This window comes from Pteronotus mesoamericanus, unplaced genomic scaffold (assembly GCF_021234165.1).
Source record: "Pteronotus mesoamericanus isolate MK-2021 breed Mesoamerican mustached bat unplaced genomic scaffold, CSHL_Meso_final scaffold_54, whole genome shotgun sequence".
Taxonomy (NCBI): domain Eukaryota; kingdom Metazoa; phylum Chordata; class Mammalia; order Chiroptera; family Mormoopidae; genus Pteronotus; species Pteronotus mesoamericanus.
In genome coordinates, this window is record NW_026555321.1 from 71,345,364 (window position 1) to 71,417,452 (window position 72,089).

Below are 72,089 nucleotides of genomic sequence, written 5' to 3' on the forward strand. Positions count from 1 at the left end.
AGGTGAGAAAAGTGTCAATCACACACCCATCTGGGAGACCAATGTGAAGAAGCCCCAGGAGAGGGTGAACTGGGCAGAGAGAAAGTGAGGACGGTCCAGGCAGAGCAAGTTGCAGGGAGAGAAGTAGAGAAGGGCACTGGAAGATGAGGCGGAAGCCAGCCTGGTACAACTCAGTAAGCAGGTAAAGCATTGAATGCAATTGAGTGCATCGCAATGTCCTCAGAGGTTTTGTGCAGGGAAGTCACTGCCTGTGCTTTACTTTCACGAAGGTTGGTCCAGATGCGGTGAGGCTGTCTAGAGTGAGAGCCAAGAGATGTGTTAGGAAGCTGCCAGTGTTCAGACCTGTCACCTGCAGATATTTTGGACATGCTTATTAGTAAAGAGTTTTGTATCTTTCACCCTACCATACATAATATAAAGTTTGGCAAATTCCAATATATATTAGACATTATACCATGCACTCATATATTGTGTGCATTAGGAAATAGAAATGACAAAATATGTAGAATAAAAACTTTAAAACCTTTAAATGATTTAATCAATGTTGTAAAAACATTTTTCTTTCACCAAAACATTCTTTTGATATTTCTGTTATCACTTTAAAATGATTTTTAAATTTTATTAGTATTTAAAATTTTTATCAGAGCAATGTTACAAAATGTGTTTAATAATTTTGATGAGTTCTACTTAGGACACAACTTAAAGCATCATTTTATATTTATGTCAGCTTAAAAATGCTAACCATAAGAGCTTAACTGTCACCAGCTAGTACACCAAAGTAAATGTTCATTATTAGTGCATAATTAATAGAATATTTACTACTTTGAATAGTCTTAAAAATTTTTAATTCTTTGTTCATTTGGTCAAACCCAATTAGATCATTATTGTTTTTCCCTCATAATGTGGTTGACAAAAAGCTTGTTATAATAAGCAAGGTAATTATCAAATGTCAAATTTCCTTCGTGTTAACTTGCGCTTTCTTATTAAATTATTTTAAATCTCTCTCCTACAGGAATTTCCTAAGAATATTTGTTTATGTTTAATAGAGGCTGGGTTTTAAAATTAATCAATTCTCTTACCTGATTCTCAAAATGCACTATGTGGAAAAGCCTTAAAAACTAACAGCCACATGAGGACGCCTTGGAGGGCTGACCATGCCCTCAGAACGCTCCACTCCCCCCCCCCAACAGGAGCCACCTGGCTCTTAACATGCATAGACCTAAGGAAGGCAGTCTTTTCAATCCATTATCTTTCAAGAAATCTTAATAATGTCTATTTGTTTTCTTCAGTAAATTAAATATTAATAGAAGTGCTTACTTTTTAAAAACACTTTTCTCAATGGTTCTTCCTATGCACTTTCTGGGAGCCCAAACTCCTCTTTGGGCACCACTAAATCTCTGTGAGAGATGATGGTGGCTTAAATTAGGATGATTGCAGCCCAGGGGATGCCAGTCATCATTATCAGTGGTGCATGACATTACAGACAACAATCCATACAATCAAGGTATTTATCACTACTGGATTGTCATAGCACCTAGGGCTTCTCACCATTCAAAGCTAACAGATGTTAACTTTCAAAAAGAAAATATCTTGAGTTAATAATGATATATAAATTTTTATATTTAATATTTCATTGTTATTTAACTTTTTTTGAAATTGTACCTTTTTTTGCTTACATTGAAAACTTTGATCTAAAAGTGTTCCTACTTGCATTATTCCTCCCCCCACTGACTAATAACACTAAAGGCAAACTGCTGAAGAAAGTTAAATATTTCTTTGTAGTTCTGTCTTTAAAATATATTCCACTAAATATGTTCACTCAAAATACTGTGTTTTAAACTTATTGGAAATATTTGTGTCCCTTCTTTCTCCTAGAAGTAATCATTTTTATTCATTTTAAACTTATGATTCCACTTTTCTTTTTGCAAATAAAAACAGTTATGTATTATAAGTGCATTATTCCCCCTAACCTTTCTCACAAAGATAGCACTTTAGTTATACTCCTGTGTGCCAATCTTTCTCACCTCGTATCATCCTGGGAGACCTCTATATGTTTATATAGAGATTTTTCTCATTCCATTTTTCAATTGCACAGCATTACCTTATCTGGACATATCATTCAGTCAATCCCCTTCTGACCAGCCTTTGAGTTGTTTCCGGCCTTTTACTAGTATAAATAATGTTAGAGTGATTGACACTGTGTCGGTAAATGCCCTGTCTGGTTTCAGGAACTGTAACCCTGCTGGCAGGCTGGAGGGCCCCAACGCTGGAAATAATCAGGAGGTCTTGGAGAAACAGGCTCCTGAGGAGACATAACCTGTCTCCCTTGGCAGGGATGCAGCTCCTGCCTCTCTACTTAGCCAAGGATGATTGGTAATCAAGGATGGGCAAGTTACCTTGAGCTGAGGTACAACCTAAGACAGATGTCAATCGAATATTGGCTGCAGACAAGAAATTGGGGGACCCGGAGAAAGGGCAAAAAGGCCTACACCCCTCGGCTCAGCTTGAACACGGCCGGAGTCCTCATTCTATCTGAAAGAAGTCTCCTTGTCTCTTGGCAGCTTCCTCCCCCCGCCTGGCTCGGGCTGGAAACAATACAGGAATTAGCCCTAAACCAGACTGGTGGTTCCTGGGAAAATCAGGTCTAAAAGTAAATTCGTTAAAGTGTGTTTTGTTCTCTCACAAGCTCTAGCCAGCTTATGCTGGGAATGAAATTTACATTATTCACAGATCCTAACCCTTTATCCTTAGGCACTTTTATGTTTACTACGCTCTCATGTTTAGCTGACTCTCTTGTTTACTAGTTTCCTCTCAGACCCTTGTAAATTGGTGTGCCCCTGCCATTTGCTTTCTTCAAAACATCACCCATTCTCTGTGAACATTAACATAAGGATGTAATGAGATAACTTGTGCATTCCTGTTAACTTAGCCTCACTGATAACCTTTTCAATAAAAGCCTTTGAACAAAAGGACTCGGGGCCTTCCCCACTAGAGGGATGTGTCACATCCCCTCTCCCAGCAAACAGAGAAGTGTTTGCGATGACTCGTGTTTATTCCCCTCATCCATGATGACCACAGGGCAGCCTCTGTGGGATTCAGAGCCCTGCTCCCATCTCAGCTGGCCCAGAATGGTAACCCTCAGATGCAGGGAGCACCATAGTCCTGGTGGCGCACTCCATGCCTCCAATGTGGCAGTTGCTGCCCGGACCCAGGTCAAGCGGTGATGGGAATGGTGCTCCCTTGTGATGCATAGCGCAACAACACTGTACACATGTCATTTCATAAATTGCCAGTGTAACTCTAGGATGGATTTGTGGAAGGGAAATTGCTAAGTTAAAGGGTAGTGCATATGTAAATTTTCAGTATGACAGATGAAGTCTACATGCCAGGACCTTGCTTCTTTTTCACCAAAGATGAGAATAGGGATCAGAGAAATTCAACTAGGGTTGGTGACATGTCTCCAGTTGGCTAGGATAGAGCAGTGTTGGCTCAACACTGTAAGTGCAATTCAGAAAGGAGTCGGTGCCCCTGGCACCATAATGCCCAGGTTACTGTTTCAAAAGGACCTGGGTCAGAGTCACTGACAGTGGGAATAGGCTTTGTTCCCAAGAGCATAGTCAACTCTTTCTGGAAAAGTCTATGCTTGCCTTGTCAGGGTGTGCTTGCTTCTCATGCAGTTTGTCTCCCACAGGTGTCACTAGTCGGAAGAAGGAATGGGACCAGGTATCCACAATGCCCCCCTCATGTCTCCCCAGTCAGAAGTGTACAAGTCTAGTAGGACAAAGTTTCCTGTATCCATCAGACCTGAGACTAGAATCCGCTGCATACACACACCCATGAATGGAGCCCCATCTCCTGTGGAGATGGATGGAACTCGCCAAACATGGGTGGAAAGCTGGAGACTTGAGAGGAGAAAGTGAAGTGAGAAGAGAGGACTAGCAAGAAGATTAGCTGAGTGACAGCCGCAGGTCTCCTGGGGGTAACGATCTGAAAAGTCTTGCATTAGTAAGGCTTTCTCTTCTTGTGTGAAGTATAAGGAGAAACTTACAATCTTAGACATGGGTCCTTCTCAATGAACTGGCTGGTGGAATCTATGATCAAATCAGAAAGGAGCGACCCCACTGCAAGGCAGAGACACCCTGAGAAACTCCTTGGGCCAACTCATGGCTAGAGATGGTGCCTCTCACCCAGGAACCTGGATGGTTGCTCTTGAGGCCCTCTGTGTGGAAAGCATGGAAATACCCACATTCAACTGAAGCAATTTCCTCAACCATAACTTACTATAATATAACATTATATATATATATATATATATATATATATATATATATATATATATATCTCAAGTGAAAAAGAAAGGAAGAAAGAAAGAAGAAGGCAGGGAAGGAAAGAAAGAGAAAAGAAAAAGAGAAGATTTGGCATATTTAGTAATGCATAAAAAGAGTCATCATTGTTTTAGAAAAATGGATAATTTCCTATCAAAAATTATCATGCCTTGTAGTTCTGAATCTATTTTGGAAACAAGAAAAAAATTAAAAACAAAACAATTAATTATAATCTTTTATTGAAAGAAAAAAGTAATATAGCTGAGCTCCAAAAGCTATACTTGTTAAGCTTTGTGAGGGCCAAGGTCTACACAGGTTTTATGTATATACACATTTATGACATTATATCACAACACTGAAGGCACCTTTCACTGTCACAGTGTTAGGTAATGAATAAAACTTGTCCAAATTAATCTTTTTAATAAAAATATCTAAAATGATACAGTACATTTTAGGTTTATGTACATATTTGAAACATTTCAGTATTTTAAAAACACATTATTTTCATATGTGCATCACAATTATCTCAAAGTCCCAAAATATTATGGTACCAAAATTCTGTTTGTCAAGTAACACAAGATAGTGTAATCCATAAAAAGCACCAGTTAAAGTCAGCATTTAATTCTCCATCAAACTAAGAGGATTCCAACACATGCAAAGTGATATGTATATTTTTAAAAAACATTGAAAAAAAAGCAACTACTGAAATAATTAAGAGTTTCAAAACTTTTTTCTTTAATTAGAGATTACTTTAGAGGCAATGGAGGGAACTGGATAATTTAGATCAATGTTTTTCTAACTGTTTGATGGAATCCTAGGGCTCTCAGAAGAAACTTCTGAGGCACTGGGGAGATTGTGGGGAATAAACGGGTCCATTTCTTCTGTATTGTAGGTTAGAGCTTTGCATGTAATTGAGATCACAGGGATGGTTGTATATAAAATAAGTTTGAAAATACTAACTTGGAAAACTGCTTCAAAGCATATTTCATTTAGTTATGCTAACATAGTTTAAGAAACATCTCTTTCAAAAAAGATTATCACATCAGCCAATCATATACCTCACCTGAAAGTTTACCTGAGAATATGGCCTTTTTAGTTATAGGGATGTGACTCTAAACTTTGCGTACATTTATTAGGCTAAAAAAGATTTTGAATGAAATAAGAAAATGTTATCATTAGCTCAAAAGTGTGATAAAAGAACATTATCATATTATAGATCAACAAGTGAAGGTGGAGACATAATCCTCTTCTATATGGAAATAATTATTTTAACCTATCTCCTTTTTATCTTACGTACCCTGCAAAATTAAAAAAAAAAAATTGCATCTGAAAGTGAAACACACATAATTCTGCTTGTTAATCTTAATTATAATTGTATTTAAAATGTAAACCAAAAAATATTTTGATAATGCCTAGTTAAAAAAATAACACTGTAATAAGCACCTCAGAACTGGAAAATTATGAAAAACATTATTTAGGAAAGTAGATACCAAAATGTATTATATCTCTTATCCTCTTAGAAAAGTACATCAAAAAAGTAAAGAATTTTTAATCTGCTGTCAGATTAGAGATTATTTGAGAATTTGAAAATTGTGCAACTTAAATTTTTATTGAACAGGAGAAAAGGTTTTTAAGGCCAAATAGCCATCAACAATTTGTTTTTATGGCCAGCAGAGGGCGCCAGTGCCTGCAGCATAGTTGGTGTAGGCGTTAGCTAACCTTTAGGAGATGCTTGAATTTAGACATTGCCAAACTAAGAAAAGCCTTAAAAGAAAATCGATAACTTCTAAAAATATATATATTTTTACATTCTGTAACACCTAAGTAATTTAGGACTGTTTTATTAAAAATGGAGTTCACTGGCTTGTTTCTACTTAAGATGAATTTAACAGGATTTTATTACTGTTTTTGAATCAGAAATTGAATGGATAACTTTTAACATGGTTAAACAGAGCATTATTAGCATTACTGATGCTATTAACACTAACAATTCATTTAGCACCATATATTTAGCACCAAAATATATGATAGTTCACAATAAAAACTTTAATTGCAAAGAAACCTCAAAACTCTAGCAATTTTGGTGGTTGTAATACATTTTCAGCACCATTAGCCAGTTAGTTGTTAAGCTTTCTAAGTTTTTGATTGGTCTCTCATAGGTCAAAGTTATACCATGACACAATATTTAAAAATCATTTTGCATGTGTTTAAATATGTCTTTCCCCATAATTATGACAATATTTTTAAAAGCATATATAAGCAAAGATAATGTTGCACTGATAAAAATCTAACTTTACTTCCTTAAATGCTTCAGTAGATAAGGCTTCCATCCATGTCAAGATTTTCATCCTATGAAACTGCAGGACCGAGGGAAAGTTTCTATTTGAGGCAGAGATCATCAACATCACTTTTCCTTCATGGGCACATTCAAGTTACCTGTTTAGCTTATGCATTCATAAAATAAACAAGGTATGAACACAAAACACTTAAATTGGCCTAAATTTATATGAGATTTGCTTATGGAATTGTTATAAATTGATTTAACATAATCATGTATTAATGAGAAAACATATATTATTTCAATCAAATTCTCTAAGTAAATCGTATTGGTTGAACTTGCTCTAGCCATTTGGTCAACTCTGTGTTAAAGCTTTCAAATAAATGTTTCCATGGTTTCAAGTGAACATTACCTCACTGTCAAATGAAGCTGGTAGGGGTGATCTGATGGCCCAGAGAAGTGATGATACTTAGACTGAACAGAGGCAAAAAGGATGATAATTGCTTCTGCCACATTTTAAAAGAAAATCTATCTATCATAACCAGAACATTAAGACTGTGCTTACACAACCCAAATACAATTCTATGAAGAAATTCATCAGTTTAATAGCAAAAATTGTAGTTTTCCCAGTCTTTGATAACACAAAAGTCAAAATAATCTGTATTGTGACAGATTTTTTTTTAACTTTTCTACTGAAAAAAGGGTAGTGTGAAAAATCTATACCATAGAGAGGAGCCATGCTATAGAATATGGATGTCAATTACCATTTCTTTTGAGAGAAAACTTTTGAAATGAAAACCTCAATACTGACTTTTTTAAAGCTGCTCTTATGAAGTAGCTTATCCCCAGACACTTTCTGCCTCTGGGAGTTACAGTGAGAAATAGTTACCCTAGCACCATTATTGCATGCTATAAAAATATGAAATACCATGTTGATACTTGCAAACTGTCATTTGCTTTAACCTGGGAAATAAAACATTTCACATGACCACATTATATGACTAACTTTAAAAAGTACAAATAGAATAACAAATATACCCGTTATATTTTTCAGCTGAGTTGTTAAATTATGAATAAACTTACAATTCTAGTTGTGATTTGGAATGAACTGTTGTATAAATTCTGTGTGTAGTCCCTAGTCTTAATCTGATACTTTTGATGATTCATCTGGATTTCTGATGCATTTAAAGCTTTGCATTGAAGACATTCTCAATGAAACATGGAAAGGTGGGATTCCTCTGAATTGCTGCAGTTCTAAACTTTTTAGTTAATTCTAAAAATCCATTCATATAAACATTTATTACATTATAGTTACTGTATAAGGAGATGAGATAAATACAAAGAATTAGAGTTTCTGCTGAGGAAAAGCTCACAAAAAACTTAATTTCATCTTAAATAAAAGTTTCACATTAATGAAATTTAAATATTTATAAATTCTATTAATAAGATAATTTTACCTTTATAAGGACCTCTTTGAAATATGTAGCAAATATCATTATTCACTTTTAGAACTGAGAAACCAAGCTACATAAGTGCACCAGCAAAAACAGTCATTTTTGGTTTAAAAGTACTTTCCTACTTCTGTGGGCCTAGCACAGCAAAATCAAGGATAGAAATACTTTCTACATAAATCAAGCAAATATCCTACTAATGAGATCTCTCCAATTGCCTATTACATGTTATATACAATATGGGTTGGAGTATGAATCATGTAATTATTTTCTTTTTTTGAGTCTCTAAAATATTTATTTTTAATAATGTCTACATATGTGTTCACAGAAGCAGAGTAGTATGATATCAAAACATTTGTTCACCATATCTAGTTTGTAAATGGAATTAGGCCAATTGTTTTTCATCATGTGAACTTAAACTCCAAATAGTGGATTCCTCCCCGACTGAATGGATTTAATTAAGTACCTGTAGTCTTTCAATGCTTCCATCTTAAGAAATGGCAAATGTGCAGGCAATTTTAAACAAGTAGCTTTCTTCTGTTATTTGCATTCTGGCTCTAACCATTTTTTCTTATTCTGTAATTCTATGGAAGTATTGTAATATTACATAACCCAAATCTATCTCTCTCTCTTTTTCTCTCTCTCTCACACACAGAACATATTTTGTTAAGTGTCTTGACCCACATAATTGAGTTCTCTCTGAAAGCAATTTCTCAAATAAGAAATTTCCAAATTTGCATGAATGAAATATTCCAAAATGCATGTGTGAAATTTTCAGTGACTTTGATTTGATTTCCATAATCAAACTTAATGGAGAAAGGGAACATATTCTTCTACATAGATATAGAAATAAAATTTGGTGATTAGTCCACAGAAAAGTCATCCGAAGAGGTCTATTTAACAAATAAATTGTAACTGTGCTGTGTACTCAGAGCCTTTCAAATGAGACACAAAGATCCAGGATGATCAGATTGCTTCTCACCAAATAATGACAATGATGGAAGTGTTTTTGGCACCTGGAGGTTTCTTTCTGGCATCCTGTACCTCCTGCTGACAGGCCTCAAGAAATACTAGACCCTCAGGACAGGCCCTTCTGAAGCTCTGCCTCTGGTATTTATGACCAATAACCCTATTTCTGTGATTTTCATACCTGTTACCTAAATCTTAACTTCTGTTGGCCTCTTCAGTTTTCTTAAGGGTCTTGCTTTCTGCCTTCCAAAGTCACAACTCTCTACTCTAATCCAGTAGTTTCTGGGCAGTTTTTAATTCTTTCCTGCCTCTTCTGGTCCCGAGCACTGTAGCTAAAATTTTATGCTAATCAGAAGCCTTATATTTTACACAGTGTGGCTTATCACCTATCCAACCTACAGGTGAACATCATTGTTGTGTTTACTTCCTTAAAGCAACGTGAAATCAGTTTGTTAAAAAATAATTTTTCACAGCAAAATTATTAGGTTGTATTATTTCCTGAATATGTTGGGAGCTTCTTGAAGGCAGGAACCATATCTCACTGTCTTTGCATTATCAAATCATAAATAGCAAGAGTGCCTTGAATGTGGTAAGCACTCAGCACAAAGTTATTAAGCAAAAGGCGTGATGTGAAACTTCCATAAGTTTGAGCATATCCTTTTATGAACTCAAATAAGATGAATTGTTTCCAGAATGAAATTTTTGGTTGCTTAATTAAGTTAATATATCCAGATGCAAAATATTATTTTGTGGGTATTATAGAGGTGGACGCTGGAGATGTCCCACCACCTAACATATATTTGGAATAGAACATTTTTAATTTCTGCAAGTTAGCTACTGAATGATATCATTATCCATGTGTTACATCATCTATTACATTGGTGTGTGTGTATATACATATACACATATGTATATGTGTATAGGTATGTGTGTATATATACATGTGTGTATATACATATATATACACACATACCTTATAGGTCACATATATTTTTTAGTCTTTAGGAACATAACATAATTCTTTTGGGGAAAACAAGTTTTAGAATTGGATGCATCAATTATGTCAATACTAAATATACAATATTTTAATTTATGCTTAGAGGTCAGAAAATAGAAATGGATGTTTTGATGACCTCAGAAGATTAAACCAACATTCTAGATGAACACTAATTTATACAATGAATATTAAAAGGAAAACAAGGTTATTATAAAATATATATAATATGTGCAAAACTCAATATATATATAGACCTATGATCCCCAGAAACCATTCTATTTCCTGGAGGAATAGATAAGCTTATTTAAACCAGTATAGGTAGTTTGACGTTACTCCCGGAAAACAAAGGTTGTCAGTACAAGATCCCCCATAACTTGGAGGACAGGCTGAACATGGTACCCCCACTTTATATGGTGCTTCCCCAATCCAATTGCCCCTAGAAAGAAAAGGAAAAAGAAGGTAACATTAATGTTACTTGCTCATTTAAAAATTTTTTGATTGTCCTTGAGCACATGATCAATGTATTGACATGTGAGTATCTATTTGAGAAGTTTTCATTTGTGAAAGGCATTGAAAGTCATATCCATTTCTTGTTTATACAGTAACTTATTCTATATATCTTTTAAAATATTTTCTCTCTGAGTTAATATTATCTTAATTTACAGATAACAAATGACTCACTACAATGAATGGTAACATAATTAGTTATCTGACACCAAGCTTAATGCTCATTCCAGTTGCCACACCTGTCTCTTTCCTATACCGTCACCTAGAGCAAATGGACCATATTCACTTAAAAAAACTCACAGTAATGACATTCTAAGGAGAGTAAAAACATATGTATTGTATGTATGTGTGTGTGTTTATACTTCCTGGGAGGCTTAAAAATGATGAAATGAACACGAAGTTGTTATAAGTACAAAAAATGGTTATAAATCTTCACAAGATTTGTTTATAAAGTTGTAAAATGTTGTAGATTCTCATTATTTATAAAATTAAATCTGGAAAACTCCATTCTCATAGTAATTAAAGGTGATTTTAATACCCTTTCCCATATGTACAATTATAGCCTTTTTTAAGAAAAAGTTATTCATTTTTTGACAATGAACACATTGAACTGAATTGCTTTGTGTTCTCAATGTTTGTCTTTATCTATATTGATGACTATGATCAAAGTAATAAGTCAATTTATTATTTGAGAGTTAAAAACAGCCACATTGCCTTGCTGTTATTTAGCTCCTTTAAATATAAAAGAGAAACTAATAAATGTATTTTAGTGGCCCAGTGATTAGTAACTAGAGTACTAGAAAATAACAATATAGCCAATAATGTGAAGGGAATTGAATGGTCATGAGACAATCTGGTTGGTAGTAATAAAAAGTCAAGATGGTAGGTAAGACAACAGTAGGTAAGAGGCTAGAATATGAGACAGGAGGTTGTAATCTTCTTTAAGACCTGAATAAGACCAAGCAGTGATTCAGAACATATCTATAGGACATGAAGCTACCTGCTTAAATCAGTCAGTTAAAAATTCACTTTAATCCACAAAGTATCTATAAACAAGAAAAACATGCTGATTATTCATATTACAGAGTGAAGTGAGATTCTAAGACCACCAACTCTATCTAGTTTATTCTCTGCTCTGACTTCTGGATAAGTTTCCTCAAGCATAATTTTGGTAATGTCACAAGCTGGCTGAGAAACATTCAAGGGGGCCCATTCTCTTGTGAGTGGAGTTCACTCCTTTTTCCTAATCTCTCCCTTTTTGTATTCAAATTTTATTTCCTTGTGTATCTTTATCAAAAGCTATATCTTTACCAAGTCTATGCTACTTTAAAAATATATTTTTCTGTGTATTCTATATTACTTTCTGAAATTATACGGAACATTTTTGGTACTATAAATTTAGAAATATAATTTTATGATACATAAAAATATAAATGTTTACATAAATCACAGACCTTTATTGACTAGAAAATAATTACATGCAATAGTAAATCAGTCAATTAATAAACTTATTATTTATTCTTTTACTTTTTTACTAGTCCATGTAATTAAATTTTCCCTCCCTGTCTCTCTGTCTCTTTCTCCTTCTCTCTTGTATTTTTTCTCCTGAAAAACAGGCTTGAGATAACTTCATATTGACATCCGAAGACTCATATTCACATATCAGTCAAGATTTTAAGAGTTTCTTCATTGCCTAGGTTTCAAAATAATGTTTTTATTACAACAAATATTGCATATAAACACAATATCTTAATGTCTTGGACCCATAAAACAATCAAATCTTTCATCAATAATATTAGGAATTGTAGTCATTAGCCAAAAACAGAAAAGTTAAATGAATGAAATAAAAAATCTCTTCATCATTTGGGGCCTACTTGGCCTATTTATGTCAGAATGAAGGGTAAAAGTTTAACAAGAAAATATAAGGAGTGAGACTGAAAATATCAAACAAATGCCCAGTTTGATGCTTTTTATAATGAAGACACACTCTACTTTCCAAATCTCATTGTTCTAATAATTGTGAAGAGGGGTCCGTCAGGGAAATTGCTATTTTTCTAACTTTGCAAAATCACTGGCATACTACCACATAAATGAGTAATGCAGTTGTTTGTGAAACATTTTCTCATTCCCTTTCCATACTGGCAACACTGAAGAAAATCTTTGTTTGGTACTTACTTTGGAAAACACAAAGAGTGTCATAAATCCTTTGCACATTTTGGTATTTACTCCAAATGGGAACAGACTCATGAATAAATATTGCAATCTTTTATCATCTAAAGAGTTATTGTTAGCAAGAAGGCATTTTATCAAATGTTAACACATGCTTATTTATTATAAAAAATGTTGATAAATGTGGCCATATTTTAGAATCTTTAATTAATTTTCACAGTACTTTTATGTATGCCTGAGGACAAAATTACTGAATAATTTTTAATTGAAATTCAAATTATGGCACAGCCTCAATTTGAAAAAAAGTCATAGCTTGTAAATTTCCCCTTATGATGTTGAATTCCTCCTTAACCACCTAAGGAATTAATAAACTATAATTTAAAATTTTACTCTTAAAACAAGGAAGGAAGAATGGCTTGTTTTTTTCCTAGTGAAAGAGGTAAATCAAAATTCCAACAGTGAAATGGGAATTTTGTGATGTAAATTCCCTAGAAGACTGTGTTCTGATGCCTTTTTATGTAGTTATCAAAAGCCTGGAAGTACAAAGTTTATTTTACAATTACCAAAACAAAGGAAAGATGGTGAGAAGAATTTAGTGAACCTCCATACTCAGATTGTTTTGCCACCAGTTTTAGTCCAGAATCCCTTTCCTTGTGACAAGAAATCTTCAGATCATCATGTTTTAGGTATATGGGTATAACAGGATTCATGATTAGAGTCCATTTTAGTTAAGTCCTAGTCATATTAAAATACCTATCAGACCAAAGGTATTTATCATGAAAGATTCAAGCAAGTGGAATGCCACCTGGGACTTACTTTGGGGCATAGTTGCACACTAAGTACACTGCACGTCGCCACACAGCTCCCCACACGTTCATGTTTTGGCAAGTATGAATTGCACATCCTATCCGATTGGAGGTGGCCCAAACCATCTGCAAAAATAAACCAGTATGACATTACTGAAGTCAGAGCTAAGAAAATCCACATTCACCAAAATAGTTAAGACCATTTTTAAAAAGTATGAACCCAAATTATCAAGACAATTGCTGTAACCTGTGTATAATGTGTACACATTGGACCAAAACATCTCATAGGGCATCTGGGATTGCAGTCCTGGGGATATGGAAAAGCATAGTCTTTCACTTCATCGTACCATGGCTTGACCAGCTGCAGAATAGAGCGGTATCTAGGTTTTAAGAGAAACAACAAAAACTGAGAGCACAGCAGTGGTAATGCACAGTATACTCATGTTGAATTTTATCATGAGTCTTGTTCATTTCACAGATTATTCTTGCTGAATCACGAGTATACCCACACCTTATGATTACCTTCACCACCTCATTGAACCCTCTGTTCCTTCAAGTGGGCCGACATAAAAATGCCCAGGGCTGGAGCAAGTGATCCTCTATTTGTGTAAATATATGTCTGGTTATTTCAAAAACAGACATGCAAATATTTCAGGAATCATCATCTTTCCCTTGTTTTATCTATGTCAAAAATTTCTTCCATCTGAATATTATACACGATTAAGAATTGATATATAAAAGTTTTTGTAATACTGAAACTCTGTGCTTTCCCCCTTTAGACATATCACTTTAATTTTAATAATAGCACACCTGATTTTCCTCCCTAGATGGAAGAGAATGGGTCTTTAGAATTGGGCGATAACATTCCACAGTGGAAGGAAAATTATCCCATCACTGGGAAAAACTTTCCCATAGTTGCCCATACTTGCATATATATGTGTGTACACGCATACACATATACATGTAAGTATGTATACTTTGTAGAACATACAGATAGATATACGAAACCATGGGAAAGTTTCGGATGCACAAGATTGGTTTCTGACACAGTCAAGGAATTTTTTTAAGCTAGAAGAGACAGGATATAGGGTATAGTACATGCCTGATCCTTCCAAAAATTCTGGGAGGTAAGGGAAGAATACAGGCTAAAGGAGGATACTTCAAGGGTGAAAGGGGAAACTGATCTTAATAGGCCCTTTTAACCAATTAAATACAACTTGAAGACATCAAAATTTCAAGCATCCATGCTTGGCACATAGTAAGCCCTCAATAAATATTTGCTAAAATGGATATCACTCCCCCTTGGAGTCTAGTGAAGTTGTGTGGATAAATGGTTTCAGTGAAACTGCTTCCTACCTTCCAGTTCTTACAGACAGATTTTGGCCCAAAAATCTCAGTAAGTAAGAAGGTCCATGGTCCCAAATGCAAGTAGCCGCCCAAGCCTCTGCAGATTTTGCAAGATTTTCATCCCAAACCTGTGAAGGGGAAAAAACCTTCAGCTTTACCAGGTTTGCTAGTAAGAAACAAAAAGTAAGAGGAAAGAACTGCTGCTACTATTTCCTAAAGATCTTTCAATTTTGGTTTTTGAGACTCCTTTCACTAAAAGAAAGCAAATTCAGACCATTAATACTTAAAGTTCTATTATATAATATGATTGTATCACAAAAAACAATATTGTTTTTATAGTACCCCTTGATCTAAAGTCCAGACATCAGTTTTAGTAAAGGGTTAATTAACAAAAATACTGTATTTAGATGTAACCTCGAGACACCTCATACTGATCACTGAAATTTGAATCCACCAAAGTCAATTGATTTCCCTAGAGGTCACCTTCAAAGCAACTAGAAGCCATGTTATCAATATACCTTAAAAACTAATATTATCAAAATTATTTAAATCAGTTTATCAAAATTAATAATGTCTAATATACTGCAACTTTCAAAGGTCAAGCAATATTATAATGTAACATATCTAATGGAGCTTTCATATTTTAATCACTTAAATCTTTGGTAGTAATAATAATACGAGAATTCCTTTTCAGTTGCTATGAACAAACTATGATAAAAAGTAACTTGACTATGTTACCTGGGCTGCTATAAAAATATTGTACATTATGATTTAAATAAATAAATTAAGAAAAATAGTTATTGTTCTTGAAAAGGAAGTTGTTTAAATTGACAAAGGTGTTATTGGTGTATAATAACTTTTCTATAAATAAAAATGTTGTGGCGTAAAATCTAAATGAGCCTTAGATTTAGTATACCTTTATATCAGTTATCATATGGATTGACATTCTCATCTCCAAAGCTGTGTGGGGAAATCAAACTCTGAACATTTGTGGACCTGCCAACAATAAAGCAACACTAAACTGATAGTCTATTTTCTAGCAAGTTACAAGGTACAAACACAAAGCACAGAATATTTATAATTCTCCGTATATAAATATAGGAAAAAATGCTTTCAAAATTCCTCCCTAATGAAAATATAATTGAGTGAAGTATTTCTCTGTTGTAGAAAGTTTTAATTTTTACATTTTAGTTCTGTGTAAAACTGTGGCATCATTTAGTTCTGTGTAAAACTGTGGCATCATTTTCTAAAATTTATAAATATCAATATACTGTCTGAAAAAAAGTGTTCAAACTGTGATTAGAAGGTGGATACTAATATATGTGTGTGTCTATGTGTATATACATTATATATATATATATATATATATATATATACTCTTTATTGTATTTTTTTTCATTACCATTTAGTCCCCTTATACACCTCTCCCTCCAGCAATCGCCACACTGTTGTCCATGTCCACAGGTCCTTTTTCCATTTTGCTTAATCCCTCCATTTCCTAACCTACCCCACACCCGCTAGCTGTCATCCTGCTCTCCATCTATGAGTCTGTCCCCATTTTTCTTGTTAGTTCAATTTGTTCACTAGATTCCACATATGAGTGAAATTGTATGGTATTTTCTTTCTCTGACTGGTTTATTTCACTTAGCATGATGTTTTCCAGGTCCATCCATACTGTTGCAAAGGGTAATATATTCTTGTTTTTTATGGCCAAGTAGTACTCCATTGTGTAAATGTCCCATAGCTGTTTTACCCACTCATCTATTGATGGGCACTGGGGCTGCTTCCATATCTTCGTGATTGTAAATAATGCTGCAATGAACATAAGGGTGATTATGTTCTTTCGAATTAGTGTTTTGGGTTCCTTTGGATATATTCCCAGAAGTGGGTAGCTGGGCAGAAAGGCAGATCCATTTTTAATTTTTGAGATATCTCATACTTCTTTCCACAGTGGCTGACCAATCTACCTTTCCACCAACAATGCAAAAAGGTTCCCCTTCTCTGCATCTTCACCAGCAAGGGTTGTTGATTTATTGATGATAGCCTTTCTGACAAGTGTGAGATGATATGTCACTGTGGTTTTAATTTGCATTTCTCTGATGAGTAGTGACATTGAGAATCTTTTCATAACCCTATTCGCCATCCATATGTCCTCTTTGGAGAAGTGACTATTGAGGTCTTCTGCCCATTGTTTAATTGGGCTGTTGAATTTTGTGAGTTCTCCCTAAATTTTGTATATTAACCCTTTATCAGATGTATCAGTGAATATGTTCTCCCATTCTGTAGGTTGTCTTTTTATTTGGTTGATGATTTCCTTTGCTGTGCAAATACTTTTTAGTTGGATGTAGTCCCTTTCGTTTTCTTCCTTTTGTCTCCCATGCCTGGGAAGATATATGCAATAAAATATTGCTATGAGCAATGTCTGAGATTTTGATGCCTATCTTTTGTTCTACGATTTTTATGGTTTCAGGTCTAACATTTAAGTCTTTGATTCATTTTGAATTTATCATTTTGTATGATGTAAAAATGTGGTTTCAGTTTTCTGCAAGCATTTGTCCAATTTTCCCAACACCATTTATTGAATAAACTATTTTTAGCCCATCATATGTCCTTGCTTCCTCTGATGAATATTAATTGACTATAAAGGAGTGGTTTTATTTCTGGGATTTCTATTCTGTTTCGATGATCTGCGTGTCTGTTTTTATGCCAGTACCATGTTGTATTGATTACTATGAGCTTATAGTATAGTTTGGTATTAGGTAGTGTGATACCTCCAGCTTTGTTCTTGTTTCTCAGGATCACTGTTGCTGTGTGGGGCCTTTTGTGACTCCATATAAATTTTTGAAATCATTGTTCTAGTTCTGTGAAGTACATCATTGGAATCTTGATAGGGATTGCACTGAATCTATAGATTGCTTTGGGTAGTATGGACATTTTAATGATGTTAATTCTTCCTATCCATGAGCATGGTATTTGCTTTCATTTATTTATGTCTTCCTTAATTTATTTCTTAAGTGTTCTGCAGTTTTCTGAGTACAGGTCTTTTACCCCCTTGATTAAATTTATTCCTAGATATTTTATTTTTCTTTTGTAGCAATTGTGAATGGGATTATTTTCTTAATTTCCCTCTCTGTTAGTTTGTCATTGGCATATAAAAATGCAACTGATTTCTGGATATTAATTTTGTATCCTGCTACTTCACTGAATTCATTTATCAGTTATAGTAGTTTCTTGGTGGAATTTTTGGGATTCTCTATGTACAGTACCATGTCATCTGCAAATAGTTACTTCTTTCTGTCCAATTTGGATGCCTTTTATTTCTTCTTCTCTGATTGCTGTGGCTAGGACTTCCAGTACTATGTTGAATAAGAGAGGTGAAAGCGTACACACCTGTTTTGTTCCCAATCTTAAAAAGAACACTTGTAGTTTTATCCTGTTGAATATGATGCTGGCAGTGGGTTTGTCATATATCGTCTTTCTTATATTTAGGTATGCTCCCATTAACCCCATTTTGTTGAGAGTTTTATCATGAATGTGTCCCAGATTTTATCAAATGCTTCTGAATATACCAATATGATCATTTGGTTTTATCCTTCATTTTGTTTATGTGAGGAATCACATTTATTGATTTACAAATGTTGTGCCATCCTTGCATTCCCAGAATAGATCCCACATGATCATGATATATGACCATTTTGATGTCTTACTCTAACTGGTCTGCAAATATTTTTTTGAGGATTTTAGTGTCTATGTTCATCAGGCATATTGGCTTATAATTTTCTTGCTTTGTAGTGTCTTTATAGGGTTTTGATTTAGGATAATGCTGAACTCATAAAATTAGTTTGGAGCCTATCCTTCCTCTTATATTTTACAAAGTACTTGAGAAAGAGAGGTGTTAGTTCTTCTCAGAATGTTTGGTAAAATTCATCTATGAAGCCATCTGCTCCAGGGCTTTTGTTGGTTGGAAGATTTTTGATTACTGCTTCAACTTCCCTAGGTGTAATCTGTCTATTCAGATTTTCTGATTCTTACTGATTTAATTTTGGAAGACTTTATGTTTCTGGGAATTTATCCATTTCCTCCAAGTGGTCCAATTTGTTGGTATATAATTGTTCATATTTTCTTACAATCCTTTATATTTCTTTGGTGTAAGTTGTTATTTCTCCTCTTTCATTTCTGATTTTATTTATTTGTGTTCTCTCTCTGTTTTTCTTGATGAGTCTGGTTAAAGGCTTGTCAATCTTGTTTATTTTTTCAAAGGGCCAGCTCTTGGATTCATTAGTCTTTTGTATCTTTTTTTAGTCTTTATATCATTTATTTCTGCTCTGATCTTTATTATTTCCTTCCTTCTACTCACTTTGGACTTTGTTTGTTGTTCTTTTTCAGGTTCCTTTAAGTATAAAGTTAGATTGTTTATTTGAACTTTTTTGAGATAGGCCTGTAATGCTATGATTCCCTTCTTAAGATTCCTTTCCCAGTGTCCCACAGATTTTGGATTGTCGGGTCCTCATTTTCATTTGTTTCAAGGCATCTTCTAATCTCTTTCTTGATCTCATTGCTGACCCATTCATTGTTTAGTAACCTGGTATTTAGCTTACATGACTTTGTGTGTTTTTCAGTATTCTTCTTATGATTGATTACTAGTTTCACAGCACTGTGGTCAGAAAGATACTTCATATAATTTCAATCTTCCTAAATTTATTGAGATTTGTTTTGTGTCCCAACATGTGGTCTAAGAAAATGTTCTATGTTCACTTGAAAAGTATGTCTATTCTGCTGTGTTGGGGTAAAATATTCTGAAGATATCACTTAAATCCATTTGACCTAGTGTGTCATTTAAGACCACTGTCTCTTGGTTGATTTTCTGTGTGGAGAACCTATCCAGTGATATCAGTGGGATGTTAAAATCTCTAACTATGACTGTATTTCTGTTGTTCTCTCCCTTTATGTCCATCAAGAGTTGCTTTACATATTTAGGTGCTCCTATGTTTGGTTCATGAATGTTTACTAGGGCTATATCCTCTTGTTGAATTGTCCCTTTTATCATTATGTAGACTACTTCTTGTCTCTTACCATAGCCTTGGTTTTAAAATCTAATTTGTCAAATATAAGTATTGCTATCCTAGTTTTTATTTTCCTTCCCACTTGCATGAAATATCTTTTTTCATCCATTTAGTTTTAGTCTATGCGTATCTTTCAATCTGAAATATGTCTCTTGGAGGTGGTATATATATATATATATATACACTTACTATTTTCTTATATATTCAGGTATCCTGTCTTTTGGTTGGAGCATCTAAGCCATTACATTTTAGGGGATTTTTGATAGATACATATTTAGTGCCATTTTTTACTAAACAATTTCCCTTTTTTTTCTTTTTCTTCCTCTTTCTTCTTAAAGTAAACCCTTTAAAATTTGTTGCAGTAGTACTGGTTTGGTGTTAACAAACTCCTTTAGCTTTTTCTTGTCTGGGAAGCTCCTTATTTATCCTTCAATTTTAAATGATAGCATTGTTGGGTAAAGTAGCCTTGGTTGGAGGTACTTGCTTTTCATCACCTTGAATATTTCGCACCAATTCCTTCTGGCCAGAAATGTTTCTGTTGAGAAATCAGATGACAGTCTAATTCGAACTTCCTTGTAGTTATCTGTTTCTCTTTGTGGCTTTTGGGATTCTCTCCATTCTTTAAACTTTGCCATTTTAATTATGATGTGCTTTGGCATAGGCGTTTTTGGGTCCAACTTGTTTAGGACTCTCAGAGCTTCCTGGACTTGCATGTCTTTTTCCTTCACCTGATTAGGGCAGTTTTCATTCATTATTTCTTCAAATAGGTTCTCAAACCCTTGCTCATTTTCTTCTCCTTCTGGTATTCCCATGATGCAGATGCTGTTATATTTCATGTTGTCCAAAATGTTTCTTAAGCTCTCTCATTATTTTTAAATTCTTTTTTTTTTTTTTTTTTTACTTTTTGCTGCTCTGCCTGCCTGTGTTTTTCTACCTTGTCTTCCAAATCACTGATTCGATCCTCTGCTTCCTCTAACCTACTGTTTATTCCTTCCAGTGCATTATTTATTTCAGATATTACATTCCTTATTTCTGACTCGTCATTTATTATGGTTTCTATGTCTTTTTTCATGCTGTTTAGTATCCTCATAATCATTACTCTAAACTCTCTATCAGATCAATTGCTTGTCTCCATTTCACCTAGCTCTTCTTCTGGGGAATTCTCTCAATCTTCAATTGGGGTCTGTTTCTTTGTCTTCCCATTTTGGCTGCTTGTTTGTATTTGTTTTTATGTTTTAGGTAGATCTGCAAAGACTCTGGTGTAGTCCTTTTGCAGACACTGCTTGTAACTGGCCCTGCTCAACCTTTTTGGAGTAATAAGTGATCCAAATTGTGTGGCTTCCTTTGCTGGGCCTATTTGTGTGCAGAAAGAAACAGGCTGCACTCCAAAGCTGGTTTTTATCAGCACCTGGGCCTTGGGGAGGGTCAGATGAAGTTTCAAAGAGCTCCAAGATAACTGCCTTAGTTGTTAAACTAGTCAATTATATAGCCTTTAGCTATATAATTGGCAGCTACAGGGTGGGGCAAGGTAATTCCTGTGGGCGGAGCTATTGCTTCTCCTCAGGCTGATGCCATTTGGAGAGAAATGCTATTCATGAGAAAGATGGTTTGCGCAGTATGGGGAATGACTCAGGACAGAGATCCTGGCAGCTTTCCTTCAGTTCTCTCCCCAGAGCCACCAACACCAGACTCTCCTCAAGCAGCTCTGCTCTTCCTAGTCCACTCTGCTCTCCCCCTGCTGGAACCTAAAGTGACTGCAAACAAAGTTTTGTGCATTGGACCTTTAAGAGGCTCTCTGAGTCTCCAGCCATCTCTCCCTGGCATACACAAACCCTGCTGTTTTTCACAGCTGGATGTTATTTGGATTCCTTTTAGGCTCTTTTGCTGTAGGCTTGGAGCCCAGCTTGGTGTTTAGACCCCACATTTCTGAGGGTGTATCTCCTGGCTGCTTAAATATTCCTCTGGAATTTCAGCTGCCTTCTATGGGGATGCAGCCAGCCCTCTCATGCTTCCTCCACACTCCCTACCAGTCTCGTTATGGTGAAGTGGTTTATTCTGTCTGTCCTTGGTTATAAAGCTTCTCTCCAGCCAGTGTTAAGTTGGTTATTCAGGATGATTTTTCTACAATTTAAGTGTGATTCCAGATTGGTCCTGAGAGGAGGTACTTTCCATTCAGTCCTCCACTTTCTTGGGTCTCCTAAAGTTTTAGATACCAATATATTTTAGAAGGTGAGACATTACATGAAAAAAGGAAGTAACAGTGTGATGATCGCAGGAGGCAAGAACATGAGTGGAGGTAAAGATGGTATAGAAGGCATAAATGGTAATGAATAAAATACAATAAAAAATGTAATAAGAGAAAAAAGAAAAAAAGGAAGTAACAGTTTTGTAATTACCCAAATTCACATGAAGCTACATATATGAAAGTGTAACACGGTGCACATAGGGCCCCCCACAGAGGAGATTTGGAATTAGGTCCAGAAATTAGGGTGTCCAAGAAAAATATAAGATATTCTCACCTCCTCCAGGCAGGATGCCATGGGGGATGGGAGACAGGAAGCAGGGCCATTGAGAGTTACTTTGCATGTCAGTAACAGGAGGATAGCTTCATTTCTTATATGCAAAGATGGTCACTTTGCATATCAACAAGGCTAACCAGGAAGATTTGCATAAGTTTAACTCAGGATGTAACTGGGCAAGCAGCTCCCCTGTTTGTAGCCCCTGCGGAAGGAGTTGGAGATGGGGTTGTGGGGGAGGATTCCCACTGGGGTTGGGACCCGAGTGTGGCAGCCATGCTAGAGGCTTTTGATCACATGGTTTTGCAAAGCAGGAAAGCAAGATGTAGCACCCATGCAGGCTGCTCCTTCAGTTACAGCGTACGTGCATGAGAGCTTGGAGATAGTTTGCTCCATGCCATGGGGGAACAATGTGAAGATCATGCAGGAAGGAAAGGGGAAAAAGGACCCTTGCTAGTGGGTATGATAAGGTGTCATGTGGGTTTGGATTAAGAACTGGAAATTGTGGCGACACAGCTGACGGTGCTGGGAACTGCGAGAGGCCTGCCTAGCTGAGCTCTGCACTTCTGTTTTCTTCAGAAGAACAATTTGCTGATATGCAATTTTTTACATGTGTCAGCAAGAAGAACCAGGTCTCTCACGGTCAACAAAAGCACATGGATGTCCTTCTACTAATCCCTGTTTTCCTACTTTTCACAATTTTCCTTATCTTATCATCTTTTTGGTGACTTTTCTCTTCCACAAGGTTGGGGGGAGCTAAAAAACATTCACTGCATTAGTGTTAATAACCCTTAGTTCACTATACATTACAAGCTTTGAAGCAAACTCATAGGACTGCTTGATCATAACACTGGAAAGGCATAGTTTTCCTCAAGGATAATGGGAGACATAGGTTTGCTTAATATAACAATGTATTTAAGTGAAAGGAAATTAATTTAGTGACTTTGAAATAAAATAGGAAAAAACAAAATAACAAATGAACTCTTAATTTAAAAGACATTTTCACCCTAGTGGGCCATGGCAGCTGCCCTCAAAGGAGATTTGTTAGTTACTAAGAAGTTGTTTTAAATTAGAAAAACAAGACCATCTCATATACACTGATCTAAAACTACATTGAAATAAACTCACAACACTTATATAAAAACAGAATTATTTAGAAAATATTTAGAATAATTCTGAGGTGACAATGGCATATCTCCTTTGCCCTATACAAAGAAAAATTACTCAGGAGCTATAGCAAGAAATACTTTTAGTTACTCAGAATGTAATTCACCCATTTTGTGGATTAAATTAAATGTGGCAAAATATTACATAATACCATTTTAATAAATAAGTAATCAATGTTAAATGATAAATACAGTATCAAAATAGATAAAACTCATTCTATAATATTTTATGATCTAGTGTCTATATATTTGTTTTCTTCTCTCACTTGTTATCATGCTATTTTACAATTATGAAAAAAAGATTTTGTACTATACCCTGGCTGGTGTGGCTCAATGGATTGAGCACCGGCCTGTGAACTAAAGGGTTGCCAGTTCGATTCCCAGTCAGGGCACATGCCTGGGTTGCAGACCAGGTCCCTGGTGGGGGGGGTGCATGAGAGGCAACCACACATTGATGTTTCTCTCCCTTTCTTTCCCCCTCCCTTACCCTCTCTCTAAAAATAAATAAATAATTTTTTAATTTAAAAAAAGATTTTGTACTACATTTTTAAGAGTTAATTACTTAGCTCAGTAAAATAATGATTTGACAGAAATTTTATGAATTATTACTTCAAACTTCTCCTTTGTTTTGTTTGAAAATTGGGACAAAGTATATCAACAACATGAAATAAATTCATAATGAAAATCATAGAACTTTGGGGCAGAAATTAATTTTTAAAAGTGGCTGATACTGAATTTATCTATTAGTTATTCTTCTGATGTTTCAAATAAAATATGGATTTATGACATGGGTTATAGTTCACTGAGATACAGACCAACAAAGTTAAAAGGAATTCCAGATGGAATAGCATCATCCCATTTTGGCTTCTGGAGGATTCTAAACTAACTGTAGTCACTTGAGAAAACTATATATCTAACTATTACTTACATATTGAAATACAGCGTGTACCCAGACCAATAACAGCTAAAAACACTTAATTAGAATCTTGTCCTGAAATACGAAGACAGCATGGAACAAATAACATTGATCTAATAATAAAAAATCTTATGTTCTGTCCTAGCTGGTGTGGCTCAGTGGATTGAGAGCTGCCCTGTGAAGCAAAGGGTCGCTGGTTCGATTCCCAGTGTAGGGCACATGCCTGGGTTGCAGGCCAGGTCCCCAGCTGGGGGTGGGCGAGATGCAACCACACAATGATGATTCTCTCTCTCTCTTTCTCCCTCCCTTTTCCTCTCCATAAATAAATAAATAAAATCTTTAAAAAAAAACTTATGTTCTAACCCTGATCCAATGACTAAGATCATCTGTGATTGAGGCCATGTCAGTTAGTCTTTCTAACCAGTTAACTTGTCTGTAAAATAAGATGGGATGGGGTTGTCTCTAGGGTACTTTTTATCTTCAACTTCTCATGATTTAACATACTTGAGTAGCCCCCAATATATATTAGTTATATAAATAATATATAACTAATATAGAGCTAAGAAGATCTATGTTTAATTGGGCTATGACTTCCTCATTTCTAGACCTTTCCATACCACAGAGAAAATAAAACTTCTTTTCAAAATATTTTACAAATATTTAAGGCAGTTAAAAATTTGATAAGCAATTTAGCATATATAATCCTATCTTTATACTCATTCATATATTTAAAATCAAGGCAGTATGGGATCATGAGACCAAGGAACTGGGGGATATCCAGGAGGATAAAGTGGCCAGGCATGCCAAAGCTGCTGACAGGTCATGGAAGTTGGTGGGCAGAAAATGGCCATTGATGAGAACAGCTGGGTAGACTAGAGGTAGGGTGAGGAACCTCTCTGGGGGTCTTAAAAGAGAATGGAAGAAGAAAACCTTGGAATTCTTTCAATTAAGACAACTCTCAAGAGATTTTATTGTTAAAGGAAGGAGAACATGATGCCGTAATTGGAAGATGAAAAGGAGTCAAAGAAGGGCTGCTTTTTTTTTTTTAATGTATGCTGTATGCTGTTGGATTTAAAATCAAAATATTGTATATGTCAAAAAGATAAACCAAAAGTTTATGCCTGAAAAATATCTTACATGAGCATCCTTTGTTAACTGTGATAGGGGATTTTGAAAGGAAAACAATGTCTTAACTCTGATGCCTAGGTGTTTCTATGTACAAAAGTCACAATTAAAATTTGGGAGAGGGTAGTTGTTGAGGAGGAGGAATAACCACTTGCTGTGGTGTTTACTTTTAGGGAACTTGCCTGTATCCATGTCTCTGAAGGAAGATGCTGGAAACCCTGGTAGGTACTGGCCAGGTCCCACACAGAGAGCAGTCACCTCCCTGTGAAAGAGATAATCGACTGTCCCTTTGATGCCAAATATAGGGTGAGTCAGAAGGTCCTGTACTCTTTCTTGCCTCTCTGTCCCTGAACAGGACTCATACCCATCCTGCACAGAGTAGGGAGTACTGAAATTTGGGAATTACATCAATCACATCCATTGGTGAAATTGAGATTTGCATTTGATGTCTCTGTCTTTTTTCATTGGTTACAATTCCCGTGAGAAGATAGATAAATTATTTATTCCTTAACCCCCAGTGTTATTTAAATGTATTAGTGTGATTAGAGTTCTTTGGGGTTTGAAAATAACAAGCAATGATTATTTAATAGTAATAGGAAATTTCAACAAAAATATTTGCAGCTGTAGGGAGTGGTAAAATATAGTCTTTTCTTTCCAATCAGAAGCTCTAAATTGCAATGAATGTTGCTGATGTAACCATGTGAAAGAATTTTAACAACTTATAAAAGTTCAGGGATTGAAGATGTAAATTGCTAAGCATTTAAGTTATATATATAAGAAATATATATATATTTCTACATGCTTGATAGGCATCTGCTAAATTTCTCTGAATATCTGTGGCATTTATTTGAAATGACTTTCATATTATTCCCTACAAATAGAGTAACAGAACAAAGAAGGGCACACATGCACTTATTTAATGTTCTGTGAATGCCTAATAAACATACAATATATTATTATCAGTTGTTGGGAAAACTGAATACTTGATACTTACTTAGCTTTTATTCAACCAGATTCAACATTCTATATTTCCTCTAAAGAGATAAGATACTTTCAAAGATAATTTGGTTTTAAACATTTAATCTCTGATCTTGCCTCCTAAAAATGAGGCAAAAATTAGGAATATGCATGGATACAAAAAAAAAAATCACTAGATCTACTAGGTGTTAGATATTTTGACTACGTTAGGTAAATCACAAAATAAAGATAGCTAAGACAATGTCCAAGTAAATTGTGCCCTATTGACCCAAAAGGTTTTCTTCCATTCGTTGTTGTTAAGAGCCTTTTTGTTGGTCAGCTCATAATAATTTACCTTTGGACTCAAATGTTCACCATGAGCTATTCTGCTTATAAAGTCAGCACCTTGTCTGTGGCAACCACATGGTTGGTTTAAGCCATGAGAGATATCCAGAATTCATACTGATGTCATTTGAATATCTAAGAGACTTGTGGCTCCAAGAGATAGGAGGGGTATGACAAGAATGCAGATTCTCATCAAGTTCAGAGGTCTTTAGAGCTTAAGCCAAAGAAATACAAAATTGAGTCAAACAATGTTGCAGCTTGGGAGAAGGTTGTTGACTTTCATAAGTGGACAGAGAATTAGAGGATGATATACTCCAGCCAGATATGATGTTGTTTTAGCGACTGTTTCTGTAAGTTTTGGTATCCACAACAGAGTGGCAGCCAGATTGAGGGAGAACATTAACATCTGAATCTCCCTTCTTAAATCCTAGTAAATTTCTCTGGGCAGCAAGAAATTCAGTCTAACTGGACTGCAACCTAAAATTATTTCGGTATATCCCTAACATTATTTGAGGTGACATACTACTTCTTTTTAAGTGGGTAACATCTTTTAATTCCAAAGAATTAAATGTAGAAGTATTTGAGAAATCAATTTTAAACCCTGGCCAGTTTGGCTCAGTTGGTTGGAGTGTCCTCCCATGCACCAAAATGTTGTGGGTTCAATCCCCGGTTGGGGCACACACAGGAGACGCTGATTGATGTTTCTCTCTCATATCAATGTTTCTCTCTCTCTCTTCCTCTCTAAAAATCAATAAACATATCCTTGTGTGAGGATTAAAATAATAATAATAAACTAAAAATAAAAACAAAAGTCACCTCTTGAAACATCTACTATGCACTTGGAATCCATCTTCAAAGACATAAAATGTTAAATAAATATATTGCACTCTGAATTTTTTGAGCAATATTTTTAAACTGGTCATTATAGCAATGGCATTGGAGACAGTATGGCAGTATGGCATGTGCAATGGACATTTATTTTCTGGGACATTTATGTGGTCATTCCTTGTATATTAAGATTAAAAGTAAAGTCAATTTAGATAGACAAGTTTTAGAGTTCTTTAAAAATAATTAAGCTAGGACCGTTTGATCTTTGTCTGGGTTAGTCAGATTGGGAAAGAAGTGTTGACTTATAGAAGTGAGAAAGAACCATTAAAAATAAATTAAGTGATGACAAAATTATTTCCCCTGAGGGCAGCCAAAAGCTTTTAAAACACTTTAAAACAGCTTTAAATCATGGGCATGATTGCGGTTCTGTTTTGAAATTGGTGGGTTTATTCCTATTAGGTAGAAATGCATGTGAAATGCCAATAAAGAAAACTCAGAGATGAATATACAAGCTGCAGTGTTAACCAGACAGGAGGGCAGAAATGAGCATTGGGAAGGAAGGCTGGAGAGGGATGGGGTCAGGTGGGGAGTGGTAGGACAGAGGTAGAGAAAAAGAAATTTCTGGCATTGATTAATTAAATGATTTTTGAACTGATTCTACTTCATAAGAGAAATAGAGAGTTAAAGGAACTTGATAAAAGAAATCCCCTCAAGCCACAAAATTAACAATAAAATGTGGGACTACATTATATCACAAAACAGCAATTTTAAACCGGTATGCCACAGAATTTTTAAAACATGCAATCCTGACTATTTAGTCAGGGACACTGACCTCTTTTCCCTTAGATTGTCAAATAAAAAAATGACAACGGTCAAGACAATGATAGTCATCCAGTGTGAATGAATCAAAATTATACCTATTTTTTTTATCTGATCAGCAAAAAAATTATATGTATTTTTGGTGTGCTGCAGAGTTTTAGTAATTAGTGTATGTGTGCCATGAGATAAAATAGGTTGAAAATTGATGTCATAAAATATCAAAGTAAGGTCCTAAGCATATCTTAAATGTTTAACAGAAGATAATGTTGACTTCCCTCAGGTAAAATGAGTACCACCTTGCATGTCACTGAGAAAGATAAATATCTGTAAAGAGATGATATAAAGCGCATTGTTTCTGGAGGAGGTCATTACCAACAGCATACATTAAAAAAAAAAAAAAAAAAAAAGCAGCCCTTCTTTGACTCCTTTTCATCTTCCAATTACGGCATCATGTTCTCCTTCCTTTAACAATAAAATCTCTTGAGAGTTGTCTTAATTGAAAGAATTCCAAGGTTTTCTTCTTCCATTCTCTTTTAAGACCCCCAGAGAGGTTCCTCACCCTACCTCTAGTCTACCCAGCTGTTCTCATCAATGGCCATTTTCTGCCCACCAACTTCCATGACCTGTCAGCAGCTTTGGCATGCCTGGCCACTTTATCCTCCTGGATATCCCCCAGTTCCTTGGTCTCATGATCCCATACTTGCCTTGATTGTTAGTTTCTGATTGCTTATGTTTGCTGATTCCTCTTCACTCTCCAAACTGTACCTGCTGGAGGTTTGGTTTCTCATAGCTAAGCCATGTCCACTTCTCTCTCTCTCTCTCTTTCTCTCTCTCTCTCTCTCTCTCTCTCTGTCTTTTTCTTTTCTGTTTCATCTGTATGCACTGCCTACATAATATCATCCAGTCTCATGGATTGACATACCACTTATATGCTGGTGGTGTTATTGCTCCAAATTATATCTCTAAAACTCTCAGCTGAATTCCAAATCTAAGTTATTCACCTAGCTAATTCAAACCTCTACCTAATTTGTTCAAAGTTGAGCTTCAGATATTCATCACCTTACCCCACTCCCCACCCGTAACCTGTTGGTCCTGCAGTCTTCCTCCTATCAGAGAATGATATTGGCCATCTTCTAGTTCAGGGGTCACCAATCCGTCCCCTTGGCTGTTCATATATTATTTGACTATTTCCATGCTACAAAGGCTGAGTTAAGTAGCTGCAACATAAACCATGAGGCCTGCACAGCTGAACATATGTACTATCTGACCCTTTATGGAAGAAGTTTACAAGCTGTTATTGTAGTTGCTCAGGCTAAAAATCTAGCAGTTGTCCTGTTCTTTCTTTGTTTCATAATTTTTATCTGCTCCACCAACAACTCTTACTGATCCTACATTCAGAATTCTGCATATGTAGGAGGTGAGCACTGATTGTCCTCATTATTGCCATAACTGATCCAAACTACCATTTTTTGTTGTCTGGATTACTGAAAGGGACTTCTAACAGGAAGAGTGCTTCTTATGTATAAATAAGTAAAGGCATGAATAAAAGCCAAAAAGTTCAAAGTTTGAGATAAGAGTATTCCAATAAGATTGGTGATTAAGAAATGATGGAAAAATCTTCAATGATATAAATATATGCATGGCTTCTTGTGAAACTGTACTTCAGCCAAGTGTTTTGTAAATGCCCAAACTATCGAAGTATAATCAAAGTAAATAATTGCCTTGGGGACTTGGTCTAGTAATGAAGATAATGAAGTAGTATTGGGTATAAGATGACAAGGTGCACCTGCTGCTTGACCTCTGAATAGTTACATGGAGAGAAAGAGGGAGGGACGGGGGGGAGAGAGCGTGAGAGAAACTCTCAGAAATGAGCAAATTTCCCCACCCAAAGAGGCATCTCCTCTCTAAGGAATTGCTGACAAGTAGGAAATCAGCTTAATATCTCCAGACCTTACCATTTTCAGGATAATCTAGAAATCCTGATGTACATGTGAAATATATTAACTTTTACATGCTGACAATTAACTTTTAAAAGTGTAAAATTCTGTACAGTTCAATATTATGCAGAGCAAATTAAACATACCTACTAATCAGAGTTGTTGATGGGCCTATAATTTATTGACTCTGATGCAGAGTATGGTTTCCACCATTACACCACACGGAAGTATCATCTTCCCTCTTAATTTCCATGATGGTAGCAGGAAATAGTGACCCAGACTACATTTACCTCAAACCTCCTTACAATAAACTTACCACATGGGGATGGCTGCTTTGACCTCAACAATGGAAAATCCAAGAAATGGAGATTTCCACATTAACAATAAGATCCTAGGTAATTCTTTCATCTAGGCAGCAAGTCAATGAATATTCATTGGGAGGCACTGGGTATTGTGCATTCAACTGCCAGCAAGACTACCGTAAACTGTGCCTCACAGTTTAGGGAAGAGACAGGAAACAAAAACACTACCAAACAAATAAGTAAATGATTGCAAATTATAATAAATTATATAAATGTTTATAATACATTATACATATACAGGGGTGGGCAAAAGTAGATTTATAGTTGTAATACAAATAAATAATACAAGAATAAACTGTTTCTCATACTCAGAACTATAAACCTAATTTTGCCCATCTCTGTATAATGTCTGTGAGACATTATATAAAGAAGCTCTAAAAGAATTATCTGCTACTAAAAGTTTCTTTCTTTTGAAGTATCCCTAGTCAATCAGGTACCGAATCTGCCATGTATAATGTGTACCCATGTTTTTGTGTACACTATACATGGGATTATTATGCCCATGACATGTAATCATTATTCCCACATATAATGTGCATCCTTATTTTTCCCTCAAAAATTTGGGTAAAAAGTGCACATTATACATAGCAAAATATGATATATTCCCATGTAAATGTTGTCCCATGTTGCAAACATTGGTAGCTCACCCATAGTGTCTACAAGAAGTTTTCTGGAAACAGGTGCTGAGTGAATATTCAGTGAAATTTTGTGATAATATAGAGATTACCACTGGAATAGTTCTTTTGGTTTAGCTTACTAACTTTTAGTATATCACCTGCTAATAAATAAGTGGGTATTTGAGCCACAGAATACTTTTCTCAGCTCAGTTTTGCGTTCTGAACCATGACCTGAGATGGTTCTGGACGCACATTTTAGAGTTCTAACTCAGTAAATTGCTCCAAAATCTCCAGGGTAACTTTTGAGAAGATATGCTTAGCCCAACCTTGGACCTACTGAATCAAAGTTTCACACTGGGGACCTTAAATGTGTGCTTGCAAAGTGCTTCTGTGCTTTTCTGGTTAACAGGTTATCCAAAACCGTATTTGGTGTTGTGTCATTATGACCACAGAGAACTCTGTCCTTCCTCACTCCTTTCCCCCCCCACCCCTACGCACCACTAGTCTCCCCTGCACTCACACACCACATGAGGGGCTTTGGAAGGAAGGGGCATTTCTGGAGGTTAACATCTGTTAATTTTCACTTTATAAGCACTTTCAGTAGTATCCTTTCTTTCATCTCTGGTCTGTTACTGATTCAAGGTTTAATAAAAATAAAAATAACATCTCATCAGTAAAATATATCACTGTCACAGACACTGGGTACCAAACTCTGCTAGGATGCTTGCTATGAAAGAATTATGGGTGAGAAGGGTAGAGAAATAGTACTATATGTTGCTGTGCAAATAAGCTAACAGCACTCATTCTGAGAATGATAATTCCAGTGAAGGGAATATGTAGGCTGCCACTATGTGGTTACAAATACAGAGATAATGGGTGGTGTTCATAGTGCCTATTTAGAAATCATGGGAACTCTAAATGGCTTTATTAGCTGAGATATCAAAACATGTGGAAGAACTATGTACTCCTGGAAATCTAAAAACTTGAAAAAAAGATTTAAAAATTTTTAAAGTAAGGCCACTTCTTTCCATTATAACATCAAACCTATATTTAAAACACACATTTGACCTACACATGACCTAGTTCATGAGATACAGATCTATGATACAGATCAGCAGGAGGCTTTGGCCATCAAAACTGCCAACCTCACTTTTGGCTGCATCCACAGAAGCAGAACAAATGGAGAAAAATTGGTCATCAGTACTCCACACTGGACAGGCCACATCAATTCCTGGCACCTCACTATCAGAATAACACATATGTTGGAACCCAAGCAGGGATGACAACCAGGTGAAAGGTAATCATTGACCAGAGCCACAATGCTTCCCATGAGTAACAGTGATGGAGTACCTCAATTCTCCATTTCCTTAATAACACAACTCTTGCCTTTCCTAGGGTTTTCAGAAAGCCAATGTCTTTCTTCAATCTTCCCTGTAGGCCACACTCTGGGGGCTAAGAAAGAGGTCAGTGGTCTAAGACAAAGGTGCTCACAGCATTCCAAGACCTGAAGCACTATTACAATGCAGAATTTTCCCTTATAGTGTCCAAGAAAGAGTACAGGGAGCAAAGTTTGATTCCACATGAAGAAATACCTTCTAATATTCAGTGATATCCTCAGATGAAATGCATGTAGGGAAATTCCCTGGAGGAGGAGACGAATGTATGTAGGGGAGTGTGTATTGTAGTCTTTCCAAGCATAGGTTTTATGATCAGATAGAACTGTGTCCTCACAGGTTTGATTTACTTGCTCTGTGACCTTGGCCAACTTATGCTTCACAAGCTTCAGGTTTCCGGTCTTTCAATGAGGAAAATTGACACCATCTTTCAGGACTGTTGTGAAGGTTAGGTGAGTGGCTGATATCATTGAGCCCAGCTCTAGAAGCACAAGGGTGTATGTAAAGGTAGATATTATGAGTACTGTGGATTCAGGCCCTGGATGGTAGTGGTATCAGTGTACTAGTAAGCCTCCTAAAATGTGAAGCAGTAAGGTGCCCTTTGATCATGTTATCTAGCAGCCTGAAGTTTAAGAGACATCAAGCTTTAATCTCAACTAAGCATGCAATCAGATAAGGTGAAAACAGGCAAACCCTAAAGCAACTCAGTAATCAGAAGCAGAATTGTATATAGATAACAAGGAACTTTCTTGGGGGGGGGGGGGCGGGGAACATCAAACAGAGGAAGATAAAAACTAAGAAACATTTTAGAAGTTTTAAAACTTATGAATTCACCAACTTAAATTCCTCTTTTATATATGTTTTGTTTTTAAATTTGAAGATCTTTCTTTTAATGGATTCTAGCAAGTTATCCTCCCTGGGGAAATATAATGCTCATCAGCTATCATTTAATACTGGAGTTATGACTCAAAAAGACATTTTCACATGTGGTTAATTTTTTTCATGAACTTGGTGTTACAATGACTTAAAAACTGATTGATTGTTAAATTCTCCCCTGATACATATGCAAACCCCCTACTTTGCCATTGCCCATTTGGTCAGAAGACTCTAGATGCTTTTCCATCTACCTGCTACAAACATGATCTCCCTGGTATGCAGAGACAGGGATCTGGTAGAATGTTCCTATTTAATGAAATTATGAACTATGAATTTGATGCACTTTTTACAAGGAAAAAAATATGTGTCCTTAAGTAACATTTCTGGATTGTTTCAGTTTGAAGTATGTGGTGTGAAATTTTAAAAGTCATGAAAAGTTTAGTTTAAAAACACAACTTGTTAGGCATTCTTTCACATTAATGTCAAAAAAAAATGCTTGACACCTGATTTTAGACATGATGAGTAGCATAGACTGGAAACATTGGAACCCCATTCCTCCAAACCTCACTCTAGGATATATTTGTGCCAAACATTTTTTTTCTTGACCAGTCTGAGCTGTTAGTCTTTCTTCACCTTGCCCCTCGACCATCATATTTCAGAAATTCTTACAGATAATTAAACATCTCAAGTTCAGAACTATTTAATGGCCACCAAATGACTATTAAATGTTTTTCAGATATGCTTAACGCATGTCCCCAGAGCAGTCACACTAGTCAGCTTTTATTTTCCGGAAATCCTTTGATTAGTTTCCAGAAATATCTTATTCTTAATATGTCAAAAGACTCGATAGGACTGGTGTTATTTAGGCCCTGAAACAGATTTGAATTCATGTTGATTTAAGTCTCAGCACTTATTCTAAAACAATGAATGACGCTTTCTTGCAAAAATTCTTGAGTGGATTCCCAAACATAAAACCGTCTATCCATGCTGTCTCCATGATACCTCCTACCCCTCATGCAAAGTGGTCCATTTTGATTACTACAACATATACCCATCCAAAATTCTTTGTAGTAGAACAATGACTTTCAACTTTTTTCATCTCATGGCACACATAAACTAATTTCTAAAATTCTGCAGCACACCAAAAAATATGTCATTTTTTGCTGATCTGACAAAAAGGTAGGTATAATTTTGATTCATTCACACTGGGCAGTTATTGTTGTGTTGCCTGTTGCTATTTTTTTATTTGACAATCTAAGAGAAAAGAGGTCAATGCCCTGATTAGTCAGGTATTGCATGTTTTAAAAATTCCTGTGGCATACTGGTTGAAAATTACTGTAGCTACTTCTTTTAATCTCTGTAGGTATGTACCTGGGTGATATACCTGCAGCCACTTAAAAATTTCTTGACACCTACTCTTTACTTTGTGTTCCTCAAATCAGAGAAACCCATTTGTGCTAGTCAAAAATGAAGAGAGCTTCCTTGACTGTCCTATCATATAAATCACTTTCTCTTATCAATTTGATGCCTAAATTTACTTTGCCACATCCCTATGACAAACTTTGTTGAGGCTTCGATCGTCGCTCACCCAAAGTAAATAACCAGTTCTGGACTGTGCTCGCTGCCTTTACTTCTGCCTCTCTCCAATCCCTTCCTCATTCTGGAGCCAGCATGACCTTTCTGAAATGCAAATCAACTATATAACATTTCTGCTTAAAACCTTCAATCAATGATACATCTTTGATCATAGAATAAATCCCAAACAAGTCTCTGTATGCCTTCCTTACCCTCACCAAACATTACTTTTTCTTTAATATACTTCGTCCAAGATACATTGACTTTTTATTCTTGCCTTCAATGCACTATGTACCATCTTCAAACATGCTTTCACACCTACAACGTGCCCTCTCTTTCCTTAGCTCCCTCCTGTATAACTTTTATTTATTTTTCATTTTAAATATTTGAAATCATTATCTTCTAGAAGCCTTTCCAGCCTCTATATCCCAAGTCCAAGTCTGGGCTAGGTGCACCCCACATGATCCCAGAACACCCACTAGCACCCAGCTCCTTGCTTTGCCCAATTACTTATCTGTTCACAGTTCTCCTAAGGAAGGGTATCTCTTAGCTACTCATTCAGTCCCTGCAGCAAAGTGCCAGGTATCTGAATAGATATTGTGGGATGAGTGATTGAATTCTGAAGGACTCTTGCCCACCAGAGTGCCATAACTGCATGCTCTTTACGCAGATACCCAGAATTTAAAAGGCTTCATTCAATTGTTCCACAGGTATTTACTCTGTTCTCTCTAAAATAGATATGATGCTATCTATTTTAGATGCTATGCTATTCCTGCTATATTATACCAGTACTCAGCAGGAATACAATAAAATTTTTTTCAGCACTGTTGTATTTGGTCAAATATCATGTGCCACCAAAAACATTTTTTTAATTAAATGAAATGTTGAATAGTGGAAAACATGGTCACCATGTATGTGGCCTCTGTGTGAGTCATAGCTTTTCTGTCTTCCACTTAATGGTGATGTTTTGGTCACATCCTGTCCCTGTGCTTACATTTGCACTTCTTAGAACTTGTATTCAAAATGGTATCAAACAAAATGCTCTTCACCTTCATTCAACTGGCTCCAAACATAAAGGGCTGAACATTTGTATACAACACTAAGTAATATTGAGCAATGTGCACCTTAAAGAAACTTCCTATAAAACACGCCCAGTCTCCATTTGTAGTGAAGACACTTGAAAAGTTCTCCATCTAGAGCAGGCATGCAGAATTCCAAAAGTGCAGGAGAAATGCCTTGTTGTCAGCAGTCTCTCTCAGTCCACTGCTACCTGGCAAAAGCTCTCAGGCAGCTTTCTAGCAGTCATAAAAGCATTCGTTGAAAAGACTTAGGTTAGACACATCAAATATCTCATGTTCATAAGAACAAAATTGAATTTCCCTTCCCAAATGGAGGAAATATGCCATTTGGGACAATATATGGTTTCATTTTTTTTTCCAAAGTAATAAGAATAGACATCACAAGTGTTCAGTCAACTGTTGAACAAAATAAAAAAAAATGCAGTTTACCTTATCTACATTCTCTTCTACAGGAAGGCCAAATAAATGAATCAGCATTTTTTATTATTCCCAAATTAAAAATTATTGTAGTAAATACTTTATTGGCTATTTATGAAGGTGGATTAATCTGTTCTCCATTCATTCATTCAACTCATGCTTTTTGTTATATTACTACCCTCCGTGATTTGGTACCTAGTTTTTTTCTCTTTTCTATAAAAGCATAGAAAGCCATATCCTTATAGCTCTGCTAGTAACATTTGCAGGCACCAAACTAATAGAATAGGCTATGTTATCAGTAAGCTATTTTGGCTTCTTGAAATTATATTACACCTTTTATTTTCAGTGTTAAGTTGATCAGTTCATACCTATCCTTATCTCCACGTTGACCTCATCTGCCTTTCCACCAATCTATACTACACTTCAATTAGTTCATACCTGTCACTGTGTGTAGATGTAGGTGCCCAGCTCCTCCCTACTTCTGCCTAATGAAATGGCATCACTGATTCTGTGGTTGCTACCTTGCTTGTCACTTTCACTGCCACTCTGAACTCCATCAATTGCCAGGATCTTTTTTTTTGAATGAAACTCTGCCTCTGCTCTAAACCTCCAGTCTCCCTAATGCATTTGTATTAGGTGATCCTCAATCTTCTCTGAAACTCCTCAAAAATATGGTTGATGTACTATGCTTTTTCTCTCCTGGAAATTTTGTTCATGCCTTGCTTTACCTATCATAACAGCCAACCCTACCCTTTCCTGAGCATTAATCTCAAATGCCCCTCCTCCAAGAAGCCTTTTGTGATTTTGCCAACTAGAGATTATTATTTCTTTCTTTGACTTCTCCATGGTTGTCATCTGGACCTCTTTTATTACATCAATCTTATGCAGCAGGGTATTATACTGAATTATATGCTTAGTGAATTTTTCCCTTGTTTGTTTTCTTTTTTACTGTTTTGTTTACACTTTAAAGACAAAGATTTCTGCTATCTTTGGATCCCATATTCTCATGGAAGGACTTCAAATTTTTTAAATTTATTCAATTGACTTGGATTCAAAAAATATCTTACAAATTTTACTCCATGTGTGAGTCTTACAATTTCATTCTTTTGGGGATAATTCTTATTCTAAGAAACTAGTGTGGTTTGTGGTTTAGAGTCACGGTTTAAGCTGCCCTTAGGAAGAATGAAAAGCAGCTGGTGTCCAAGGAGCTCTGGAAATTTGTCAGTAAACTAATTGGAGCACAGAAGCCAGAGTAAAGAAGTCTGACTTGCATATCTTAAGCTCTATCTATGTTATTACTTTTTTGGATTTATAAAAGAACTTTGATTTTGAGTGCATGGGATAAAACATTATTATAAATGATGAGAAAATTTATACTAAAATGTAAATAATATAGTTGTCCCTTGCTATCTGTGTGGGATTAGTTCCAAGACCCCCAAATCTGTGGATACTCAAGTCCCTTATATAAAATGGTCTAGTATTTGCATATAACATGCATACATCCTCCTTATATTTTAAATCATCTCTAGATTGCTTATTATATCTAATGTAAGTGCTATGTAAATAGTTGTTATAGTGTATTGTTTAAGGAATAATTACAAGAAAAAAGTCTATAAGTCTATATGTTTGAGGTCTGACTACATGGTACATGTCAAGAACAATGTGACAGATTTTTTCAGACTACATTTGATCTGTTGTTGGATGAATCCACAGTTGGAGAACCCATGAATATGGAGGGCTGACTGTCATATCAAAATTAATGTTACTTAAAAATAAACACACAAAAATGACATAGTACCTGAAGTTTAAGATTAAGAAGTTTGCAAGAAATATGCAAATAACTGTAAATCTAGTTTGATTTTGATGAGAGCAGTATAATAAATGTATAGGTTATGGTGCTTCAAAAGAAGAAAAAATCAGATGTGGTTGTGACCATAAGAAATATCAACAAAGGACAGACATTCTGCTTAAAATTTTAACAGTAAGATTATACATAATGGCAGGCCTTAATGAGGTGACATTTAAAAGAGAGGAAGTGGCATGGGGAAATGTTCAGAGAAGAACGCTGGGGATGAAAGAGATTACAAATCAGTCTGGTACAATTAGGAAAAGCCCTGAGCTGAAGTCCATCTTCCATGAGGCTCCTGTAGTGATATCATTCACTGAAGGGAATAATTTGTACACATGGCTGGTGGCCATAGTGAGCTAAGTGTCTCAAGTTTTTGAGATACATAGTGGAGTTACAAACTGAACTCATTTTTAAATTGCTCAAAATTCAAATCAATGCTGAATAAATTAAAATAAAAGTAATTGTGTACAATTAAGATTTGTATTTTTCACCTGGACTAGAGATTAGTCACTTAACATCTGTGCTGTGGCCTACAAGCTACCTTTTATATTGTACTTCCTTCAGAGTTTTTCTGAGTTTTCATGAGGGATCCAATGAATTATTTCAATTGTTCAGTTTATATGTAGGGATTTCTACAATTTCACTACATTAAGCATATTTTTCTAACTGAACTAGCCAATCTTCTCCTGCCTCAGGGCCTTTGCCCTTTCTTGCTCTTCCCTCTGCCAGGCATGGTCTCTGCTCACTGATCCATGTGGCTCACTCTCTCCCTTCTCTCTAGGATGCTCTCACTGAGCTCTTCTCTTTCTACCTTATTAAATTTTTCAAACTCACCACAATCTGCTTCATTTTTCTTCATCATTATTATCTTTTCATTGTACTATGTGCTTTATTTATCTCTTTTGTCATCTAATTCCCCATCTTAAATGGCCAAGGAGTGTCTATTTTATTCATAAATGTTTCCTTTATGTTTAGAATAGTGCCCAATGTATGATAAGTGCTTGATATATATTAAAATAATAAATACTTGTGCAAAGGAACCATATGCAGGGTTTACATGATAATTTGAGACAGTCATGTGTTACTTTATAGGACTTAAGGGTTTTAGCAGCTATTTCTCATTAATTTTAAAAGATATAGAGCTCCTACTATCTAACCAATGCTATATCTGGTTCTTACAAAATAAATTGTATGTAATAGCTCTTGTATTTGAAAAACAAATAAGAAGAATGACAAATAGAATATGAATGCTATAGGATTTCAGTTGGCAATTTAAAGAAGGAAACGAAGGAATCCTGACACCTCTGGGGGTGTTTCTCCAATGGAACATTTGCTAGAGCTAAACGAAGAGTGCTGCCAATACAAGCATGGGCACTGAAATTACACAGACCTAAATTCTAATTCCAGTGATCTTGTCCATATGGATAATGACCCATGGCACCTTGGCCTATCAATTTACTTCTCTGGGTCTCAGTGATTTTATTTGTAAAATGAGGATCACAATCTTAATCTCATAGGGAAAATGTGAGCTATCAAATGAGGTCATCTGTGGAAACAATTAGCCAAATCCTTGGCACCTAAAAGCATTTAAATAAATACATGTGGAATGAGTTAATTCTTGATCAGTGGGGAAAGATATAACTAGAAAAATGTGGCTTTATTCAATGTCATTTCTGCTTTGCGATACCCCACCTATGCCTTTACTCATGATGATACTTCTTCCCTCCATACCATTAAAACAGTGAATTGCATTATATAACTGGCATGTTGTTATGTAAATTCTCACTCCCATTTTAGAGATAAGGAAACTGAGTCTCAGAACCTTAAATAACTTATCCACAAAGTAAGGAGCTAGGAATTAGGAATGCAGTCCAGCAGAGCTTGTCTCCAAAGCCAGTTTAGTTGTCTGGAGTATCACCTTAGTCTCACAGTGATGTGATCCCTTCTAGGAAGTACTCTCTAAGTCTGCAACCTGGATATTTTACCTTTCTAAGCTCACATGGAATCTTATGCGTATTACTCTATAATTTATGGTAATTTTGAAAACATTTGTTTCTCTTCTATGTCTATACATCACAGTCTAGAAACACCTCTTCAATGTGTACAAGTGCTTCTGCTCTTAGATCTTGAATAGTTTTCACTGGGAGCTTTTCACAAGAAGTTCACAGAAACCCATTAAAGCTAATGTTTATTGAACATCTATTTTGGAATAAGCTCTAGTCTAATTGCTCTGCCATTCCACTTATACAGTCTTCATAACAACTCTGTTTGGCAGATACATCTTTATTTTCATTTTAGAGGTGATGAAAATGAATGAGGTCATGAATTCACTCAGCTTGTATTCCAGGACTGGGGCTTTAGTGCAAGCATTTAAATTCCAGAGCTCATTTCTTATGCTTTTTAATCCTTAACTGGGGATATGTATTTTTATTGATTTTTAGAAAGGGAAAAAGAGAGAAAGATGTGAGAGAGAAATATCAATTGGTTGCCCCCCATATGGACCCCGACTAGTAATCAAACTCACAACCTAGGTGTGTGCCCCAACCAGGAATCAACCTTTTGGTGTACGGGATGCCGTTCCAAACGACTGGGGCTATCCGACCAGGGCCAGAACTCATATTCTAAATCAGGAGACTATATAACTCCTTATATATTAGGCTGGTTACATATTCTTTTCCTCTTTCTTTAAAAATCCTAGGAACATTCATTTTTATAGAGTCTAAATTACCATACACTTCTATGAATTATGACTCTCTTACATTTGGCTAGTCTTTGTTTTCCCTGAGACACTGATATCTGTATTTAGTCAAACTTAAAAAGCTTATTTAAATAAAATAGATTAATTTATAATCTGACAGAAATCCCCAAATTTCAGGTCAGCACTTAGGAAAAGTTGTTAGTGGTACTGCCACCCCCTCCCATCTTAGAAATACCATATTGGTTGGTAGTCTTTGTTGCCTTAAATAGACTCCAAGCCATGCTCTTTCAAATCTACTTTAAAAAAATTTCTGAGTGAAATAATTTAAACAAACGGAGCCTATTTTTAATAGAGCGCAGAGGATGTGTTCATAGCAAGTTGGAACAGCACACACGTTAAGTGCACTCACTGTTATCTGAGTGACAAAGCATTAAATCACAAGGAGGAAAAAGTCGGCATGTTCTCTGAGAACACAAGTGGATTAGTTCAGAAAGATCTTTGTCCAAGAAAAAGAAAAGACACCTACCCAGAGAATAAATCATGCACACAAAACTTATAATTTAAAAAATCATTTTCAAGAAATGTTTTAACTGATAAATATGACTATTAGATAAACAAAGCCCCCCAACATTTTCCATGTGAATTTTTTTAAAAGTGAATTCCAAGTGTAAACAGTCAAACACACCTCACTTTTTACCTATGTTTCTTATATAAGGCATGATTCATCGATGGTTACAGAATTCACAAAAGATAAATAGACCCCCTCCCCCTTAATTCTATAGTGGAACAGTGCTTCAGTTTACCAGGCACACAAAAACTTTTTCTGAGCTAAAATGTGTAAAAAGCACCCCCCCATCTCATAACATATAAACACCCTTTAAATTTCTTCTAATGTACAATTTAAAAAACTTTATTACTCAGAACTTAAAGAAAAATTCCTCTTACCATATATTCCATGTTAGCTGCTGGTGGGAACACTTTTCCCCGAACTTGGTTATGATAGTCAAGAATGGCGATCATGTCATTTTGCGAAATGTAGCGCTTCCGCCTGGATTTGGGTATGTCCGCAGAATGTAGCTGTGCTTTCAGAGCAGCTTCAATATCAGTGAAATTATTGGTTGGCGAGGATGAGTCAGTGGAATTGAGTAAGACAACAGGACTTACTTCACAGAGAAGGGAGAACAGGAGAGCGCTGCTGATGGCAGAGATTGCTGTCATTTTGAGGGTGGAGGAGAGGCCACCAAGTTCACTTTGCTTTAAATTAGAAAGGTAGAATTAGGGTCTATGAAAGGAAAAAAAAAATGGGCCAGAGTGTATGGGTTTACAAGTTATTATTTGGGAGCATTCCTTCACTTGATTTCCTCCAAAAAATTCAAATACATGCTGAACTCAAGCCTAGGAGACAATCTACAGTAGTCTCTTACATTTTACTTGGTGTTATGAGGTAGATTCCTGAGAGGAAAGGAAAATTAACAGCATGACTACTAACCCTAAAATGAATGCGAACCCCTTGCCCCAAATGCCTGAACCACAAAATGCATGACTGCATATGTATTCTCAGAGGGAAATCTTTAGGAGTTAAAATTATTATCTTGAGAGCGAAGAGGAAAAAATGCATCACAGGTAACAACAGAAAATGTGCTGATAATGTCTCCCAGACACATATGGACACCAAGTGATAGAAACATACAAAAGAGCCATAATCATCCAGTCTCATTTCTAAAAGTAAAAAAAAAAAAAAAAAAAAATTGAACTACTTTAAAGTCAATGCATGCAAAATAAACTTGTTGAGCTAAATAGCTTACCTCTGTACAATGCCAAAATGAATGTTTTGTTCTTCCAAAAATTTTAAGTTCTTTGCTTTTGCTAGGTTGTAGTATGAACTCTTGTAAGAGGAGTGTGTCTTATTACAAACTCTCAGAGAGCAAAAGTCTGCAAGGTTTGAATGCTGCTGGCTACAGGAGCAGCTAACAGCTTTTATATGTCACAGTCGGCAACGTCCAGAAAGGGCAGTCTTTCTTAGGGTCTCTCCTAGCCAAAATCAAAGGGGAGGGGTTTGGGATAGAAGAAAAAAACAGTGATTGGGTGGCAACCTTTTTTATGTGGGTGGTGAGGAAATTGAGTCACACCCACAGCTTACAAAATACAAACCATAAAAGACAAACCCCTTTTTCTTTGGGCTTCACCTTTTCTGTGAGTGGTTAATTTCCCTCATTTAATAGTTTCTAGTTCCTGGTTCCCATACAAAAAGAAGGAAGAAAAAAAAGAATATGAGTTCTTGAAAATACAGATGATTGGGTAATAAGGAGTACTTTTTTAAAGACATTAAGTGACATGAGATCTGAAAAGAGCATGCTAATATTAAATCAAAAGATCAGCTCACAGAGTTAATCTGGGTGGCCACAAATATGATTCAAGAGGGATGCCAGGGAAATCAGTAGTAGCCAAACTATAGCATATGGTATTAGGATAATAGGTGCTCATGTGGTTGTTCTCCGTTCATGTGGCTTTATTCCTCTAATTTCTATATTTATTCTCTCTGTCTGTCTCTGCATGTCTTGGTCTGTCTCTGTCTGTCTCTCTGTCTGTCTCTCTGTCTGTCTCTCTCTGCATCCTCCCTCTCTCCTTTTTCTTTTCCTACAATGTGAGGTAGCAAATTACCTGCCTTTTACCTGCCTCATGTGTAATGCAAATAGACAAGCCCATGACAATTTACAGCAGCCAAGATAACATCTGTTTCAGGTTTAGAAGCATATAGTTGAAATTTTAAGCAGAGAGTGGCTCAGCTTCTCAGGAAGCATGTTGGAGGGCACAGCAGAGAGCCCATGAAGATTTTAACATCAGCAGCAGTAGCAGCCGCCAACAGTCAGGAGTGCCTTCTTAGTGAGATGCCATTGGAGCAAAATCTGTGTCCGGCAAGGCAAGAGCCAAGAATGTGAATATTAGGACAATCTGTAATAAAAGGACCCTAAAAAATGCCATGTGCCCTGGTAACATTAACAAATGTAGCCCATTCACAGCAAGTGGCAACAGGAATCTTGGAAAATACATACTAATCAGTTTAGAAACTCATTTAAAACAATGCACTGACTTGTCCAATGAGCTGATGTACTTGTCTCCTATGTGCTTCTGCAGGAGGACTACTACATGAATTTACAGTCATCAGAAATGATGGTCATGTGGTTAGAAGTACACCAGACTGAGAGCCAAGTTTCCTGGGCTATATTCCCAGTTGGATTTCCAGCAATATGTGTGGCCTGATGCATATTGTTTAACTCTTTATTAGTGCATCTACAAATGGGAAAGGCACATATTCTATGGTGAGGCTGACTTCATAAAATTCTTTGAGAACAATAAAATGTTTGAAATCAGAAGTGTCACTGAAGTTCTAAGTATAGTGACAAAGATGCAGAGATGGTGATAGCATGTGTCAAAGTTCAGGTTTTGCTATATTTTGATGAGTATCAAGCTCTCACTAAAATGTAGTCATTTTAAGAGAGTTCAATATGCAATAATGAAAGCTGTAAATAAAACTTTACACTGTAGACCTAAAAAGACAATACCATATAAGGTCAGGAAGTAATTAGAAATAGTGTGAAACATCGGAGCACCTGGAGGAAATGCACACGACCACTCACAGCTGTAGATGTTTAACAACTGGAGCTGTCCAGGTAGGGTCTCACCTCTTTAGAAAGGATTCAGGGTACCTAGAATAAATCTCAAGCATGCTGTATTAAAGATTTCTGAATCGAATAGATTAGACAACATATTCTTTGTGAGTCATCCAGCTCAAAGATACCAAGACCTTTCAAGAAATTAGTGACAGCACTGATTATCCTATACCTTTCAACATATGTCATATAGCTGCTGTCTGATGTATAGGGACAATAGGACTTTTAATACCTAAGCAGTGAACATGAGCCTTTTTTCTTCAGGGTAGCTGGATTCTTGCATAGAATCTCACAAATATCAACTATTGCTTTCAAGGTTAAATTTTTGTTATTCACACAGAGGTACTGTCTATCTCTTGGGGTTTGACTTACAGGACTTCCATGCAAATAAAAAAGTGTCCCTTGAGAAACGTGCCTGAACCATAAATAGGTTTCCTGTAAGACAAAGTAAAGGGAAAGAGGAGGAGAAAGAAAGGAGGAATTCCTGAGATAGACCTAAGCAAGCCCAATTACATGAGGGCAGATTTGATAGTTGCTTAATCTTAAAACCCTGAGGCATGTCAATGATTTCAGATGTCTTTCAACAGACATGGATTATATTGTAGAATTTTTGACAATTAAGAATAATATAGAATCTAAAAAAAGAAGAACTGAGTGAGGAGAGTTAAGGATTCTGCTTCCAAGTAGATGTTATTGCCAGAAGAAGTATTTAATATGCTTTGAAACTAATATTAATTATAAAATACTTGCAAAATTAAGAGACATGCATCCAAGTGGTCAGTAAAAGAACTATTAATGAATAAGTAACAATGAGGTGATTATTTATGAAATCTCTTTTTGAAAAAGACCACTGACATATTTAGAAACCTTCAGGGGAATGCTTGCCAACTGAGACAGAAGTGGAATGCAGTTCTATCACCAAAAGGAAATACATATGCAATTGGCAGCAACTATGTCCACCTTGAAACCTATGAGAAAATGACCGGGATTTTAAAATTGAAATCGAATACACTGTAATGGCTTCAGAATGGCACACCTGCTTAAGCAAAGGTACTTTGAATCAAAATGTGTTCCATGGACTAGTGGCATTGACAGTAGGAAGGTTTGTTAGAAATATCGAATTTCAGGTTCCATCTGGGACCCACTGAATATGAATCTACATTTTATCAGAATCCTCATATGATTCATGTGCTCAAATGTTTAACAAGTACTATATAATTTTTTCAGAGACACATAGACATCACCTACTACACATGCCTATTAAATGAACTCTTTGTAAAAGAGCTTTTATCTGGTACCATAGGGAGAATCGAAGGCAATATAGGTATTTATAAGTATCTTTGAAGAGGGAACACAAGTCAACCTCTACTTCTTAAAGGAAAAAAGATAATTACATATAGCATCTCACAAAGACATGATTTAGTAGTAGTGGTCAGAGCCTTATTAAGATTACTGCATGAATCTTATTTGTTTTTTAATATGAGTGGGACCTCCCCAAAAAACAGAATTATATTCTGGAGGGTTGGGCGCCTTGTAGTACAGGCTTCTCCCATTGGGTGAGTGTTCTAGGAACCCATCTGTATCAGTGTGCCAGGGGGTGTTATTGTGAGAGGCTCTGTTCGGCCTCAGTGATTTTTCTTTAAAACACTTTCAAGCATTTGCCCATTTCATGATGCATGATTTACAAGCGCACATGCACACACTGCACTGAGTGTTGAGCAGTTTTTGACCAAAACTGTCATGACCTCCATACCACTACCTCCCTATTCACCTGCTCTTGCCCCGAGTGACTTATTTTTGTTGCCCTGAATGAAAAAAGTCTTCAAAGGGGAACATTTTGCCGATATGGAAGAGGTGAAACAAAAAATGGCAGAAACACTAAAAGGTATCAAAGTTGACAAATTCAAAAACTGTTTTCAGCAGTGGAAAAAACATCTCAATAGGCATATTGCATCAAACGGAGTGTACTTTGAAGGTTACTGAAATTTAAACGTGTATGAATAAACACACGATTTTTTTAATGAATAAATTCTGTATCTGGGGGTCACCCCTGGTACATACTAATTTGTCACAAAGTTGTTGAAAACATGAAAAGCAGTATAAATAAAAGTGTTTTTAAAATTGTGATTGCCATATAAACAGAAACTATAACTACTCGTCATTCCCAGGACAGAAGCCCAAATCATCCTCTGTCTCTCGCTCTTTCTCATATTGCTTTATAATAGATCCACTGGCTCTGCAAAACATGGGGATTTTTACTCCTGAAATGTCTTGGCAATCTATCCCTTTTTTATTTTATCATTAGTATGACTGCCTAAAATCAATCCCATTATCTTTTCTAGGATTACGCTAATGTCTCTTCTCATTTATTATCAATGTTGTCTTTGTTTACCTTCCAAAAAATTGAATCAAATCATTTCATTCACTTACATAAAACTCTTTGTTGGCTCTCCAGTGCCCATAGGATCAAATTCAAGTGCATTGACTGGCTTTACAAAGTCCTTAAGAATATAATCAATTTACCGTTTAAGCTTTACTGGCTGCAATCATTTTTTTCTATTTCTCTATTCCAGACAAAACTGTGTCCTATAACCACTCTCTTTTTCCTGTTGGTGTCAGTATGTTAACAAGCCTATGTGTGTTTGTTCATTGTGTAGGATTGCAGGCTTTTTGCCTCTGATAATGTATGTTATTATAAAAGAGTTTAGCTAACAGTTTTATATCATTGCATTATTTGTGCATTAGCCTCTCTTTAACAAATTATTTTATTATTTTATTACAAATCTCATATAGCATGCATCAACACTGTACACAGATAAGGACCTATGAAATGTGTCTCACAGATATGTCTAAGGACCTTTACAAACTTTTTTTAAAAATCTTTTTAGCTATTTATAAGCACTAGTAAATCTAGAATATATATAAGAAGTAATGTGATAAAAGGTGGAGGCTTTGAGAGAATGATAGAGATTTAGTGTCTAATGTGTATTTCTACTTTGTAACAAAGTAGAGGGTCATGAATTTATTGGATTCAGAAAATGTGCAGAATAAAATACAAAATATTTTCAAATTTGTTGTAATTAATACTATATACAAATATATGCTATATATAATATACACATAGTTATATGTATTATTATATTTATAACATATACATGTATGTTATATTATAAACATATGATTATTATATGTAATACCATACCAAAATACTGCACTTTTAAAATATTTGAGAAATTCTATAAAATATATATGTAATACCATCTGTGTATATATATTTTATTATAATTTATTTTATTACCTAGTATTATGAAACCAGATTCAAATATCTATATTTTAATTCATCATTATATCTTCTCTTTTGTCTTTTTTACAAAAAATTATTGGGAACTAAATATCACAAAATGACATTTGTGTGATTATTCCAACTTCTCTGTGTTTATTTTTCTTTAAGTGAATAAAAAACACTTTTAGGTTTTCTGCACTGAAAAAGCATAAAAATTAACACTTTTAAAATGTGGCCAAACTTGAAATTTCTCTTCAGAAATGGTTCTAAAAAGCCTGTTTCCAAAGCAGTTCTTTTAAGTCTCTGATACAACTTGATTCTAAAATAAACAAATAATACAAATTAATAAAGAACTGTTGTCCAATGAAATATTTAATGTAAGAATAGAATAAAATTGTTTTATACTCATACAAGGGTTTCATACCTTGCCATTCATGTATGCTTTTTGGAAATCTGTTGAAAAAATATGCTGCAACAAAACAAAGGAATAAATCAAGAAGGAGGTACATGGACTCCAAGAAATCATTGCTCCTACATGAGGACAGGGGATTACCATGATGATGATGGAGATCATTCTCAACTCAAAAGCAGTGTAGTGGCCTGGGAAGGGCCAGTCTATAGTGGAATAGAAGCACAAAGAGTTTTACTTTACAGTGTTTCCAAGGTAAAAAAAAATGAAATTGGTAGGTTTCATGATACATTTTTAACATATAACATATTATGCATTTATAAAATATTGCAAGAGAAAGAAAATACAATCACAGAACACTAAGTGTCTCTGTTATAAATATTTATATATACATAATAATATAAACAATAAATAGTGCTAGAACCCAAAATTATGAAATTACTCTATCGGAAGGATGAAGAAAGTGAAAATTTATATGTTTAGTGGTAATGGGGGCTTAAAAGAGATCTAGATACTCACCTTCTGTTATAGGAAATGTAGTGTGACTTATCAACCATTGCATAACAAATTATTCCAAAACTTAGAGGTTAAAACAACATAAATATTCATTATCTCACAGTTTTCATGGCTCAGGAATTTTATGGTAGCTTATTTGGTGTTCTGGCTCAGGGTCTCTCATAAGGTTATAGTCAGAATGTTGGCTGGAACTTGAATGGAGCTGAAGAACTGCCTTCCAAGATGGCTGGCAAGTCAGTTCCATTGGCAAAAGGTCAACACACATGGACCTCCCCACACAGACCCGTCCATAGAGCTGCTTGGGTCTCCTCACAGCATTGAAGCTAGCTTCTCTCAGAGTGAGTGATCAAAGAGTGAACAAAGTAGAATACCCAGTGTTTTATGGCCGACATGTGAGGTCACACACCAGCATTTCCACAATGTCCTTTTGGTTACACAGAACACTCAGACCTGTTCTATGTGAGAGGAGAATATAGAAGGCCATGAACCAGTATGAGAATTCCAACTGATGGTCATCCTGAAGGTCAGCTACCGAAAGACATTTTTAGAAAATAGTTAATTTTTTAAAATTAAGAAGTAATCAGATTACTTGGAAATAAGGAGTTAAGTATTAAATAGAAACTATTAAAAGAGGTGAAAGCAGTTGCTTCTGGTGAGCAAAAATATAGATGGAAGTCAGGACGTAGGACTACTGTATTTTTTATTTTAACCTTATAGAACTATTTGACTTTTACAAGTATATCATTCACAACCTGTTTAAACTAGAAGTTAAATAATTAATTAAAATTAATTTGGTAAACCATGCAGATTAAAGTATACCTAATGAGCAAACAAGCAAATGGAAAAATGGGAGCTATAGATAAATTGAAACCATGTTCACCTCAAATCCCGAACACCTCAGGTTACAGGATTTTCTGACTAGAACCTTTTATCTTAATAATGCAATAACCTCACTCCTAAAATAAACCTATGTTTTAAAGGGTCCTTGTTTACCTTCCTTGTCCTAATGAGTTTGAGGCAATGTTTTCATCTTCTTGTGATCCAATGGAGGAAATGAGGCACTGAGTAAACATGTATGTAGCAACTGCTACCATGGATAAAATGGGTTAATAATCTAGATATTTCATGGCTCTGGATAAAGAGGAGGTAGCTTTAACTCACATTTCAGGGTTGTGTTGTTGTCTTAAAATCAAGTACTTGAACACCATGGTCCATGGTTTCTTTAGAGTCAGTAAAAGATGAAGACTCCCCTTCAGTTATTTAATCAATCCTTAAAAGAAGTACATAATTTTCTCACCTCCTCTAGGCATTCTTCATAAATTTTGGGTCATAATCTCAAGGCTCTTAAAACCAAAGTTTCTCTTGGATCAAGATGAACCTTATAGCTTAACTAGACTTTATCCATTTATAGACTTTGTCAGCCATGAAGGAGGACAAGCATGAAGGAACTCTTCAAAGAGCTAGCATGTGTGGGTGCCAACAAAACAGCCAGAGAGCTCTGTTATTCTTCATCCACTAAGAGGCTTATAGATCTATTGAACTTTACTGGGTCTGAACGATTGAATGTATAACTATCTGGCTCTAGGAGGTATAAAAATCACATTCATGCTGAGGAAATAAGACACACATATGTTGGTAAATTCTCCTGTAAAATATTGCTTATATCAGATAAAACAGATGAAGAACCAAACATACTTTAGAGGGAAATTGTTTGAGTTTGGGTATGGCCATTGGTTATTTAGTGAAGGAAAAAAGGACTTGGATGTTATGGTCCTCCAGAAATTATGTGGTTAACCTGCAGAGATGAAAAGCCCTAAAATTGTACTCCAGCAAAAAATTTTCCTCCCTCCCTTTCTTCCTTCCTTCCTTCCTTCCTTCCTTCCTTCCTTCCTTCCTTCCTTCCTTCCTTCTTCCTTCCTTCTTTCGTTCGTTCCTTCCTTCCTTCCTTTCTTTCTTTCTTTCTCTCTTTCTTTCCCCTCTAATATTTAGGATAAAGTTGATGCTAGAAAAGAACAGGACAGTGACTCAAGGGTAGGATATTTATTTCCTATGTGCCAGGAATATATCAAAATAAAACCCAAGAGGTTCCTGCTCTGGTGACAGATTTTAATGCATTTATGCATGGCATCATTTCAAACTTTGCCTATAGTAGGCATTCAAAAGACGTTTGTTAAATTTGATAAATGAACAAATGCTATATCATCATGACCTTTTTCTAATCTAGCACCTCAACATACAGCCAAAACAAACATAGGCTCTCCAAAAGCCATCTGTACTCTGTCCAGAGTCATCAATTCTCTTTGGTCTTTTTACTGTAAAGAAGATCTGGATAAACTTTGTGAGAAAGTCTCTAACTGCTCAGTAAAAAGTTCAAAGTTCAAATAAGAGATAAAGTGGTAGTAGGATGCCTGGAGCCATTAGGAAGATTATCACAAAATCCATCATTTGTCATTCAAACAGACCATGATTAGAGGTGTGCAATCAGTTCACCCTTATGAAGGCTGGTGGAAAGTAAATTAAAATTTCTTGATAATGTGTCATTTTGGACACTTGAAAGTAACCTCAGACTATCTGGTAATCAACATTTATGAAAAATTCTGCTCATAAAATTATACATAAAGGGTCAATATTTTGAAAATAATAAACTAAAATAATTATTCTGTTTCCTGTAAGTCATGTTCCCCACAAAACCTATCTGCTACTATGGCCCCAATGAAGGCAGTGGGTTAATGACCCCTCAAGGAAGAGCTGGTTATCCCATAAGAGAAGCTGCAGGTGGAAGGTGGATAAGAGAGCCCAGTGAATATGGGAAATAACCTGGTTGAAATTCAAAAGACCTGTGGCGCCAACTAGAGCTGAATTGAGGACAAATCAGCAAGGGAAGACCACTGAACTAGAACTGTCTTACATGATATATTCAAGTTTTACTCATTACAGTTTCAAGAACAGTTATTAATATAAGGTCCAGCTACCAGGCATACAGGAGAGTGACACTTAAGCAAATTAGCACTCAGGGACATAAAGACAGACATAATTAAAAAGCTCTACCCTCATGAAGTCATCCAAGATTTCCTCTACTCTCGATATCATCTTGTGTAGGAGGTTGGAGGAGAAACCTTGAACTTGAGCATTTACCTAAAAAACATTGAGCTAATCTGTGAGCATCTGAGAATTCCTCATTAGACAAATTTAAGGATATGTTTGCTCCCCAATCCAACTATGTAGCAATATGAGGACTTTGGGAGAAGATTAGAGAAAAGAAAGGAGCTTAATATTTGTGGAACAGCCTTGGATGATGATGCATAAAATTTTCAAATGTAATATCAATATTTCTGAAAGATTCTTTGGAGGACCAATCTAGATTGTCTTGGTGTTATTGTGGGATGAAACCATATATCAACAGAAAGCCACATTTCTTTGAGCCTGCTCTAGTACCACTTTCACTCACTTGTGCTTCGGTACTGTGCCTCTAGTATAAAAGTGCAGAGAAGGAAAGAGTAAAATCTGAGTTATTCTAGGGATATTGTTAAGGACATTGTCAAGCACACAATTTAGTGTTCCCACTACCAGTCTCAGCATAGTATGATCTTCATTTCCAAGACAGAATTGGTATGTTTCTCCTTTATGACCATTGAATACCTTGTAATTGATTGTTTCCTTTCTGCTTCCTTTAACAGAGACCTGATAGTCAATTTTAGTGCCCACCACTGACTCTAGGACTGCATAGCTGCATATTCTTCTGGTTATATATCCCTGGTCTATTTGTGCTTTTGCTGGCCATAATTTTACCTTTCCTCTAGTATTGCCCTTATTCATTTATTAAATTAATTTTTAAATGTCATACAATATTTTAATAATGACAAATGATAATAATTTCCAGGCTATATTGAGAATTCCTATAATAAGAACTCTTCTAAGATAAAAGTTAATCCTCATGACAATCCATAACCTATAAAAAGTTTCAGGTATTCTTATTCTACTGCTAAGAAAACTGAATTTTAATGAGATCAGGCAATTTACTCAAGTTCACAAAGCTAAAAAATGTTCACTCAAGAATACAAACCTTTATCTTTCTGAGGGGAAAGCCTGGTCTCTAGTTTCTATAGTATACCATCATTCTAGAGTAGAGTAAGCTTCTTATTAATAAATTATCATTTTTTAAACAATTATCAGATGCTCAATTTTCAGTTTTTTATTGAGCACAATAGTAACAACAGAAATAATTTAAAAATGTCAATCAGCCTGTGCTCTTAAGGTTCCTATATATTAGATGTGGAAATAAGGCATGTATTGAATTACTTAAAATTGTAAACTTGAACATATAACTAAATATATCCTTGTATTATGTAATGAAAGAAAGTCATCTGGAAATTTTTTAATGTAAGGAAATCTGCAAATATTAAGTTAATCGGAGATTTCTTGTCAAAAAATGAAAATAAGATGAATATAAAAGATGACTAAGAATAAAATTGATGAAGTTGAAAGCAGATTTCACAGAGTCTTTCCCTTCCATGTGAGGGAAATAGATAGAAATTAGGCACAAGACAAAAATAAAAGACAGCACATTTGTGGACAGAATGATTATTTAGTCAAGAAATATGGTTTAATAAGTAGATCAATAATAAGGTTTAAATGTCTCAAAAGTTCTAAGCCAGGATATTTGGAAAAACATATCCTTGACCAAGAATTTGGGAAGAAAATCCCATTGGAGGAGTAAAATGAGAAGTTTAGTGTGCATGTGTTGAGTTTGAAGTGATATCAAATTGGAAATATCAAGCCGTGGATTTAGAGATGTGGTACTGTGAACTAGGTAATGGTCAGAATTTATGATATTGGGGCAGATGAGAGCAGGACAGAGAGTATCCTGCAGGTGAGTATAATCAACACTAGAGAATTAGTTAATATGTACATAAGTAACAGTGTATCTTCTTAGTCCAGCCAAGGAAGCAGGCAGAGAACTGAGAAGTACATAACAATGAAAGAAAGAAATTGAAATAAATCTGGAGGAGGGGGACAAAACAAGAATATACAATCTCTTATTTGAGGCCCTGGTTATATGTTACTACCTATAGGTGGGTGATTAGTAAGAGTGTGCCTTTGGAAGTAAACAAAGACTGCATCCCATGAGATTTAGTAGGCTAAATGATTACCAAAAAAGATCACTAGACTTTAAAAATATTCTTAGAAACCTATAAATAAATATAGATAGTCTTCGAAATAGAAATGCTACTGAAATCCTGGAAAGTATACTAGCCATTTAAGGACACAATGACAGGGAGAGAAATACATAGGCTTGAGAATGAATAGTCATTGGAAAACACAAGGTGTTATGAGATGTAAGGGGAAAAAATCAAAAGAAAGAGATGAAAGAAAGATGAAGACAAGAAGGGAGCCATGCTGGCATTGCTTCAGTCGTGATCATGAACATTATGTTTCACACTAACATATGCATTTAAGGTTCATGTAAAAATAAGTAAATAAAATATAATAAAATATACAATCTAATATGTTAGAAAATAAAAGTCTAGAGTAATTCTAAGATGTCATTGTGTAGGGCTGGTATTCTAAGCACATATGGTAACTAATTATAATGTATGTTCTGAAGAAATTTGAAGACTCTGCTTACCAATTAATCTTCCTAATCTCTACTGTGATGTGACCCCCTTCTCTTTTTCTAGTAGAAAATGCCCAAACTTAGAATACTTAATAAATTGGCAACAAATATAATGTATGTATGTTCAGAAGGCCAATGGTAATATGCATTTGTGATAACTAAAAGCAACTTTTTTATCTTCTTTCCCCATTAGCACACTGATATCCTAATGGATTTTGCTATATAACTGTTGAAAAGTACAGATAGTCTGCCCCAGGGCCTCCCAAACCCCATCCTACCTCCAGAGTCATGAAGGGACTGGGAATTCTAATACCTTTGTAATTCTTCTTATCTTATCAGTTTCCTTGGAGCAGAGATTCTCAAACTTGAGCATGAATCAGAATCATGTGAAGGGCTTTTAAAATACAGCTTGCTGGAGATCTGGCCAAGGTGGAGGCCAGAGATGCTTCACTTCCTCTCACAACCAAAAGAAGGATAACAACCAATTTCAAAACAAAAGACAACTAGTATTGCCAGAAAATCAAACTGCATGGAAGTCCAACAACCAAGGAGTTAAAGAAACATTCATCCGGATGGGTAGGAGGAGCAGAGATGGAGGCCGAGAGGACGCGTGGCTAGGCTGTGGCTGGCAGATTGGAGGGCGATCCCACATTCACCATGGATAAGCTGGGAGGAACGATGGGGAGTAAGACAGACCACAAAACCCAGGGTTTCAATGTGGGAAACTTAGGACTCAAAATCCCTGGCTGTGAAAATCTGTGGAGATGCGGCAGCAGGAGAAACTCCCAGTTTCACAGAAGAGTCTGTTGGAGAGACCCACAGTGTCCTAGAATGTACACAAACTCACCCACCTGTGAATCAGCACCTGAAAGGACACAATCACCTTGTGGGAAGTGAGAGAAGTGACAGAAAATGGGGCTATAGCTGAGCAAGCAAGTGGCATTTTTCCCTCTCTGACCCCTCCCTCACATACAGCACTACAACACAGCAAAATGGGTTGTCTTGCCCTATCCAACACCTAAGGCTCTGCCCCTTTCAATGTAACAAGTGTGCTGAGACAAAGAAACATGGCCCAAATGAAAGAACAGTTCAAAGATACAGAAAAAAAAATAAGCCAACCTATCAGATGCAGAACACTGGTAATCTGGATGCTCACAGAATTGATTGAGCTTGGTCACAAAATTAAGGAAGAAATGAAGGCTATACAAAATGAAATAAAGAAAAATATACAAGGAACCAACAGTGAAAGGAAGGAAACCGGGACTCAAATCAATGATTTGGAACAGAAGGAAGAAATAAACATTCAACTGGAACAGAATGAGGAAACAAGATTTCAGAAAAAATGAGGAGAGGTTGAGGAACCTCTGGGACAACTTTAAACACTCCAACATCTGAATCATAAGGGTGCCAGGAGAAGAGAAAGAGCAAGAAATTGAAAACTTATTTGAACAAATAATGAAGGAGAACTTCCTTAATCTGGTGAAGGAAATAGACTTTCAGAAAGTCCAGGAAGCTCAGAGAGTCCCAAAGATGTTGGACCCAAAGAAGCACACACCAAGGCACATCATAATTGCATTACCCAACATTAAAGATAAGGAGAGAATCTTAAAAGCAAGAGAAAATGAAACAGTTACCTACAAAGGAGTTCCAATAAGACTATCAGCCAATTTCTCAAAAGAAACCTTGCAGGCAAGAAGGGGCTGGAAAGAAGTATCCAAAATCATGAAAGGCAAGGACCTACATCCAAGATTGCTCTATCCAGCAAAACTATCATTTGGAATGGAAGGGCAGATAGAGTGATTCCCAGATAAAGTAAAGTTAAAGGGGTTCATCCTTACCAAGCCCATATTATATGAAATGTTAAAGGTACTTGTCTAAGAAATAGAAGATAAAAAAAAACTATGAATAGTAAAGTGACAACAAACAACTATTAACAACTGAACCTAAAAAGCATAAACAAAAACTATGCAAGCAACTAGAACCGGAACAGAATCATGGAAGTGGAGATCATATGGAGAGTTATCAGACGAGAAGGAAGTACAGGGTATAAGAAACATAAGAGCTAGGCACAAAATAGGCAGGGGGAGGTTAAGAATGGTATAGGAACTGGAGAAGTCAAAGAACTTATATGTATGACCTATGGACATGAACTAAGGAGGGAAGGAAGTAGGAGGGGAGGGGATGCAGGGAGAAAGGGGATAAAGGGCAGAAAAAATTGGAACTGTAATAGCATAATCAATAAAATATACTTAAAAAAAAAAAGCCCTGGCCAGTGTGGCTCAGTAGATTGAATGCTGGCCTGTGAACCAAAGAAACACTGGTTCGATTCCCAGACAGGGCACATGTCTGGGTTGCAGGCCAGGTCCCCAGTAGGGGGCATGCAAAAGGCAACCACACGTTGATGTTTCTCTCCCTCTCTTTTTCCTTCCCTTCCCCTCCCTAAAAATAAACAAATAAATAAATAAAATCTTTTAAAAAAGAGAATAGTTTTTGAATAATAGTATTGTTTCCTAACACTTTCATCCACTTTTCTTCTATTTTTACCTTGTAAATTTGGGTATGCCTTGAGTCCCAGGCCTGGGAGCCCTTACATTTTCATATTACCACCTTAAGAAAGCTGTCCAGAGGCCTTTACCTTCAGACTGACCCTCTCACTCAAATCCCAGCCTCACACTCTCACAATAACTTCTATTAGATAACTTCAAACCCAACTATACCAGAATAGACTAATTATCACATGCTTTATAAAATATTGTCTTTTACTCTCTCTCCTACTAGTATCACTATTGGTTTCCTATTTATGTCTAGTATCTAATGTAGCCAAAACCTACCAATTTTCCCTTGAATAGATGACTATTCATTTTTCTCCTTCCATCAGAGCTTTGATCACCCCTTCTTAGGTCCTCAGGATATGGGATGCTCAAATGAGAGATTAACTAACTGTTTGACTTCATTTTTTCCTAATGGTTATGTAATCAGTCCATTCATTTCAGAATTTCATAAATATCTTTACATCTTATTATTCCTCTATTTACAATTCCAAAAGACTCTTAGTTACTGAATATAAATTCTTTCTTTATCATACTATCCATCCCTTTTTCCCATTAACACTAGGTTTGCCTTCACATAAGACAAGGTCCATACCCATTCCAGCCTCTATAGCTTTGCTCAGGATCTGTCCCCAATAACATAAAATCACACCCTCTTCAACTATACAAGATCTATTCAAGCTCCTAAACTACTTCCACATATTGTCTCAAATGCCTTTGGAGATGAAACGAAGAAAACAAACATTTACCTCATCTGTAACTGGTACCATTTTATTCTGTATTTGATGATATGCTTTGTTATTTTTTCTCTGTCTTATGTAGATTAATCTTCTAACTACTACACAATCATACATTCCTTGTGGACAAGGACTACATCATCTGCAGCCTCACATTACCGAGAAAAGTAACTTGCATGTAACATGAACTCAATAAGTAAGTTTTTAGCTGTTGAGTTAGATGTATAAATGTCAAAAAAAGAAAATAGCTTAATGTGAAGTACATTTCATAGCACAAGTGAAAGAAAATTATATAAAAAGGTTTAAATTGTGAACAATATAAACTCTTAAAAAGTTAAAGAAAAGGTACCTTTTTTTAAGTGACTGCTCTTTAACATTTGCAGTGAAACTGTCTTGCACAAAAGATCAAATGCCTTCTCTCTCTCTAACTTTAACTAAAGTAAAAAAAAAAATATATATATATATATATTTCCCAATATTGTGGTAGGAAAATCATATCGTAACCCACTTTTCTAGCAAATCTAAGTTGTTTATTAAATAGCTTTTGCTGGGTGTACACTCCCACTGCAGTGTAACGTCAGCTGAGTAATCCCTTATCTCCTCCACGTCCGTGCTCTTGGCTGAGGGCCACATCCTTAAACTCACTTTGCATGCATCTGAAAAGCAATACGTGGTACCCCAAAACTGAAAAACCATGTAACACAGACAATTTTATTTCTCTTTTCCAAAAAAATGGTAGGAATTAAGCCACCAGACATATAGTACATCTTCTTTTTTATCCCTTACCAGCTCTAAAAACCTGAAGCTTGTACAAGGCCAGCTTCCTCTCTTTTACAAGTTTTCGTTGTTATGGAGGAAAAGTATAGGTAATATAGCAAGAGAGCATGCACTCTGGAAACACAACTGCCCTCCACCACTTCTCAGCTCTAGGATTATCTGCAAATTACCTAAACTTTCTCAAATATAAACATTTTTCTACTTAGAAGAGGGCTAATAATCTACCACATAGTTTTCTTGTGTGAAGTAAAAGAAGTAACCTGTGGAAACACATAACACACACACACACGCACATACACACTTCAGAACATATTTAAGGCATTTCTACTGATACTCAAGAACCCTGAGAAGAGGGAGCAAATCATGAGAGTGGGGAAGCAGGAGGGCAAGAGAGTTAAGAAAGGAGAATGTCCAGATTCTTGATGAAAGGAAAAAAGACACATGTTCTTACAATATTTCAGTTTTCTTTAAGTGGTACATAATTGAAAAGATGATAAAAGAGAGTAATAGAACCAAATTTCAATTTAACGAATGTGAATTAAAGTGCAAGAAAGAAAAAGGGGGTCAAAAGGAAACCAGTGTATCTCAGGGACAGTCTCCCACAACTGTTCATAAGGGTCATTCTCAGCCTCTGCATGACGTGTTCAGTCCAACTGCCAGAGGAGCACATGCCAAATCCTGCAGAAGGTTCACATCAGAAAAGGAGGAGGAAAGAACTGACAGGAAGGAAATCAGCAGGAGTGTGTACGGCAATGGTGGTAAAGTGACTCAGTTGGACTGTGTGGGAAAGCCCAGAGGGCTGGGCACATCAGTGAGGTCTTGGTGTCACACTGTCTTAGCACACTGAGTAACATTTAGAACTGGACAGACTCCAGTATCCTTTGGTCTTTCTCCTTGTTTCATTTTCCCACCAATAGTTATTGCCTCTGTGCTTACAGAATATCTGTGCATCATCTGAGCTACAAGAGTCCATTGAATGATGCACTTGCTCAGAAAGAGATACATGTGACTGTCCAAATGTTCTGGCCAACTTCAGAGGGCGCCAAGCAAGATCCACTTCAACAGATCATAATTTATCCTGGCAGCTGGACAGACAAAAGGAGAGTGACGCATGAACCAGCTTAAGAAAATTGCCAATCCTCCACCAACTGCTTGTTATATTACTCTTAAATATTTCTAAAAAGGTCAGTTAGAATAACACCATGTGGGCCATAGTAAGTCAGAAAAAAAATGTAACTTTTAGTAAGCTGAATTCTTCCTCTAACTGCCTTCTCTTTGGTCCTTTTATTTAACCATCATCTGGCTAAAGGTAAAAAAGAAAATTGTCATGGTTTTTTAGTGGTCAGCAGTTTCAATGATTCACATTTCAACATGGCCCTGTGACAACTGTGGGTCCTTTCCAGGTGGTTTTTGGCATTGCCTACATGGCTGGTCACACGATGTATTTTGCCTTGGAGGCTGGGAGAATAATAACAATGACCCCATCTCTCAGAGAACCACAACCTCACTCTGGCAGAGGTTCTGAGCCAAAAACTCTGAGATCGTGAGCTCTAGGATAGTGAGGAGTTCCAGCACCTTGGGTCACCTAATCTCTCGTTCTTCAGTATTCAAAGGACAAGATAATCCTGGAAGTGTCCCAAATCAGTTCTTCTGGCTGAGGTTGGGTCTCACGACAGATGTAATCTCTAATAATATTTTAACCAAATGGGGTTGTGTTGATAGTTATAAACATCTGGAAATGCAGCCAGAGGAAATTTGTCAGCAATGGTAACTGTAAAGGGCAGTTGACTTCTTTTTGCTTGAGTATGCTGTTCTACCAATAATGCTATTGGGGGGAAAGTACACATCGATTTTTAAAGTAAGAAAATAGCAAAATTATAAAGAGGGCATGGAGAACTGAAGTGGTTCCCCTGCTTTGGTGTGTTTAGATGTTGTGTATAAAACACATCCTCTTTTCAATGTGCAAAAGGTTTTCTCAAATTATTCCTAAATACCAGTAATTCAAAAGTTTCACTAACAACTTTTAGGATGTTAAATTTTTCTATTCTATATTTTGCAATTTGCTAAAGATAACACTTATGCATGGTCTCACAAATACAGAATGAATTCAAAAACTGTCATAGGCTTGCCATATCTGTATCTACAGTAAAATTCAATGGATTGTGAATAGCCTGTTCTTCACAGGTCCTTTCAGGTAGTCAAGATTGTGTGGTTGTTTTTCAATAGATAAGCTATTCATTAATATATAGATAGCAAAAACATGTAATACATATTGAAAATATGATACCTTTGAAAAGTATCATTTAAATGGCAGTTGGATACCTTTAGCAAACATGTATTGAAATCTTTCTATGAATTAGAAATAAGTGCTGACCACTGGAGATACACTGAGGATAAACCCAGTCTTTTCCTTGAAGCGACTCCTACTTTTTTTAACTTTATTTTTATTGTTGACACTATTACAGATGTCCCCATTTTACCCCTCTACCTCCACCCAGTCCCTGCTCCCATTTGCTCATCTTCAGCTGGCCTCTGCTCCCCTTCCTTCTGGCCATCACCACCCTGTTATCTGCGCCTATGGGTTATGCATATGTTTTTTGGCTAATCCTTTCACCTTAACCTAATCCAGCACCCCCTGCCCTCTCCCCTCTGATGTCTGTCTGTCTGTTCCGTGTTCTCCTGCCTCTGTTTCTATTTTGTTCATCAGTTTATTTTGTTCATTAGATTTCACATATAAGTGAGATCATATGCTGTTTGTCTTCCTCTGACTGGTTTATTTCACTTAGCATAATAATCTCCAGGTATATCCATGTTGTCTCAAAAGGTAAAATTCTGTTTCTTTTTTATGGCTATTTCATATTCCAATATATATTCTGCTGCTTTGAGATAAAAATGTGCTGTAAATATCAATTAAATCCATCCAATCTAATGTGTCATTTGAGGTTTCTGTTGCCTTGTTGATTTTTTTTATAATTACTTATTTTTTTTAATTTTACTTATTTATTCTTAGAGAGGGGAAGGGAGGGAGAAAGGGAGAGAAACATCAATGTGTGTTTGTGTCTTGCGCGCTGCCTACTGGGGAAGTGGCCCACAACCCAGGCAGGTGCCCTACACTGGGGACCTTTTGGTTCACAGGCCAGGGCTCAATCCACTAAACCATACCAGCTAAAGTACCTTGATTTTTTGTCTGGAAGATTAATCCATTGATGACAGTTGGCTGTTAAAATCTCCCACCATGATTTTGTTGCTGTCCATCTGTCTCTTAAAGTCCACCAAGATTTTCTTTATATATTCTTTATGTGTGTATATATATATGTATAGGAGCATATATGTTTACAAGGGTTATATTTTCTTGTCAGGTCATTCCCTTTATCATTATGTAGTGTTCCTCTATGAGGATTGTTATGGGCTGTTTTTGAAGCCTACTTTGTTAGATATGAGTATTGTTACTCTACCTTTTTTTGGTGTTTCATTTGTGTAGAATATTTTTTCCATCCCTTCACTTTAGTTTTTATGTATCTTTTTTTATAAGGTAGGTAGTAGGTCTTTTGTACACAACATGTATATGAGTCATGTCTTCTTATCCATTCAGCTGCCCTAGATATTTTTATTGGAGCATCTAATCTATTTATATTTAATACTATTATTGATAGTTATTACCATTTTTAATATGTACATGCATTCTTCTCTCTCTATCTCTATTTCTCCTTTTTTTTTTCAAGCAGCCCCTTTAACATTTCTTTTAATACTGGTTTGGTGGTAATAAACTCCTTTAGCCTTTTTTTGTATGGGAAGCACTTTGTTTCACCTTCAGTTTTAAAAGATAGCCTTGCTGGATAGAGTTGTCTTGGTTGCAGGTCTTGCTTTATTTCACTTTAAATATTTCCTGCCAGCCCCTTCTGGCCTGAAATGTTTCTGTTGAGAAATCAGCTGACAACCTTATAAGCACTCCCTTATGGGTAACTATCTCTCTTTAACTGCCTTTAAAATTCTCTCTGTCTTTAACTTTTGCCACTTTAATTATGATGTGTCTTTGTGTGGGTCTCTTGGTTCACCTTGATTGGGACTCACTGTGCCCTGAACTTGTATAACTTTTTCCTTCCCCAAGACAGGGAGATTTTCTACCAGTATTTCTTCAAACAGGTTCTGCATCCCTTGCTTACTGTCTTTTCCATCTCGTTCTCCACGATGATTATCATGCTTGATGCTGCCCCAGAAATTTCTTAGACTTTCCTCATTTTTTAAACTCTTTTCTTTCTGATGCTCTGCTTCGGGGCTTACTCTTATCTTGTCCTCTAAATCACTGATTCAATCCTCTGCTTCGTCTAAACTTTTGTTGATTCCTTCTAGTATATTCTTAATTTCTGACTAGTTCTTTTTTACGGTTTCTATGTCCTTGTTAATGCTTACCATATCTTTAAGTTCTCACTGAAATCTTCCATTCTTCCCCTAAGGTCCTTGTGCATCCTTATAACCATTGTTTTAAACTCTACATCTGGTATTTTGGTTACTTCAATTTCATCCTTTTCATTTAATTCTTTTCTTGGAGATTTCTCTTATTCTTTCATTTGGGGCATTTTTCTTTGTCTATGTATTAGGTAGACATGTCATGACTCTCAAACTTATCATGGCTTTATGTTGGGCTCAGTGGCACAATCTTCCAGATCACCTGAGCTCTGTGCTCCAGGAATGTTTCCTATGAGTTATGCGCACCCTTGTTGTAGTTGAGTATTGAATGCTATTGGCTCTTTTGTGGATGGAGTTAATCCTTCAGGCTGCCTCTACGGGTAATGTTCAAACAGGAGCTGCTCTTTTATGTGGAGTTGTTCCCAGCAGGGTCTGCTGCCTGATGGAATCCCTTTTTGGGTGTGCCACTTAATGTGGCTCATTGGGTCAAGCTCTAGTGAGGCCTGAAGCCCACTGCTCACTGCTTTGATTTTGGGTCCACTTGGGTAGAGTTCAGGTACAAGTCACTGTAGGACATTGTGTGTAACAGGTCTTGGGCTACCTGTCAATAGCAACCACAGTATTTACTGCTTATGTCTGCATCTACTGGACCTGGGTGTGAATGGGAGGGGTCAATCTGCCTAAAAGGGTCAAGACACTCCTACACAAACATCATAGTCATAGATCAAGCAGAGGTCAATTTTTAAAATAGTAAAATAGTAACACTATGTGTTATACACTATATGAGTATCAATTTCTGAGTAGTACAGTAGGGACAACCTAATAGGAAAGAAGCATTTTATCTGAATCTTGAGAGAAAAATAGAATTTCAACAGGTAAGGTATATGGATCAATAGCAAAAATAAGTTAGAAGTTTTAAAGGAACTGAAGTGTTCTGGGCATAGACAGGTGAATGAGATGTTTATAATGTAATATTCTAATAGAGGAGGAAAGGATGGGTAGTTGAGGATAGAAGGTTATATTAGGTCTAAACTAGAGAGGGGACTTACTACAATGCTAAGAAACTTGAACTTAGTTTCTAGTAAGCGAGGAGCCATTAAAAGTTTTGAGTGACTAAATGGCATGATGACAATTGTGTTAAAGAAGATAACACATGGGACAACATGACTGAGATTGAGAGAGAGAGCCAGGCAAGAAGGCAGTTTAAAGAATTATTGTAATAGTCCTGATGGCAGATTATGAATGAGTGAAACAAGAGTAACACTATGCTATTCAGTGGGACAAACTCAAAAACAACAACAACAACAACAACAACAACTTGGTTGAAAGTAGAATTGATTTAACAAAAATGTACCTGAAAAATAAAATAAAAACAAGAGAAGATTTTAAGGAACAGCTGAGTGAGAAGATAGTACTTTTTAGATAAAATGCATGAGGAGTAGCCAGTTGGAACCAGGAGTTGAGAATTTGGTTTTAATCAAGTTGGGTGAGGTTTGAAAAGGGACAGCTGTACTTAGAAATAATAACTTTTAAATAAACTTCTGGACATAATATCAGTTAATTAGTGGACAAAAACCAGACTGCAGTAAGTTCACGTGAAGAACAGAAGGCAACAGATGTAGGCTTCTTTTGAGAGATGTGCAACATCTCTCAAGATGGTTGATAAAACATCCTTGGAACTGCTTGTCAAATATATAATTTTTAGAAAAATCCTCACCCAAAGATGTGTTTATTGATTTTAGGGTAAAAGAGAGGAAAGTGTGTGTGGGAGAGAAACGGGGGGAGAGAGAGGCTGGCTGCCTCCCACATGTACCCTAACCAGGTATTGAACTCTCAACAATTTTGGTATACAGAATGACACTCCAACCAACTGAGTCACCTACCTGGTCAGTGCACATAATTTTTTATATTCTTTTATTTTAAAGATAATTATTTTGAGTGGGGCTGTTCAAATCCAATGTTATTAAAAATAAAGGGAAGTTAGACAAAAGAAGTTAAGAGACAAAATTAGTCCAGACAATAATAAGTTTTGGAAGACAATAGCTGGTTAGCTAATGTTATTGAGCTTGTTTACATGACATTAACACTGATAAATTATTGTACTTTCAGAAAAAAAAAAGAGGAAACCTACTTTGCATTAGCCTTCAACAACTATATGTGAGAGTTGAAAACTATCTTAGAAATTACCCCATCCAATTTTCCTTGGGAAAATAACAAAAAAAAAAAACAAACAAACAAACTCTATCCAATTCAATATAAATTTCTCTCCATAATATAAAACACTACATATAATTTGTGCATATAAAAATGTTAATAAATGGGAAAAAATTAATTATACAGATGCTTTTGAATGTTTGCTTTATTTTTATCTATTGGTGGGATATGAATGATAAGCCAATTAGACACTGTATAAGAAAGCCTGTAGCATAAATTCAAGCCATGCACTCCAAAGAAACAGCATCTACAGATGAAAAAAAAAAAAAAAGTTACCTGAGCAGAACCTATAGAAGACTAGAGTAATTTGGTTGACAAAATTCTGTTTGATATCATATAGTGCTCTGGTTTAGCCACGGAATAGTTGGGGAAAGATGTTAATTTACATATAGTTCAAATTAAGGAGTTAGGAAGATTTAGTGATGGGTTAAGGGAACATTCCATGTAAAGATGCATGTTTATGACCCAGAGGGATGGAGAACAATGATAAATGCTGGGCAATAAGTTGGTCATCTTTGTTCTAGCTTAAAGTGTGAAATGGAATGCTGTCAGAGGAAAGCAAAGGATTGCTAGTGTATCAGTATGCAGAAAGCTACTAAGCAGATTATTGAGTTAAAATTGGATATGAAAGTTATCCATACATTTTCAGCGGAACAATGGTGTGTAAGATAAATCATGTTGAAAGGGCAACTTTTCTGAGGGTAGAAGACTGCAAAGAAAATCATTATAGGATGAAAAAATAAGTATGTAGAAGGAAGCAAAAACAAAAAAGTCGGTCAATCTTACAATATTTCCACTAAGTAATTTGAATAAATCAATTAATAAAGAAATTATTGAAAAGTGATAAGATTGGTTTAAAAACCAGGGACCATGCGACTTGTCTTTTCATCACTGTTTCTGGCCCCCTGGTAACTTACCCTCAGTCACTGAGAAATTGATACTTGATCAATTATCATTTTTTCTACTCAAATTTCTGTCATTATTCTAGGAGAGTCTATTATCTTCATAGAAAATTCACCCTAGCGTCTGCATAAAAAGTTCTTGCTAAATCCATATATTCATTCTAATATTAGCAGCTTCCACTTTTATTTCACATTCTACAACCTCTCATTCCCAGACACATTTTGTGTCTTGTCATCAATAGGAATTATTGCATGTAAAAAGTCTTAATTTCCAATATCCTATTTTGTGACAGTTCATACAATAAAATATTCAAAATATATGAGACCAAAATGTTGCTGGAAAAATAAAACTAACTCAATCTTGGATTGTACTGTGAATAGCTTTATGTCCAGAGTAAGAAATACTAATCTCACCTGTTTAATCACTTAAAACTATTATTGTTCTCTTCATTCTTGTTGTTTTTTATTGTTACTTGTGTAGTTATAAAGCCAGATTTTTTGCGGCTAATTCTGGAAAAAAAATTTAAATAATAACATTTTACTGATTGTCCAGAAGAGTAGACTAAAGTGGTGAGAGTGTGAACTCAAAGAATTTCAACCTCAAAGAACCCCAAGAAACAAACACAAAAAGAACAGTATAAAGTCATATCATAAACTGACAAAAACAAAAATCAGAAGAAAAATCCTAAAAGCATTCACAGAGTGAGAAAAAAGACAGTATTACTTAAAGGGAAAGAAGACAATACTAACAGAACAAAGACAATGGAATGACATCTTTAAAGTGCTAGGAAAAAAATAACCCAAAATTCTATAGCTAAAAATTCATCCTTCAAATATAAAGAACAAATAAGGATTTTTTTTCAGATCAAAGAAAGCTGACAAAATCCAACACTAATAGAACTGTACTATAAACAATGCTAAAGGAAGTTCTCCAAGGCAAAGAGAAGCAATATCCAACAGAATCTCAGATCTACAGGAAGGGGGACAACAACACTGGAAATGTCCAATATGGTTCTGGAGTCTGAGAACTTATGGCAAACAAAGGTAGAAAAATTATAACATTTTCAAGCAATTTTCCTTGGAGTTCGTGGAGTTGGGAAGATTTATTTTATGAATAAATATGGAACAAATATGATTTATTTTACCATGCAAATGTTCCACACAATAATTACAAAATAGTCCATTGAGATTGAAAAGTAGATGGGTGTTTCATTTCATGCAGATTGGGACAAAGCCAATTAAAATGAATTTAGAAGCCCAAGAACACTGCATTATAGAGTGTGAGCACTGCAGTATAGAGTGCTGCCTTCTTAATTTTAGTGCAGATTATATTCAAAGATTCCAGATTTCAAGCAACCACAAAAAATAATTCATACATGATGCAGATGTCAAAGACCCTAACATTATTTTTTATTGAATTTATTGGGGTACAGGTTTCAAGTGTACAACTCAATAAAACATCATCTGCACACTGTATTTCATTTAGTGATTCATTTAGGTTAAGGTTAACCTAAGTGACTTTCAGGAGTCTATAGGAAAAGTCTGCCTGGTGTAAAGAACAGAGGCTAATTGTATTTTTTATGTTATTGTATTGTATTGTACTGTGTTGTTTTTATTTTATTTTATTTTTTATTTAAGATTTTATTTAGTTTTTTAGAGAGAAAGAGAAGGAGAGAAACATCAATGTGTGAGAGATATATGGTTGCCTCTCACGCATGCCCCCAACTGAGGACCTGGCCCGCAACCCAGGCATGTGCCCTGACTGGGAATTGAACAGGCAGCCTTTCAGTTCACAGGCTAGCACTCAATCCACTGAGCCACACCAACCAGGACACTAACTGTATTTTAAATAAATACAAAAGATGCCAGAAATGTTACAATGGACTTTCAAGAAAGAATTTGTGGAGTTCTGTGTTGTAAGAATAAGTCATACCACTTATTTACCACAGATTTTAAATTCTACTGAATCCTAAGCCTAGTTCATATTTTTGACTATTACAGAGCACCCGTGTGTCCTAACCAACTCACACATAAACACCAAATAATTACATTATAGAATATATATTTGCAGATGTACCGCCTACTAATACAATTAAACTAATTTGTATTGTCACTTCATTTGTGGGTGGGAAAAGGAAAATGTGCTCACTAAATAACCTATTTACTGAATCAGAGCACCTCATATTTATATATTTTAAAGACTGTCTCATGAAAAAAATGTCTCTAATTGAATTATCTAACCAGAGATAACACATTATTATTATTATTTAAATAAAATGAATAATTTTAAAAAACATAAGAAACCACAGTATGTACACTTTTAACAGAGAAAAGAAGGTTATGTTTGAGTTTTGTTTAGATAGTTTAACAGAAAGGTCATTGCTAGGGTGCAGAGGCTCATATGGGACTTTAAGAAGCCTGGTAGGGCAAGAACTGCCTCAGTAACCCCCACAGCTCACTTGTTAATTTTCTCCTTCAATTTAAATGGTAAATCCTCAGCCTAGTCTCCCAAGTCTAATCAGTAGTAGGACTTCATGATCCTTTTTCTGCATTGCTTGTACTTTTGATTCATCTTATAAACTGCTTATTTAGAAAATTTTTAGAATATAAAATATAAGATAAACACTTGAGATGCACTCTACTGGTTAGGAATATGTATATCATCTACAGCTCCAGTCTATCTAGATCTCCTGGAGAGAACACAGGGTGTATAAAAGTGCCCAGTTGTTCTCCCCACCTTCCTTCTCTGTCTCATTTGCTAACTAAATCTTAGACATGGAAATATGGCCTTGCTCTCCCTCTGCTGGGAAATTACCTCATACCTTCCCTGACTCATGAGTTATATACAAAGATACTGTAGGTCATTTCCCACTAAAGTATTATATTTTGGGAGCAGAATACTAAAAGACTTAAAATAACAATAGTACCACAGCCCAAAAGTCTGAAATTGTACTTGGAAAAATCTGTGATTTTTATATTGAATAAGTAGAATGAGCATATTTACCAGTTAATCAAGACTTTTATGTATATTATTAAGCATAACACATAGATTCTTTATGTGCATTATTAACTATAATATAGAGATGCTGTATTTCAGAGGAATAAAACTAGCAAACATGAAATAATAAAGCAATAATATATAGAAACATGATCAAGTGTTAAGTTATACAGGTTATAAATGCAATGAAAATTCAAATGTGACTGAAAATATAAGTAGTCAAAGATTTCATTGAGGAGCAAAGCGTTGGCCTTAATTAAAGGTGTAATTGAAAGGTTTAATTATAAACTGACTGGGATTAAAGAGGAAGGACACAGCCAGAAAGTGGCATGAGCAATGATATGAAAGTCACACAGTAAAGGTAGAAAGAGAAGAGACAAATTGTGAAGGCTATATCAAAAGCTTAAGTCAGGAAGGTGGAGAGAAAAGTGGATTAAGATGTGATTTTTGAGACACTCAGAAAAGTTAATGAAGAGATTAGACATGCAAAGTTAGGCCATTGTCTTTTTTCCTGGGGCTAAAAAACAAGACAGAATTTGTGTTTTAAGAGGCCTGGTCTGAAGTGAGAATAGTTTGGTAGTAAGAGGAACTAGTGACACGATATTGAATCTGGATGCTGTTCCAGAAACCCAGACATGGAATTAGAAAACTGTGACCCTACCATGATGAAAGTGGAAATAAATACATACAAGAGACATTTACAGGTAAACAATGAAATTTGGTAGTTGTTTTTTTAATGAGATTATTGATATGAAAAGTGTCAGAAGAGTTCACAAAGCCAGGAAAAGGTAATAGTGCCACTTACAAAGACATCAACAGGGCTTGGAAAGTGATTCCAAGATCTTCATTTTTATTTACACGTAAGGAATTTATGGTGAACAAAGAATATCTACATGGAGGTATTTTAAAGGAAGTAAGGAACATAATATTGAAATAGAGATCCGAGGTCAGGGCTGCTAATGTTGATTTCAGTATCATTTACCCAGAAGTAATACATGTATTGTACTGCTTAGCTCATACCTCATTCTCTCCTATGTTGCAGTGTAATGGTTAAATTTATGTTGGCTTGATTAGGCCATGGGGCACCCAGACATTTGGTCAAACACTATTTTGGGTGTGCTGATCAATCAAGGTCTTTCTGGATGAGATTAATATTTGAATTGGTAGAGTAAGAAAAGCAGATTGTCCTCCCTGCCAAATGCAGTTGAGCATCGTCCAATCAGTAGAAGACCCAAATAGAACAAAGTCTGTCCCTCCTGCTGGTACAGGGAATTGACTAGACTGACTGCTTTGAGCTGGGATATCAGGATTTCTTCTGCCTTTGGACTCAAATTGAAACATTGGCTATTTCTGGCTCTTCAGACTGAGGGCATTCAGTCTAGAAGTACACCGTGCCGTCCCCTAGGTCTCCAGAAGTGAGAGCCTCCATAATTATGTGAACCAATTCCTTATAATAAATCAATCTTAATACTTCTCTCTCTCTCTACATATATATATATACACACACACACATAAACATATACACACACACACATATATATACACATACACACATATATATACATATACACTATTAATTCTATTTCTTTGAAGAATCCTTAAGAATACAGACAGTTATTTAGGTGATATGTCTTATTTTCCCATGTCAAACTGTAGATACATTGATGAAATCATGTATTCTTAATCTTGTTGTCCCTAACATTGTCTAGCATAAATAGTAATAGCAAATGGCCAAGTCACCTTTGGAAAATGAGTTTGGAAAATAGTAATAGCAAATGGCCAAGTCAGCAATGAGGGCCCATATTTAAGTGAGCCCCAGGGAATGAGCATAAATGGAAATAAAGAAAATATAAAAGAAGTATATGCTGTAAATGTCAGTGTAATATAGAAATTCTGTGTATCTATTACTGGAAAATTAAAAAAATAATAAGTTTAAAAAAGGGGGCAGGGTAGAAAATAATAAAGTTGAACAATATTTAGGTGTTGATTATTGGCTTCCTTATAATTATTTATTTCTTTTAGTGTAAAAGAGTGATACTGATATTTTGAGACAAAGAAGGAGAAAGGACAAATGTGTGAAGAGGAAAATTCAAAAATTTGGAGAAACATTAAGTCAGTAACATTTTCTTATTTGCTCCTTATGCAGGCCATGATCTAAGGTACTCTTTTAAAATGGATGTTCTAAACTGGAAAATTTTTTTTAGAGACTAAATCTTTTTTGAGGACACAAAGAAAGATTGTTTCAATATGTTTTAGGTAAATATGAGAACCTGGCTTGCTAACGTGTACCAAACATCTTCAGAATCCTGAATCTCTGCTCTTGGGAAGGTACATTTCCCAAATGGGCCTTCTGCTGGTGTTCAAAGATACAGCCATTAGCAAGATCACAGTATACTGGTTGCCCCAAGAAAAAAAAAATTTAGTTAAAAAAAATTACTCCTTTGATACATAATTATTGCCAGCTTTCAAAAATTTAAAATTCCTGAGAAGAAACTTCTTGTTTAATTTAGACCATATTGTAAAGTTGGTACAATTTTTCCTTACAAATTGTAAATGTTTGTTATTAATACTTTATTTCTAAACCCCTGTAGAATTAATCTTATTGAGAAATTTTAGCTCTGTAT

At 35.6% G+C, this 72,089-nt stretch overlaps 1 protein-coding gene across 1 annotated transcript; it reads right to left on the reverse strand.

The window, feature by feature from the left end:
• Positions 1-10,320: 10,320 nt before the first annotated feature.
• Positions 10,321-42,606, reverse strand: PI15 (peptidase inhibitor 15). The gene is made up of 5 exons (XM_054594908.1): positions 42,334-42,606; positions 14,859-14,977; positions 13,750-13,882; positions 13,513-13,628; positions 10,321-10,456 (listed from the first exon to the last, which is right to left on the reverse strand). Exons 1-5 carry the CDS (start codon positions 42,604-42,606, stop codon positions 10,321-10,323), a joined length of 777 nt encoding a protein of 258 aa, XP_054450883.1.
• Positions 42,607-72,089: the final 29,483 nt, after the last annotated feature.

Bases quoted from the DNA above. Each gene is read 5' to 3' on its own strand.
- PI15 (XM_054594908.1), bottom strand. From the start codon at position 42,606: ATGACAGCAATCTCTGCCATCAGCAGCGCTCTCCTGTTCTCCCTTCTC. The intron at 13,629-13,749 runs GTTACAGCAATT...TTATTTTTGCAG, and splicing joins TGTGTACACATTATACACAG to ATGGTTTGGGCCACCTCCAA. The intron at 10,457-13,512 runs GTAAGTCCCAGG...TTTTCTTTCTAG, and splicing joins GTGTGCAACTATGCCCCAAA to GGGCAATTGGATTGGGGAAG.